The following is a 60,948-nucleotide window of genomic DNA, read 5'->3' on the forward strand; positions in this document are numbered from 1 at the left end:
ATTTTGTGATCTCTGCTGTGGCTTTGGGTGATTTATATTTTTTTTGGTCCTACCTGTTATTTTAAAGAAAATTACAAATAATATTATTCAGACTCTCCTTGTTGAAATAGAGCCTGTGCTCTTGCTGCTCAAGAGATTGCTGCTCAAGAGTCTGCAAATATTAAAACCCCCTAGACAGCATTATTCTCACCACTTGGGCATAATAGAAAGCAAATTATTTTTAAGACAAGTAGCCTGGATGTAGAGCCCTGCTTTTATCATTTTGTGTGTGGGTGTGGTGTGATGGAATGGTCACACTCTGCTAAATACAGGCCTCATATGAAGGGGAAAACCAATCTTTCTGTTTTCACTGATCTGCAATAGTCCTTCCACCATCAAACCCTCTATTTCCTTTGAATGTGATGGTATCATTATGCAAAAATCTAGCACTACCCTGCACTGGCTAAACCATAAATGTGAATGATTCTAAAATTGCCTTAGAAGATGTTTATATTCAATTGATACAAAAATGTTGGAGCAGAAGCGTGGGATAAATACATATATGTATACAATTTCTACCAATCAATGCTGATAAAAATCTCATGGTTTCTCTTACACACACTCACAAATCATCAGTTCAAAAAGCAGGCTCTCAAAGAAAATAGTTAGGAAGGAGGAAATGACAGAATTATAGTTGCCATTGTGTGGTTGCCTATTTTTCTGCTATCTTCTTTAATTATACAATTACAGAATAGTTCCTCACACACCACCTACCTCATTCAACACCCAAATTGGTCTGATTAGCAGGCAGAATTTGAGACAGAAAGATCAGAGCACTTAATATCATACAGCAGCTTACATAATCCTCTTGATTTTAGCTGAAGTTGTGAGTTCCTGGTGCTCTCCTCAATCAGGTTCCCTGGCACTACAGTAAAAATCAGGGATGAGCTGCGAAAGCTCCAATTTGATGTACCTTCCTGGCATTTATTGCGGTGTGTCCTCTTGGCTGGGAGCCTAAATTTACCCAAACGGTCTGAATTTAAGTCCTTCTTTCAGAAGGGATTCTTAAAGAAGTCCTTTAAGAAAGAGATTGATGCTATGCTGGTGTGTAACAACTGTAGGTAGGCTGCAGTTCCACTGCTGGTGTTGTGCCTTCAAAGGCAGGAGGAGTTTTGAAGATATCTGCCTGCCTGGAGCATGAACACACAGGACAAGGAACTGTTGAAAGTATTCCCCAGGCTGTATTCAAGGGACTTTGACCTTATTTGATTCATTATTTTCTGTGTCAGTCACCAGACAACTGCAATATGTTCTACCAGAGTCACCTTTGTACACAGCGTTGCTCCATTCCCAATTTCTTCCTGGAACCGTACTGGGACTGAAAGGGCACTGCAGGAGATGGAAAGGACAAATCAGTATGTAAGAGATGTCACAATGCTTATTCAAAAAGGATTTTATTTTTGTGCATCAAAGTTGCACAGAGACCCTTAGTTTTCCAGTCTCCTGATGTCTGAAGGTTGAATGCAAAGAAGAAGTGGCACCAAAAGTGAGCCTGGTCCCACGGGTCCATCGGGGCAGTGTAAGCAGAGAAGGAGTCAACCTCCAGCAATATTTGGCTTCTTATTCTAGAGGTCATGTGAATCAGGCATCACCTTGGGGAATGTTTCTTTCACAACTTGATCAACTATTGGACCTACATATTTTCTTGAAGGCTTTTCAGTCCTATTTTAGGATTAAAAAAAGGGGGTGGGGGGGGTGGGGTGTGATTTTGTTATCTTCATAGTTTCATAGTTTCATTCAGGGTTGGAAGGGACCACACGGATCATCTAGTTCCAACCTCCCTGCCATGGGCAGGGACATCTTCTGGTGTGTTTTTTTTTTAATGAGATCTCATGGTAGTTTTGAAGAAGAAACTGGAGGAAATTCTGTCCTGTGACAAGAAACAACAGAGCTGGAGAAGAACGTTGGAGATGTTAGAGCCAGCAGCAACGCAGCCCTTGCAGGTCAGCTGTGGAGCCCTGAGATAATAATTTGCCATTGCATTGTCTTTCTTACCAGCAGCAGAACAATAGTGAGATTCAGGACACTCGTGTTCACCCAGCAGTGTGCATATTGGCCAAAGACTCTTTTTCCCCATTCCTCCCTCTTTGACCCTTTCTTTGACATTGACCTTTGGTTTTTAGGTCAGCTCATTTGAACTACTTCAGTTGGCAACCTGAAGTCCACACTCAATGCATAAAATATCAGCCCAGAGAGGCTGGCAAGCTTAGAAGTCGCTGAAAGCAGACCTTTGTAGTAGGAAGTGCAAAAGTGGCATAATAAAAGACAACAGTACCAATTCTGCCTGAAAATGCCACTGTTTAAAATACAAATAAAGCATTTCTAGCTGTGAGCTTTCAGGAGCATTAATAGGGAGGAGCCACAGGATTTCAACATTGTTATGGGGTCACAGCTTCCAAATTAACTGAATCTAAATATAAATTATTCCATCCAAGCCCCAAAAAAAGAAGAGAGTCAAAATTCAGCCTCTTGTACCACCACTCCACCAGCACGTTCTGAAAATGTAGCTCTGTTACAAAAGGATCTTTTAACTCCCTTCCCACCACCCTTTTTCTCTCTCTCACTGAGCTTTACAGGAGCTTCACACTGGCGGTAACTCCTCAACTATTTATTCATATGAATGTTGCATGCTACAAATCCTTGCCAGGGATGTCTGGGAAAGGCTTGGTGCTTTCAGAGTCCTGACTTCCAGGGAGGTCCTCTGCAAAACTGTGAAACTAATCTGCACCTTACACTTAGTTCAGGTTTCATTCTCTGACCTTGCACTGCAGATCCTATGAATAGAACATTGTCCTCTCTGTGCAGTCTCAATAACTGGACATTTTCTGGGTCCATGGATTTGTACAATGAGATATCTACTCCAATCTGTGTACATAATGCTCCAGTGCCTGCCAGGAATGGCTGCAATATTGACGCCTTTCAATGTAGATCACATCATTCCCAGAGCAGAGTTCAATGAAATGATACTGTGGTTAACAAGTTTGAGAACAGAAAGTTATTTTAAAACATGGAGCTCATCAGGAGGAAGCCTGTTTATCCATGCCACAGTTACATGCAGTTGTCAATAAATAAACAAAGATTTGCTTCCCCTATTGTCATGGATAGCGAGTCAGTCATTAATACAAATTAATGAAGCTCCAGTTTTGTGACAGGCAGTTTTTAGGGAGCTCTTTCCTAATGATATGTTTGCCTTCCATTATGACACCAAGAAACCTCATTATCTAGCAAGCAGCACATTGGAGCCAAAAAAGCCTTGAAACTACTGCTTTCTGCCTTTGCTCCTGGCTCACAATAAGCAGCACTTACATTTTCACCGAGCTCCCCTGGATAAATGGCATTACTCAGAAAGGAATTAAAAATCCAGATAAAAATTGCAAAAGGAAAAGGAGAATGTGTCCTGTGCCTGATCTTTACTCAGTTCTTTTGTTAGATTGCTAGTTAGTTAGGGATCTTGGCTCTGGCCTGGAAGACAAAACTGAAGGCAAGATTCAGAGTTTCATATGCATGTCCATTTTATATTTATAAAGGCATTGATTGCACAGAGCTTTAAGTGATTGCTTGCTGTTGACATGAACCTACCTTTCTCTATGAGGCGGTGCTGAATAAACCCATTAAAAATGTTTCAGAGAAAGCAAGCAAACTCATGTGGTTTGCTGCAGGCTTCCAGGAACAAGATGAGTGGCTTCTCTCCATGGATTTGCCAGTCTGGTATTACAGAACAACAACAAAAAAATATGAAATGGAAATCTGCTTCCAATTACTTTTGACAATGGTCAGTATGGATACAGGAAGGCCATTTGCTAACAGATCAGAGTCAGATTGTACCAGTGCTCAGACACAAGCATCTAATTCTCCATAGCAAGAACATGACACCTTCTGAGTCACCTCCTGCTGCCCTCTGAAGTGGCTTATGCCCAGCTGATGGTTGCTGACTTTGGAGAGGTCCATGTTTAGATGGGGATGCATATTTAGAACGTGGGTGCATCCCATTGTATTGAGCTGCATGTGTTACACGGGTGCAGCAGAACGGGTTTGTGTGTTGGGCTGTGAAAGCTTCAGCACCTTGAGTAATAGCACTCTTTCAGCAACCCCTCTCAGTCTAACATAAGTATGATGGCAATCAAGCACTGAGAATACCATAGATTTTCGAGCCTGAAGCAAGAATTCAAAAGAAGCCATCCTGTACACTGCAAATATGTTATTATAGGAATTAGATGATATCTAAGGATCATTGTTCAGTACTTATTTTCTAGGAAATATCACTTTCCAGATGCTAAGCCTGCCCTGGCATTTACCATTGTTAGGAAACCTCCCATTATGAGACCCTCCTGCCCTTCAAACTATCCTCTATAATAATACCTCGTATTTTCTTTTCCTGTTTTGGACCACAGAGAATTCTTTGCACTGGATCCTTTAGTTCTTATGAACAGAAATGAAATGTTATTTATCAGGTTTCTTTCACCAGGCAGAGAATCCAAGTCTTCAGAACTGCTGCAGGACTAATTCAAAGTGAGTGAGAATTTTGTTTAGTATCTGAACACATCAGGCTGGTGTGAAATGGTCCTGTGAATCACTACAGCCAATCTGTCCCTGGTTCGTTCTCATTCAGAAATGCAATGCACAAGCCATTGACAAATCCTTTTATGTATAAAATGCAAATATTGGTAGGTGTTCAGCGTGAATGGACTTCTAACAGCAAAGCAAGCAAGCCCTGGACTTCTAACAGCAAAGCAAGCAGCCCTGGACTTCTAACAGCAAAGCAAGCAAGCCCTGGACTTCTAACAGCAAAGCAAGCAAGCCCTGGACTTCTAACAGTAAAGCAAGCAAGCCCTGGACTTCTAACAGCAAAGCAAGCAAGCCCTGGACTTCTAACAGTAAAGCAAGCAAGCCCTGGACTTCTAACAGCAAAGCAAGCAAGCCCTGGACTTCTAACAGCAAAGCAAGCAAGCCCTGGACTTCTAACAGCAAAGCAAGCAAGCCCTGGACTTCTAACAGCAAAGCAAGCAAGCCCTGGACTTCTAACAGCAAAGCAAGCAGCCCTGGACTTCTAACAGCAAAGCAAGCAAGCCCTGGACTTCTAATAGCAAAGCAAGCAAGCCCTGGACTTCTAACAGCAAAGCAAGCAAGCCCTGGACTTCTAACAGCAAAGCAAGCCCTGGACTTCTAACAGCAAAGCAAGCCCTGGACTTCTAACAGCAAAGCAAGCAAGCCCTGGACTTCTAACAGCAAAGCAAGCAAGCCCTGGATAGAGAGTGAGGAGCTTTTTTCCAAAGCTCCACCTTAGCTTTGCAGTGAGAAGCATCTTTTAACAGTTTTTTCCCCTTTATTTTCTGGGATTAGCAAGGAATCTGTTCTGTTTACTACAGAGCCATTTACATTCTGGCTTTGGATTTTTCAAGAAGACGTGAAGTCTGTTTCCATTAGCACTAAACCCAAAGAGAGGCTCTCACCCCAGAAATGTCAGGCACCATTACTTTCCGTGGAGTCTGAAAGCCCTGCATCTGTTGATGTCAGAAATGGGCAATATGTCTAATCCAGAGAAGAGCAATGAGGCCTGGGAAAAGAATTTGTAAAAAGCCAGGCACAATGGGTTTCATAGATGGCAAGTATCAGCCCTGGCAAGAAAAACACCGAGTCTCCCTTTCCTTTCCCTGCAGAAATACGTGACTAGGAGAAGCCACTTGAGCCGAGTTATTTATTTTAGAGGGAGGAAAAGTAAATGCTTTGTATGGATGAGGCGATGTGATTGCCAAAGTTTGTAACACACTTCAGATGCAGTAGATGGGCAGAGTATTGGATGTGATATTCCACTTCAAGCAGCACTTCAAATAAATAGCGTTGGCTTGGAATAATTTGTTGTTGTTGTTGTTGTTGTTGTTGTCGTTGCTGTTGTAAACTCCACAACACATTTTTACTGCAAGATATGACACTTAAGAGGCAGATATTAAATGTTTATGAGAATGTACCAAATGAATAAAATACCAGGATTGTTAGCACATGAAATTAACCACACACATCTCTTACTAATTAAACAATTCTCAGGCTCACCTTGACTTGGATAGAGCTATTAATATATCAGTGCTGTGTTATCAACCTGTAACCTATGTGTGCATCCTGGCATTCTCTTCCATCTGGCCTGGACACTCAAGAATAGTCATTATGGCCCTCACTTTTTCACCCAGACCCATAGTCAGACGCTTCAAATGTGTGAGTTTTTATGGATTCAGTGACTGAAAATAGGGCAGTGTGGACTCATCAGCTCTGCAGCTTTTGGTGCCTTTTTTTTTTGGTGGGGTGGGGCAAGCTATAAGCAAGAACACTGGAAAGGAGAAAGCAGAAGAACTAAATGACTAAAATTAGCCATGAATGTCGAGAAACTTTGGGTTTAGCTGAATCTTAATTGATTTTCCTGTCACTAATACTAGCAGGAAAATGTATTAAGAATTTTCCAATGCAGATCATTTTTGAAGAGTTATGTACTTTAAGCCTGAATACCACATGCAATAATTCATCTCAGAGCAATCCATATGCTACACATCTCTGTTAATCTGTCAAGTGAAAATGCTAAACCAGGAGCAGATGAGAATAGATTTATTGTGACAACATATTTTGGATTCCTCCTTCTTTTTTTTTTCCTCACCTAAAAACTTCCACACACTAGATATTCACTTTGGGACACGGTTTAGTGGGCATGGAGGTGTTGGATTGATGGTTGGACTTGATGGTCTAAGAGCTCTTTTCCAACCTTAATGGTTCTGTTATTCTTAAGTGAATACATAATCTTGACTTCATGTCTTTTCCTGGTGAGGATTCATCTGCTCCCACCAGAACCCTCAGCAGACACTGCCCAAATCTTCAGCTCGTTATATACTACCCTGTATTTTACCAAGATTTGGCTTATTAATTTCTGTTAAAAGGGGAAAAAAAAGAGTTTGGTTTGTTATTTGCAGCTGAGTCCCTGGTTAAGGAGGTAAGAACATCCTACCTGAAGAGAGGGACAGGCTCTTCATTCTAGTCTTTTCCACAAGATTGTAACCAAGCAAGGAAATGCAGAATGCTCATGTTGGCCACATTTGATTCATCACTCAGCATTTCACTAAGTCACTCACTTATCATGCACTGATATGCCTGATTAAGACCAAATGCAGTTGTGATGACTTTTATACAGACCTCCACTCTTCCAGCCAGCCAGCCAGCCACCCACCCACCCATCCATCCACCCATCCATCCATCCATCCACCCATCCATCCACCCATCCATCCATCCATCCATCCATCCATCCATCCATCCATCCATCCATCCACCCATCCATCCATCCATCCATCCACCCATCCATCCATCCATCCACCCATCCATCCACCCATCCATCCATCCATCCATCCATCCATCCACCCATCCATCCACCCATCCATCCATCCATCCATCCACCTACCCACCCATCCATCCATCCATCCATCCACCCATCCATCCATCCATCCATCCACCCATCCATCCATCCATCCATCCACCTACCCACCCATCCATCCATCCATCCATCCACCCATCCATCCATCCATCCATCCACCCATCCATCCATCCATCCATCCATCCATCCATCCATCCATCCATCCATCCATCCACCTACCCATCCATTCATCCATCCATCCACCTACCCATCCATTCATCCATCCATCCATCCATCCATCCATCCATCCATCCATCCATCCATCCATCCATCTATCCACCCATCCATCCATCCATCCATCTATCCACCCATCCATCCATCCATCCATCCATCCATCCATCCATCCATTCATCCATCCATCCATCCACCTACCCATCCATCCATCCATCCATCCACCTACCCACCCATCCATCCATCCATCCATCCTTTCTTCTACAACTATATTTCTACAGTCTCAGTCAGTTGTGACTGTAGGCTTTATTAATGTAAAATTATTGACTCATCCCCTTATCTCCTGGCATCACTTTTCCCTCTGGTTTAATGGTGGAAAGCAATGAAGAAGCAGTAGAGATATAACATGTGTCAGACAATTGTGGTCGCTACCAGGCAGCCAGATCATCAGAGGTTTCACAGAAGGAAATAGAATTACTGATATGAGAAGGCTGATATCAGATGAAGATGCTTTGTCTAGGAGAATCAAAATGAGCTTTAACAGGTTAAGAAGAAGGATAGCTGATGAAAATATACACCAGAGAACATCCATGAGCCTTCTGAGGAATATAAATAAGCAACAAACAAATAATGAAACCAAATGTCAGGATCTATACAGAAATTGTTAGCAGCTCTCTGAAGCCCACATATGTGGTGATATTGGAATATTGCTGTATTGCCATCCCACCATCTATTTCCTTGACATTTTTTTTTTCAGATAGATAAACCCCTATTTTTTTTTTAACTCCTAGCACCAAAGCCATGTTTAAATACTGGCTGTTGCTAGAGACAGAGATATCTGGATAAAAAAGCCAGACAGCAGGATGCTAAATTCCACACTGAAGCACTCAGAAATTAGAGAATTCTGAAATGAAGAGCATGATTTAGTTCATTAATTGCAAGGAATCACTTCATTACAAAGTATTCCATTCAAATACATTATTTATAACGTGGATGATGTGCACACATATTGAAAGGAAAATATCTGTGCTGGTATTCAACCACATGTTCAGATTCCAAATGAGTTTGGTGTAGAAAACCACCATATCTTTATAAATATTGTGACTTTGATCTTTTCGTGGGTAGATCAGAATCAAAGTCATAGAATGGTTTGTGTTAGGAGGGAGCTCCAAACGTCACCTAGTCCACAGGAAGGACATGGACCTGATGGAACAGGTGCAGAGGAGAGCCACAAAGATGATCATGGGGATGGAGCATCTCTGCTATGATGACAGGCTGAGGGAACTGGGGTTGTTCAGCTTGGAGAAGAGAAGGCTCTGGGGAGACCTGATGGCAGCCTTCCAGTACCTGAAGGGATCCTACAGGAAGGCTGCAGAAGGACTGTTTACAAAGGCCTGCAGTGACAAGACAAGAGGCAATGATTTGAAATTAGAGAATAGATTTAGATTGGATGGAACAATCTAAACTGTTAGGAACAGGTTCTGCACCATGAGGGTGCTGGAACACTGCAACAGGCTGCCCAGAGAGGTAGCTGGGGCCCCATTCCTGGAGATACTGAAGGTGATGCTCCACAGGGCACTGAGCAACCTGCTCAAGTGGAGGATGTCCCTGCTGAGTGGGCTTGGACTGGATGCCCTTTGGAGATCCCTCCCAGCCCAAATTCTATGATTCTCTGATTTTATGTCCTTTGGAAATGTATGACTGGAGATGCACAGCGGATGGGAAGTGGAGATTTCAGACTGTCCAATGCAGAAGATGCTGAGGGCATGGGAGTGGCCGAAACAAAAAATCAGAGAAGATGGAAAAAATGCTAACTGATAGAGGACACAGTCTCAGGCTGCACCAGGGGAGGTTCAGGCTGGATGTTAGGAAGAAGTTCTATACAGAGAGAGTGACTGGCCATTGGAATGGGCTGCCCGGGGAGGTGGTGGAGTCACCATCACTGGAGGTGTTCAGGAGGAGACTTGATGGGGTGCTTGGTGCCATGGGTTAGTTGTTTAGGTGGGTTGGATTGGTTGATGGGTTGGACACGATGATCTTGGGGGTCTCTTCCAACCTGGTTGATTATTATTATTATTATTATTATTATTATTATTATTATTATTATTATTATTATTATTGATTTCCTGAGTCAACATGTAACAAAGGTGACAAGTTCAAGTTGCCATCCAGGACTGAAAGCAGCAGGCATTAGATGTGGCCAGACTTTGCTACGAAGGTGATTGCAGAGGTAGCTTGCAGAAGAAGACACCAGAAGCTACCCTTGTGTGGTTCAGCTCTGATGAATAAACAAACGATCTGTCGTGAGACCAGAAAGGTACTCAGTGTAATTAAGAAAATAAATTTTGTGTGTAATTAAGACCTATATTTTGGCATCCATTTAAAGGGAATTAATTAGTATGTGCTTAGGAATGGTTTGCTTTAATTTAGTGGGAAGACATTTCAATCAAACATTTCTATCTACTTGTTGCAAGAAAGTTTTCTGGCAACGAAAGCAAAGCAAAACAAAAGCCAAACCAAACTCAGGAAACACCACAAGGCTCTCTTTGTTTTCTTTTTCTTACAAGCTGTCACATATGTAAGAAGATAATAAATAGGTAAAGAACTGGTCAGGTTATACCCTGAGCACAAATAGGCAGCTCTGAGAGAATGTCACATTGTCTAGAAATGATCTTGGTGGAGGTAACAAATCTGAAATTTTCTGTGAAGATCCTGCAAATGACACAAATAAGCTTCAGTAAGTACAAAAATAAATGAAAACCCTGCCTCCTGCATTCGGTTTGGATCTATTCTTCCTTCTGGGGAGGTCAATAAACATCCACTGCTTTAAGAGCCCATGGGGAACTGCTTCCTCTAATGAAGAAGCAGAGCTCTCCTCTCACAGGTGTGGACAAGCAGACATCCATATATTTCAGGCACCAAAAGTTCTGAGACTGCTTGATAATTTGTGGTCTCACAGAGTTCACTTGTGCTCCTGGCACCCAAGCTCCACAGACACCAGACAGTGGTACCCGTCACTGCATCTCACACTATGAGGGCAATGCTGAGGAGAGAGGCAGGTGATCTCTGCAGGGTTTTTTTCACCCATGTTTCCTAAAATTTGAGGGCAACTAATGTTGTCATCCATTGCTCTGTAACAATGGCTGCATGGCTTGGGAAGGGCAGTGAACAGCCTGAAAGCAAAGGTATTATCATTGGTGAGTGATCTGCACAAGAGGAAAAAACCTCTTTGCTGGGGTGGTGGAGCCCTTGATCAGGTCATGTAGAGATTGTGGAGTCTCCTTCTCTGGAGAGATTCCAAACCCACCTGGCCGCTGTGATCCTGGGCAAGCTGCTCTAAGTGACCCTTCTTTAGCAGGGGGGTTGGACTAAGTGATCTCCAGAGGTCACTTCCAACCCCTACAATGCTGGGATTCCGGGATATAGCTACTGAAAATCCAATCCATAGCTAACCTGTAACTCCCCAACTCTTCTCCCTGAACATTTGGATTTCAACTGAGCTACATTTTGTTTTTAAACCTCAATTCCCTGACAGTTCAGAAGCTCACAATTCTAGCTTCGTAAATAGCTCGTCTGGTAAATGCAGGGAGATGCTGGCAGCAAGCACCCACCTTCAGTGTACTGATTAGTTCTGCTTGGCTTGTGCAGTATGTATTGGCTGAATGTATGATTGTGCACATTAAATAGTATCTTCATGGTGACTTGGCAATGATTTAACCACCACACTGTACCCCAAACTCCATCTTTCCCAGATAAACAAACCAAACCCATCATTATCCACCCAAAGGGAGATGGGATTATTCTCACACACATATCATTCCTAGAAGGATGTAATAACACACTGCTAATGTGCTTCAGGTTCAACTTGCAGATGCATATTCTCCTGTGGAATGATCTCCACACAGGCATTGACTGTTGGCTTTCAGAAGGTTCAGCAGTGCTCAGAGTCTGCAGGTTGGATTGTAGCTTCCACTTTAGCTTGGGGGTTGAAGTAGATGACCTTTAAATGTTCTTCCAACCCAAAACATTCTATAATTCTACATTCTGAGTCTCTAAATCAGGCCCCACTTACTGTGGTATCAGCAAAGGGAAGGAGAAAATGGACTCTCTCTGTTTGCTGCAAAGGATGCAGAGCTGCTCAGGGATTTGTAAAATGCTGGGGGTTTTCAGGTGAGGGACAGACCTCTGGTGATCCTCAAGATTATGAGGTGAAGGAAGATAGACCACTACTTGTGGTATGTCACAGCAAAGAGAACACAACTTTTGTGTTCCTCTGTGCAGAAATAATGTGCCCAAAATAAAGAAAGCATGAGTAAAATCATATTTTTATGACAGGTAACCAATCCAGAGCAGGGGCAGCTGGACCAGAGGATCTTGTAAGGTCCCTTCCAACCCAAACCATTCTGTGATTCTCTGATTTCTGAACCATCTTCACAGGCTTCTTTGGAAGTCCTTTGTTTAACACTCAGCTTGAGCCTTGTAGGTGTCTGGGTTCTAGGAAACAGGGAAAGTGACCCTGTGTCACCAAGGCACCTGATTTGTACCTGAGCTGCAGTGCTTTTCTCTGAGCTCTCTGCAAGCCTCTCCAAAACCAGGAGATTCATTTGGTGTCTGGGGAAACTGATGTCTTAAAACTGATGAATGAGTCAGGCAGTGTGTTTGGTCCTGTCTCTTTCTTGCTTTCCTTCATGTTTGCTTATAATTAAAGCATTGGCTGAAACAACTTGGGGTTTCATAGAGTGCTGATCCAAATGCAGAAACTATTTTCCAGCAGCTGTGTTGACTGTTCATTCAGAAGTACTGATTGCCTGGTCGTTGAGAGGACCATTCATCCTCTCCATCAGGTTAAACTTATCTGGTCCATCTTTCATCTGCCTACTGAGTTTATTAGGATCTCTTAATAGCTGGGAAAGAGTTTTAAGTCAATTTGATTAGAACTGATAGCAAAAAAAACTGTTTCAAACTTTCTGACCTTGCCTTTTGAACCATTCAAAATGAGAGAGATGAGCACTACAAAAAAATATAGCCATGATTTTTTTGCAATGACCTGTTAAAAGGCTGGTACAGAATCACAGCATGGTAGAGGTTGGAAAGGTTCTGTGAAGATCATCTAGTCCAACACTTTAGAAGCAGCTGCAGCAGCTCCTGCTACCCAGTGGCTTCATGTAGGTGGGCTCCCAGGCTGTGCCCAGGCTTGCTGGAGGCAAGCAGGCAGGACCTGTGCTTTGCAGTTCTCCTTGAGTTTATTTATGTGGCTGTCAATGGCTCCATGTCCCAGTGGAGGCCAGTGACAAGCGGAGTCCCTCAGGGATCAGTCCTGGGACCTGTCTTGTTCAACATCTTTGTGGGGGACATGGACAGTGGCATTGAGTGCACCCTCAGCAAGTTTGCTGATGACACCAAGCTGTGTGGTGCAGCAGACACGCTGGAGGGAAGGGAGGCCATCCAGAGGGACCTTGACAGGCTGGAGAGGTGGGCACAAGCCAACCTCATGAAGTTCAATAAGAGCAAGTGCAGGGTCCTGCATCTAGGTCGAGGCAATCCCAGGCACAAATCCAGGCTGGGCAGTGACTGGCTGGAAAGTAGCCCTGAGGAGAGAGACTTGGGGGTGCTGGTGGACAAAAAGCTCAACAGGAGCTCTCAATGTGCACTTGCAGCCTGCAAAGCCAATCAGATCCTGGGCTGCATCAGGAGAAGTGTGGCCAGCAGGTCCAGGGAGGTGATCCTCCCCCTCTGCTCAGCCCTGGTGAGACCCCACCTGGAGTACTGTGTCCAGTTCTGGAGCCCCTATGACAAGAGGGATGTGGAGGTGCTGGAACGTGTCCAGAGAAGGGCCACAAGGATGATCAGAGGGCTGGAGCACCTCTCCTATGAGGGCAGACTGAAGGAGTTGGGGCTGTTCAGTCTGCAGAAGAGAAGGCTCCGAGGTGACCTAATTGTCGCCTTCCAGTATCTGAAGGGGGCCTACAGGAAGGCTGGGGAAGGACTTCTCAGGATGTCAGGTAGTGATAGGACTAGGGGGAATGGAATGAAGCTGGAGGTGGGGAGATTCAGGCTGGATGTGAGGAGGAGGTTCTTCACCATGAGAGTGGTGAAACCCTGGAATGGGTTGTCCAGGGAGGTGGTCGAGGCCCCGTCCCTGGGGGTGTTTAAGAGCAGGCTGGATGAGGCTCTGGCCAGCCTGGTCTAATGTGGGGTGTCCCTGCCCATGGCAGGGGGGTTGGAACTAGATGATCCTTGTGGTCCCTTCCAACACTGAATGAAACTATGAAACTATGAAACTATTTGCCTGCAGGATTGGCGCCATGTCTCACAGCTCTGAGAAACTCAGCTGTTTGAGGAAAAAGAAGAAAAAAACCAACAATAACTACCCCAAAAAAGGGCAGATTTTCAGTTTATCACTGTTGCTTTAAAACTTCAGAATCTGGCAGCAATATGAAAAACTTCTTTCACTCTTTGTCAGGGGTCGTTTTAATGCTTTTCTGGAGATGTGGCAGCAATTTGCAATCAGACAGCTCAGTGCAGTTGGAAATATTTAATTTCCAGAAAGTGGAAGAGCTCTGGGCTCCTGTGGAGACCTGAAGCCTGCAGTTAATATATAGGCCCCAACCTTGCTTTCATTTAAGTCATTGGCAAAATTCCCATTGACTTCCAGTGAAGCAGGATTGGCCCCGTTTCAAAAAGGGAGTATTATTAGGTTTAACATTTTAAACCCACTAACATAAGGAGCAGGCTTAAGATTATCATGATTGAGCATTTTATTTTCAAATGCAGTTGACAGCACATTTAAACAAAGAAATGTGGCTGATCTTTCAAACTTTGAAATTGCTAGGTTGAGCAAAATGGGAGCTGCTTTCAATTAAATAATGCAAAGAAAAGTAGCAGGGCAGAACTGCATTTGGCAAGAGAAAATGCTGTATTTATCTCACTGCAACCCAGTCATTGGTTTGTGGCTCCAGGGTCCTCAAGCAAACACCCAAATCCACGTGATGCCCTTGCATGTTCTAGTAGATCTTGGGTCTTGGAGATGGCTGGAAGATGTGTTGGAACTCGTGTAATCAGCCAGCTTTGTGTCAGCCACCCATCTGAGACACTGAAAACTGTCCATGAGAAGACAAGAGTAAGAGAAAGCCCTTGGGATTTGCTCCTTTGCCATTAGGAAGTATCAAAAATACTCATTGTAGAATTGGCTGCTCAATAAACAAACTCACTGCAGCACTCAGGCTTCCATGCACTTGCACACTGAGTTCAAACTGAGAGGACTGAGTTGCTAGTGATAGCACCAACAACTGAGAAATGGGTGGCTGCTTAAAAAGTGGACCCCAGTGTGCCGCCAGCCAAAACAACCCTGATTGTGATTCCAATAAGGAAGATGAATCTCTTCATCCTCTGCTTTCTACTACAGCAATTGCAGATGTTGTCAGCAACCTAACTGAAGGGAAATTACTCTGCTAATTTTTATACTGACAAGTCCATTCAAGTAGAGAATACCTGCAATTTACCATGCAGCCACAACAGCTCTTGCAGCATCCATACAGACCATTGAGTCTCTTAATCTACCTGATGTCATGTTTGTTTACAATGCAGAGAGAACATGGAGTGAGTAAACAGATTGGTTTAGAACATTAATAACAGAGTAATTAGCTGAGACTTTGTGCCTAGACAAACACAGAGATGTAAAGCAGTTAACTAGTCATAGGCAGTGAACAACTCAGCTTATCCATGGGAGCTAAAACTCCTGTCAGGAGGCATTTTCATTTCAGGGTGTGATGAAAAAGAATTGATTTACAAATACATGTATTTTTAATATTTCTTTTGTTATTCCTGTTCCATGCTGAACGAGATGGTTTGCCAGAGAGCCAGGTGCTGGATGGCTGGAGTCAGACCATCAGTGCAGCCTGAAAATGATCCATGTGTATTCCTGAGCGTTTCACTGCGTCCAGAATGCACATTCTGAAGTATAGTTGTGGCTACCCTGTGCCTGTAATAAAGAGAAAAACAATTGCTGTGAGGAGATTGATTAGGGTTTGACTGGCTTGTTTGGGTGGTTTTTTTTGCAGTTAAAAGTGTACACCTGTTGCTACAGGCTGCAACTCCTACATAAACTTTAACATTTCTCTTTGGGAGGGTTACAAATCTTTCTCCCAACTACCACTGCTAAATGTTGTCTTGTTACCTACAGCTGATGCTGTTACCATTCCTTTTTATAGCAACCATTATTTAGATGGCTATTGAGCCACTCAGCCTGGTAGCCACTGTCTCTGTGCACGCTCTAGTCTGCCCTCATTTCTGACTACCCCAGATTTAGATAAATGACTGCAGTGACAAATATTCAACCATCAAAATGGCTGCTGTCTGTACAAGAAACTGCATTAAAAACTGGAAGTCTCCTAGCCAGGATATTCCCAGTGTTGGCAATGTATTAAAGAGGTCAGAAATGCATTTACCATTGAATATGTTCGTGAGTCAGGAGCTGGTGGGATAAATGCATCTGAGAACAGTGTATAACTTCCTCCTCTCTCTGCATTCTCTTTTTCATGAACTGTTGTTTACACTGAAATTTCCTATGTCTACACAGAAGTTATGCTACCTCTGCTGGTAAATCCACTATTTTAACCTGTTTATGTGTTAATCCAGCAAAAATGTGCTTGGTACATCCTCTGCTGGCAGCTTCTGGAAATATCAGTTGGGAGTGCAAAGAACTGACAGGTTTTGTCTTCGAGTATTACAGCCACAGTTTTCTCTCTTGGGCAGAGGAACCCTAGTAGGCAAGAGCATGCAGAAAGGAGCCACTGGGGAGCAGAAGACCACCTTCATCCCACATTAGATGCAGAGCTCATCAGTCACATCTCTCTTATCCACAGCTGGTGCCTTACCCTGAGCTACAGACACTGGCCAGATGTGGGAGGCAGCACTGGCATCCTCCAGCTCGCAGCCACGCTGATGCTGGCAGCTTCACCACTTGCCTTGTAGCATGGCAATGGCAGAGAAGGGCTCTCACAGACAGGCTGAGCACAGGCAGCTGCTGATGCCTGTCTCTTCCTGATAAGACCCGCACTTGCCTAAGCTCCTCTTTCTGGTCTGCTGGTGGCTAGTTGGCTGCCAGCATCCAGGAGCAGAGGGCTGCTGAGCTGAGCCAAGCAGCACACTCACTCTTGGCCCCATCTCCTCTGGCAGAAGGGAACAGGCAGTACCTGTCTCCTGGTGATGTCCTCATGAGTGGACTTCTAGAAAGTAGTTTTCCAGAAGGCAGAGAGCAGCAGAGCCCTCTTGAGCTGTGCTTCAGGGATGAGTTGCAAGTAGAAGCTGGAAGCAATGTCCCAGGGCACATGTGTCTCAGCAGCCTCTCCTACAGCACAGCATGGATGAATGTGCTGGACAAAACAACCTCTGAAAGCAGGCACCTCAGGGGGTGCCAAGACTCAGGTTGAGGGTGGCTATTTTTAAGCTGAGGTTATCTGGGGATTCAGTACCTGAAAGGGGCCTACAATAAAAAACATGAAGGGACTTTTTACAAGGGTTTGTAGTGATAGGATGAGAGGGAATGGATTGAAGCTTCAGGAGGGCAGATTTAGACTGGAGTTTAAGAAGATATTCTTTGGAGTGAGAGTACAGAGTGGAACAGGTTGCTCAGGGAGGTCATGGCTGCCTCCTCCCTGGAGGTGTTCAAGGCCAGGCTGGATGAAGCCTTGAGTAACCTGGGCTGGTGGGAGGTGTCCCTGCCCATGGCAGGGGATTGGAACTGGATGATCTTTAAGGTCCCTTCCAACCCCACTCACTCTATAAATCTATGACTCTGTTAAATTACTCAAAGCATTCTTTTTGGCCTTAAAATCAGGAAGTTTGTTGCTTCGCTGATATTGCTGTTACTGAGGCTGCCGTTAGACAAGATGATAAACCTGCTTTAGGATGCTTATTACAAGATCAAAAACCCCGTGGCCATATGACACAAAACACTGAAACAACTTCAGTCTGTCAGTTCAAATTTGTTCCAAATATTTTGAATTCTCAGTACAACTTCAATCTGTCTTGACAGATCAGTTTTTAGCTCATCCTGCCCACTCTAATTTGATGCCGAACACACATCGTCTGTTTACCCGCAGTTGGGATAAAGCCTGCTATAAATCCATAGCCTGCACTCTGCCTAATTCATCAGAAATGTGCCCCTGCCTTGTTCAGATCAGATTTGTACCAAGGGACAACGCAGGAGCACACAGATATTATGCTGCAGAAGCACAACACACGTGAGCCCTGCTGACAGAAATGGTATGTGACAGAAAGGATCGAGGAAGAAAGTTAAAAGTATAAAAGCTGATGGAAAGCTGATGAGAAGAAAAAAAAGGTAGATATTAGAAAGAAAAAAAAAGAACTGAAACAAAAGCAATGAAAACCACACAAAACTTCATGCAATGCAAATAATTACACAGAGCACAGAAAGGTTTGAGTTGGAAGGGATTTTTAAAGGTCATGCAGTCCAACCCTCCTGCAGTCAGAAAGGACGTTGCAACTAGAGTAGGTTGCTCAGAGCTCCAGACAACCTGACCTGGAATGGTTCAGGGATGGGGTATCCACACCTCTCTGGGCAACCTGGGTCTCACCATCCTCAGTGTAGAAAATTTCCTCCTTCCCTCCACTCTGAATCTCCCTCTTTTAGTTTCAAGCCACAACCCTTTGTCGTGTCACAACAGGCCCTGCTAAAAAGTCTGTCCCCAGCTTTCTGATCAGCCCCTTTAACTACTGAAAGGACACAACAAGTTCCCCCTAGAGCCTTCTCTTGTCAAGGCTGCTCTGCTCAGGGAGGTGGTGGAGTCACCATCCCTGGAGGTGTTCAAGAGGGGATTGGATGTGGCACTTGGTGCCATGGTCTAGTCATGGGGTCTGTGTTGACAGGTTGGACCGATGATCCTCGAGGTCTCTTCCAACCTTAGTTATACTGTGAGACTGTGATATACTGTGATAGTAAAGGAGTGGCTCCCATTCCTTTCCACTGAAATGTCAGGGAAGGTTTAGGCTGGAGATGAGGAGAAAGTTCTTCCCAGAGAGAGCTGTTAGCCATTGGAATGTGCTGCCCAGGTAGGTGGTGGAGTCACCATCCCTGGAGGTGGTCAAGAGGGGTTTGGACGTGGCGCTTGATGCCATGGTTTAGTCATGAGGTCTGTGGACAGGTTGGACTTGATGATCTTTGAGGTCTCTTCCAACCTTGGTGATTCTGTGATCAGATGTAAAACATTGAGATTACAGATTAAAAGAAATGCAGCTCTAGGCAGAAGGCTGATGCAAGCTTCTTGACTTGGTGGAGGAATTACTGAGTGAAAATTTGTGGTCTGTTTTATGAAGATCAAGTCAAATGGGGTGGCCCTTTCTGTTTTAATGTTAGTTGATAATAATTAATTGCCAGTCACTCTGGTGAAGCAGTCTGGACTGCACATAGATATTTGAATGTATGGTTCCTGCAGCTCTGAATGTCAGGCTGTGCAGCTGGAGACAAACAGAAAGAATGCACCAATAAAACGGGAGGACTTTATCTAGAGGAGATGAAGAAAATCTCATTAAAATCTAATGAAAGACAATTTAAGAGACTAAGGAGATAAAAAATACCACATGATCTCATTAAGTTAGTAACTGAAGAACTCTTGAGAGTAGATTTAGACTTGACAAATCTCTAACTCCTCTCTTTCCTCTAGCCAAAGGTCCTCCTTTTATAGGTGCAACTGCATTGGTTTGGGTGACAACAGCCCTACTCCTGCATGCAGACATCCATCACACCTAAAATGCCAGCTCTGATTTATTGCTGGGAAGGACACCATGCTTTGATATTTTTTTTCCTCTTCTGACTGTGAACCACCTTTCAGGGAGCTGTAGAAAACCAGAAGGTCTTCTCTCAGCCTCCTCTTCTCCAGGCTGCACAACCCCAGTTCCCTCAGCTGCTCCTAGACCTGTGCTCTAGACCCTTCACCAGCTTCACTGCCCTTCTCTGGACATGCTCCAGCACTTCATGGTGCTCTTCAAAGCCACTGGTGGCTCTGCTGCCGCCAGTCCCAACACCATGGAGATTTCTGATGTACCTGTGACAGTATGAGGAAAGCCATACTGAGCACTTCTGGGACTGCAGGACTGGCTTCATAGTCACATTTCCTTCCAGGAACATTGTCACTGCACTCTGACTTGCCACTGTCACTGCCTTGGGTTGCTGCTGCTCTGTGGTGCCACATAATTGCTTAATTGCAATTTGTGATGAGCCAGGGAGTGGAAATGCTACATACTCTAGGGCATCCTCTGGCAGGGGCTTGGACTACATGATCTTTCAAGGTCCCTCCCAACCCCTAACAAATTCTGTGACTCTGTGACTATGTGACTGTGATTCTGTGATTTGATTTGGTGAATTTTATCTGAGTAGATGTGATCTCAACAAACATCTTAACCTGCAGGTTTCTTCCCACTTTTAACAGAAGCCAACCTCAATTTTCACACATGTAGTTTTTGCTTGCAGAGCACCTCCTTGCACACAGCCTCCTCTTTGAACAAGGGCCATAGGTCAGGGGGGAAAGACCAGAAGCAGCTATGATCCAGAGACAGACATCTGCAGATAGGAATTTTCTTTTGCTTGTCTTTGATGCTGGGGAGCAAACCCTGGCTGAAGCTCTATAGTATGCAGACATCTAGTGGTTGGATCTTACAGTGCAATTAGGCATCTTCCCAGGACACCTCATGTCATCATCTGCAGGGCAGCTGCCTTGGGTCCTGTTGATAACAGATTCTTTGGCACTGCAAGTCCTTTATTCATTCATCACACCCCTGGTCAGGGGTATTTGGAGCCGCACTGGCCTCACGTGCTTCCAGGCTCTCGCTTTAAATTGTGTGGAACTGAGGCGGTCAAAACATGAAAGGCCAAGAAACCAGGCAGGTTGAAAAGGCTGCAGCACATCTGCTAAACCTCAGCCCGTCAGTTCACCCTGAGACTCATGCACTTGGTAACCATTGCTGCCTTCCCTGCCAAGAGCACACAGCTCTCAGGGGTTTTGGTCTTTGGTTTTCATTTATCTCTTGAGCAAACATCTCCTTATCTGTGTGGATCACCGCACGTTTCTGAGCCATGAACACATCTCACCACCACCTTTGGCTTGCTGAGGTTGTTTTTTGGGTGGGGTGGTTTGGGGTTTTTTCTCAACCACATAGACAATTATCCAACCAAAGAGACCAAGCCCTTTTCTAATCACAGGTCAAGATGCCACAATTCAGTTCCAAGAGACCCTCAGTCCATCAAACAAAAAGCTGGCATCTGCCCAACAGGAGGTTAAACACAGAACTGCTATTTAAAACACTGCTGGCATGGTGTAGCACACACAAGTCATCTGTGTCCCACTCATCTACCTGAGCTTTCATCTCTTTCATGCCCACCACCTTCAGATGCTTACATGGGAGGCACTTCAGAAAGCACTGTTTGTTGTGTTTATTTATATTAAAGCCTAAGGGAGGCAGAGAGTTTATAGCTAGGTGAGATCAAGGTGGTTTTGTCTCCATCTCAGACACAAACATCACCTTGAATAACAAGCCCTAGAGTTGCTTCTGTGCTTGAAGCTCTAAGCTTCCTCAAGTGCTTTACACAGGAAATGGAATTTGTGTTTTGATCTTATTTCTTTATTGATGAGGGAAAGTAACTCAACACAGGGAATGTGGTGAACAGTCAGGGTTTGGGCTAATGATTGATGCCCAGGGATGAGCAGCCAGCTCCCTGGCACTGGTGGGAGAGTGGCAGGACAACAGCAGACTTGGAGAAAAAGCCTTATTGCACAATCCAGTATGGACCACTTCCAAAACAAGTGAGTTGAAATGGAAAGAGAGAGGAAATACTTCCAAGCACATCCTTGCTGGAGAAAAGGACACGTAAGGAAGTTTCTGTCTGATATTTTTGCTTTATGCTATCTTTGTGCTTTCTTCTTCCTCCAAGGCTTAACCAGCTCACTGTGTACTTCGTAGGGCGCAGTCTTTTCAAGTGTGTCTAGTATCTTCTCTTCTCATAACCCATCTTCAGTTGTTTGCCTCATATTTGGGGAAGAGAAAGGCCTCTTTGGATCAAGATGAGGTCAGGCTCTGAGAGAGGCCAAGCAGGGTTGTTCAGCCTTCAAAAGAGGGAGGCTGAGGGCGACCTCATTGCTCTCTACATCTCCCTGAAAGGAGGTTGCAGCCATCTGGGGGTTGGTCTCTTCTCCCTCATATCAAGTGATAGAATGAGAGGAAATGGCCTGAAATTAGGGGGGGAGTGGTCAGGAATTGGAACAGGCTGCCCAGGAAGGTAGTGGAGTCAGCACCCCCGGAAGTGTTCAAGAAACCTGTGGCCATGGCACTGTGGGATGTGGTTGAATGGCCATGTTGGTCTTAGGTTGATGGTTGGACTCAATGATCTTGGAGGTCTCTTCCAAGTGAAACAATCCTGGGATTCTATGAAGGAATGCTCAGAGAGCCCTTCCTGCAAGTTCCTCCCTGTGGATTCCTACCAAACCCAGAAAGGTTCAGTTAATTCTTCCCAACACACCATAGATATGGGTTGGCCAAACTTTAATTGGAATGGTTGAGCTTTGTGAATGATTTGTTGCTATAATTAGACCCAGTGCTAAGGACAAAAATACATTCTAAGTACTTTCACCAGTAAGGCCAAGACTGGGAAAGAAAGAAGTCTGACAAATGCTGAGACAAACAGGCTAACCCCAGCTCCTCAGCAGTAGTATTTTTACAACCAGAAGTTCACTGCACAAGCCAACAGGGGAAAGAACAGCAAACACAGGAAGGGAGCTCAGGAAAGGGAAATAATGGAGGTTTTGGTGGAGACATGACATCATCTGCTTCGCAATGTATCTGCATTGCACAGGCAGGATAATATCAGCCAGCTCCAAGATAAGGGGTATGCTTATTTAGAGAATGGATCTCGTTCAGATATCATCACAATGTCAATATTTAAAGTATTAATACTACAGTTCCTCCCAGATAATACTCAGTAGCTACTCTAATAGTTTGTGTGCAAAGGGAAACGATCCTCTGCATAGTCTTCTGTGCTGACAGCCTGGGAATCGCCAGCTTCACAACACACAGCTCACTCCACTTCTGGAGGATTCCTTCATTGCTGGGTGCAAGGAGGTAGAAGTAGGCTTTCAGATAGCAGAAACCAGTTCACATCCACCTCACCTGTGGTGTTTTTTGGTGGTTTTTTCAAGATTTTATCATCAAATCTGACTACTAGGGCACCCACAACATCTTGCCCAGGACCACAATGTCCAGGGCAGGTTTGGAATCTCTCCAGAGAAAGAGACATCACAACCTCTCTAAGATGGGGTTACAAGGTGGAGAGAGACCTTCCTTGAACATAACCCTGAGAAATACAAGTTTCTAAAGGCCTCAGGAGCAATTTGCCAATTGCTACTCTGTGAAGCCCAAAACAAACAGATGACTTCATGGTGGCTGTACACATTCTACACACTCATTGCAATGCAGGCTGTCAAGGGCTGCTGTGTCTCTCCAGCAGAAGCCAGTGTCTCTCCAGTACACCCAGTTGTGACCACATGAAGTAGTCAGCAGGACCTTCTGCCCCTCACCCAGCTCATATGTGGTGTGTGGGTCTGTCCTGCTGTTTCTGCTGCCCCTAGCACACACACAAATGACCTGGAGAATTTGTAACTCATTGTTCAGTAGCAGCTCTCCCCATAGCCCTTGAGGAGGAAGATGAAGCAAGCCTTCTGACACTGCATTTACCATTGCCTGCTGATGACTTGGTGATTGATGACTCACAGACTTGCTCCAAAGGAGTAACCTCCCCTTTGTGAACTCTTGGTTCGCATCTCCATTGTGTCCTGGCCTGGAGCTTGCCATCTGTGCCTCCAGCATTCTTCCACTCACATGAACTGCAGAAACCTGCCCTCCTCATGCCAGTAAAGTGGATCTCACTGACAGCCATGGTCATCAAAGCTACTGCCCATCACATTAGTGACACTGTCCTCCAGATCTTAGAATCACAGAATCCTTTTGGTTGGAAAAGACCTTCAAGATCATTGAGTCCAACCATTCTCTAACTCTACCAAGTCTGGTGCCAACCCATGCCCCTCAGCACCACACTTCTGCATCTTTCAAACACCTCCAGGGATGGGGATTCAGTTACCTCCCTGGTGACCCTGTGCCAGTGTTTAAGAACCCTTTCAGTGAAGAAGCTTCTTCTAATATCCAACCTAAACCTGCCCTAGCCATCTCCTCTCATCCTAATCTTGGAGTTTTGGAGACAGCAGAAGCTCTGTGCTTGACTTAGCTGGCTCAGACTGACATTTCTTCAGCTGCTCTGTCAGATGTGCCATGTGTGGCCCGGCATGGCAATCCCCATGCTGTGCAGAGAGCTCAGGACACGCAGAGCAAGCCCCCAGACCGCCACCCTCAGCAATGTACAGAACAAAGGAAACTGTCATAATTCACAGGAGAACAAAGGCTGATCATTTTCTGCCTGAATTAACATTTCTTTGCAAAGTTCTGTGGCTCACCAAGTAGAAACTAATCCAGGTGATTCTGGGTTTTGTCCTTTATTTCAGTAAGGTTCCTGGTAATGCAAGTGTCATTCAGCTTTATTCAGCTAAACCATGTTAAGTGCAGGGGTTTGGCAGAGCAGCACTCATTCCCACCCCAAAATTAATTCTGAATTTGGATAATACTCTCTGTGAACAATGGTTTTTTTATTAGCTTTACAGGAGGCACCTCCCCTCTACAGAAAGGATGGCTACTGACAGCACAGGAGATGAGGCAGAGTGAAATTCAAGCTAACAGTCAAAACAGGCATGAGGATTTCTACATCGTAACATCCAGACCCAGCTTAGAACCAGTGGAATTTGGATCACAGGTGACTATTGAGTGCTATGGCAAAGAGACTTGTGTCAGCAATGATAATTACCATTTAAAAATAGTTAACAGTGTGAATTGGAAGGTTTAATGTTCTCCTCTTTTAACCCACAGCCCCATTCCCAGAATGTCACTGGACCGTGTGGACAGAGCAACTGTCACAGCTGTCTATCAAGGCTGAATTAGATGGAGACAAACAATACAGGCTTTGTGGTTCAACTGAAGCAGCAGCCTCCAAAGTTTCCATTTCTCATCTGAGGGCACTGTGGGAGCATTGTCTTCCCCCTCTCTGAAAAGAGAATGGAACAATTATGTTACTGAAATTCCTCTGCAGTGGGTCTGAAAGCCTGTTTATGTCCAGCCAGGGAGACAGGGAAAACTAAAAGCCAGGATTTCATGACAGCAGGTGGGGGCAGTCCCAGGGTATACTTCAGTGACATAATGGTCCTGATTCTTCTCTTTCAGGGCAAAGGCAGTGCAGGAGGATTTACTAGCAATGGAGGAAATGGCAATAAAAAAGCAAAGTTAAACACAGTGCTGAAATTATGAACAAAGCTTTACCATCAGCCTTCTGAATCAATCAGGTAATTGATTCTAATGAGGGGAGTGTGGCTGCAAAGCAGGAAGGCAAATAAGAGTAGTCACAGAGAATTTTTCACTCTCCACTATTTTAGGGACCCTACCAAGTGAAGCACTGACTATGGAGCTCTGAAGGGAGTCAGGTGGGCTCAGGAGATAAAAAGCAACCACCCAATTTGTTTCTTCTAATAGCAGTAATATTCTTACTCATTAGCAGCAGGGGTAAATCAACATCTGGTTCCATGCAAGCATCTTCTTGTGCCTCAGCAGAACCTTAGGAAACCAGCTGCTCAGGTTGCCCCAGGTCAGAAGCAGCAGGTCTGAGGGTGTCAAACCATTATTTTCTGCTGCACACATCACATCATTTTTCCCTGAGGTTATTGTAGTGCTAACTATCGCTCGGTATGTACACACACACACACAAAACACTAAGTGCTTGGGTGCACATGGTCACCTGGGGCTACAAAGGCTTTCAGAGAGAGTCAACACAGCTCTAGAGAGTTCCCCCTCTCTTTCTGATAGAGGCAGGGAGTGTAGAGGCTGCCAGCCACCAGCAGTACTGCTAAGTCAGTGGCCACCATTAAGACAATCTGTGCCATGTCTTCCATGTGCTTCCTGCTCATCACCCAATATCCCTAAAAGTCATGGTGTCTGGCAGCAAGACCACCTGATGGTCAGCTTGAAGAACTTTCTGCCAGCTGCCTTCCAAGGGAGACTGTAAGCCCTTCATGGAGGAGCTGCTTTCAGCCACTGGTACTCCAGGTATAGTTCAGAGGATTCCCGGTTCTTCCTGGGGTTTGGTACAATGCTGTAACCCAAAATCATGCAGTAACAAGTTATTCTCCAGCTCAGGAAGATTACAGAAGAGACCTCAAAAGACCATCCAGAGCAGGACCACCTAGTGCAGGTCACACAGGAAGGCATCCAAGCAGGTTTTGAATGTCTCCAGTTGAAGGAGACTCCACAGCCTCTCTGGGCAGCCTCTCGTGGTATGGTTTATCAGGGGGCTCCTGACAGGAGGGCAAAGGATCAACTTGCACAGAAAAGTTCCTCTTGCCTGGACAGCAGATAGTGGATCCAGGAATTAGACTGAAATATCCAAGCAAGGAAGCTCAGAAGAAGCCAAAACCTTTGTGTCCTTAAGGTTCAGCGTGGGCACTGTGACACAGTGACACTTTCTCAGTCTCAATTAGTGCTAAACTAATTAAGAAAAGTGTTTTATATACTGCAGTGAGGAGTATCTCTCTCCTTTCTTGGATAATCCCCAGTGTGATGTAAGGGTGATTGAGGATCTAATTACTCCTTAATTGAATGCACATTTTGTACATTTTTCACTAGTTCAAGCTTAATGCTTTTAGTCCAAAAATCAAAGCCAGTGAAATTAAGTTGAACTGGGATTTGGGCAGCTATTGTGTTAATGGATTACTTTTGGAAAGGGGCCTAATTGCCAAGCAGTCTGAAGATTTCAGCTGTGTTTGTTATAAAAACACTTAAGATGTTGTCTGACAGAAGACTGATTGGATGTACTGCTGCTGGTGGTAATCATGGTTAGCCTTTATTCCTGTCTCAGAGTCGTTTTTCTACCATGCTGAATCATAGCATCACAGAATGGCTCAGGTTGGAAGGGACCTCAGAGATCATCTACTCCAACCTCCCTGCCATAGGCAGGGACACCTCTCAACTAGACTCAGCTGCTCCAGGCCTCATCCAACCTGGTCTTGAACACCTCTATGGAGAGAGCATCAACAACCTCCCTGGGCAGCCGGTTCCAGAGTCTCACCATCCTCCTACTGAAGAACTTCTTCCTCAGCTCCAGTCTAACCCTGCTCTCCCTCAGCTTCACACCATTCCCCCTTGTCCTGTCTCTAGACACCTTCATGAAAAGTCCTTCTGCAGCCTTCCTGCAGGATTTCTTCAGATTTTGGAAGGCAGCTTTAAGGTGAACACCCCCAGCTCCCTCAGCCTGTCCTCACAGCAGAGGTGCTCCAGCCCTTGGATCACCTTTGTGGCCTCCTCTGGACTCACTTGGACAGCTCTGTGTCCTTATGCTGGGGACACCAGAACTGGAGGCAGTGTTAGAGGTAGGGTCTCACAAGAGCAGGGCAAAGGGGAAGAATCCCCTCTCCTGCCCTGCTCTCCACACTCCTCCTGCCACAGCTTCCATCATTTGGGACTCAAAAGCGCAGATTATTTTCTGAAGCGTGGCCAAGACAAATCCTATTATTCAAAACGAATCTAAGTATTGACAAATGTAATAAAATTTCAGACATGAAAGAAAGGGGGGAAAAAAGGAGAGAAAATAAATAATAATAATAAAAAAAAAAAAAGGGCACTTTTTCCATTTCAATTCCAGCATTGTAAAGGAAACTCTTCCGTGCTTCAAACTTCCAACTCGGCGTGTCAAGTAATTTCACTGTTACAGACTTGAATTACCTGCACTGGCCTGAGGGCATTATTCAACTCTCTCAGAAAAAAAAATGATTGTACTTTAATATTGCTCTGATTTTTTTTAAACCCCCCCCCCCCCCAAGTAATTTTCATGCAGAAGCCAGGATGAATTTGCAACATCCATTTCAAGATTAAAGCCACGGCGTTTGGTGACCGCAGAGAGCCGTGGAATTGAGAACTGGGCTCAGGGATGTGGCCCAAAATGAAATGTGGGAGGGAGGAAATGATATATTCAAGGACCAGTGTTTTGCTTTCTTGGCTCAGCTTCTGGGATGTAGACATTAAATAGGGTTATAAAACACAAATAAAAGCGTTTCCACTATGTTGAATGCCTGCAGTGTATGGGAAGACCGTGAGATTGTTGGCCACTGTCTCAGCCCATTTAATAATGTCTGTCACATGCAGGAGGAAAGATAATCTTCCCACTTGGTGTTAATAGATCCAGCTTTGGAAGGACTGAATTATCAATCTCTTTTAGGGGTTATCTGCTGCCTGGTCATTGTTATGAAGATCAAGAGAATGCTCTGTAGAGGCTTAACTCCACCACAGAGCCTGACTTGAACTAAGGACCCCCATCACTGACCTAGATAGGACAATGAGAGTGATAAAATGCTGGAACATGTAACCCAGGGATGTGGCTGAAGTGAACTCAGTGTCTTCTCCCCTTCAGCTAAACCACCCTCATGAAAATTATTTCAATGTTATTGATTTGTTTTTTTCTGCTGAGCTTTTACTTACCTGAATCATGACTTGGGTTTGTTATCCTTCCTCTTCTGCTACTGAAATGCAGCCCTGATGATTCTGTCGCTGAGTGGCTGAGTTGGTCTGAAGTTATCTCCTAGGATTCCATCACAGCCCTCTAGAAGTTCAGCGCCTTTAACATGTGTCCTCAGTCGGCGAAATTCCTCTATCTGAAAGGCAGGAGGAAGCTTAGGAGCACTCTTCATGATGGGACTAACGATTGAAATCAGCCCTGTCCACCACTTCTGCAGCTTTGAAAGCTGGAGTGTTCAGGTACCATGTATTGGGGTAGAGCTCAGTCTCTCCTCCCAGGTAACATGCAACAGGATGAGAGGAAACAGCCTCAGGTTGTGCCAGAGGGAGTTTAGGTTGGACATTAGGAAAAATTTCTGCACTGAAGGAGTGGTTAAACCCAGGAACAAGCTGCCCAGGCCAGCGGTGGAATTGCTGTCTCTTCAAGTGTCCAAAAACCACATAGCTGTAGCACTTAGGGACAGGAACGAGAAAGCCTTGAATTTCTCTCTTCCCAGCTGTAACCACAGGGGCTACCAACATTTAGACAAATCTCTTCAACTTTCCTAAGCTGTGTTCATTAGTATCCCACAGCAGAAAGTTCCACAAGTTAATGACACATGCAAAAACAATGTATTTAAATCCATTAGAAAGCCATTTGCGCTGAAATCTATGCTTCAACACTACAAGTAGGCTTAACAGCATGAAGTGCCTTTCCCAGCCTTCCATGGCTGATTCAGAATGGTTATGTGCTACACAACATCCTCTTCTTTTCCAGAGACAAAAGCTCTTGCATTTCTGATCTCTCTTTGAATGGAATCTCTCCTGGGCACTCATGTCCACATGCACAAGAGGCCAGATACTTAATTGAAGCCAAAAGGCTAATTACAAGTTAAAATCTTGGCTGTCTAAGCTGTAGCAAAATATTCTGCCACTTTCAAAATCTTATTTTGGGTATTCTGAAGAACTCTCAGTCCCTGCTGACTTCCAAACCCCAGAATCACCACCTCTCACTTGCTTGTCCTCATATTTCTTTCCAATCAACATCTGAAAGCAGTATCTGATGCAAGTACAATTTGTATCCCTCCTTCTTAAGAGGCCTTTTCTGCACAACCTTGACTTTAATCCTGCTGCGTTCATCACTAGCAGCAAGGAGGTTTTCTCACTGATGCTGATCCACAAGTACAAAGTGTTATGGATCATACTGGCCTAAATCTGCTCCAGTTTCTCCCTCTGCCCCAGTGTCACATCTCACCTGTGCCAGTGGCAGGGAAAAATCCCCTCCATTTGAATGCCCTTCATCCCTGCCATGCTCTTGTTGGATTGGGTTTATACCAATCCAAACAATGCCACGACACCAACCAGCCTCCCCTCACCCGAAGGTCATGGGTATGAAACACATTCATTTCCTCAGGCACTGTGGGTCACTCTTTTCCCCAGACACTATATGCTCTTCTGGAGACTTATATCCTTCATACCACGTTCCAGCATCTTGTTTTCTTGTGGTAAATGAGTACATTGGAATGGGCTGCCCGGGGAGGTGGTGGAGTCACCATCATTGGAGGTGTTTAGGAGGAGACTTGATAGGGTGCTTGGTTGCATGGTTTAGTTGATTAGGTGGTGTTGGAGGATAGGTTGGACTGGATGATCTCAAAGGTCTCTTCCAACCTGGTCTATTCTGTTCTACATAACAATATCAACTGCTGTATTTCTCTGCTTAATTCCCCTTTCTTTCACCCTCTCACCACCTCCCACCACATGGGGATTGCTTGAACTATGCCCTCCTCTGTGCACTGACTGGATTAAGAAGGCAAAAAGACCACAAAATCTGCAACCAGCATCAAATAAAATATGCCCCAGCACAATAGTTATGGTCTTGATACTTCTGGTTAACTCCCTCTTATTTATCCATGCTGCATCTGGACAATGAGCTGCTGAGTTACAAAATGCACTCATCTTTAAAAGTTACTCTGCATCTAACCATGCAGATCAACAGAGTTCTGTTTCCTTTCACTCAGCAGTAAGTAGTTATAAAATCTAACTTCCCATAAGCAAATAAATGCCAGATTGAAGATGGGATACATTGAGGTTGCAGTTACCACCCAGATAATCTTATTGGAGGCTGTATTTTATCCTGTGACTAAGAACTAGAACTCAGTTTTGAGATGAGAAGAAGCACTGCTGGTATCTAATTGTTATAATATTGTGCTGGGATTAGTATCAAAATGTTTAGATTACAAAAGCTGCATTAATTTATATCTGCATTTATCACCTTCCACACCTTTTTTTTCCCCTTCTGTCTGCACACACTTTGGAGCAGGTAATGAACATTAATGTGCTCAGCTTCAAGGATCCTAAGCGGTTTCACTTAAATCAAACCCACGTTTCTCCATCTGGGATTCACAGATTGTGGGAGAACAATCACCAGGAGTTTTCATTGTTTGCAAAGGGATTATTTGTAGACAGATTTGAAAGGTTTTCCATAGACAGGTTCACATGGTGGGGAGGGAAAAAAAAACCCACTTTAAAACATGTAAGTGTGAAATCAAATTTAAGCAGGGGATTTCCATCTGACATCAATCAAACAGAACCAAAGAAGAGCAAGAGAAGTGAAATATAGTTCAGTGCCATGCAGCTCACTGTCCTGTGTTAATGTTTTTCATCCTCCACTGTCCCCCTGTGCTTTTTCCATTCCTCTGCCATCAAAAGGCAGCGGTATTTGAAAGCTTACAATTCCAAAGAATCAAATTGCTTTTCCCCCATTGGCTCCTTGCTTTTTCTCTCACTTCACTGCAGAATTGTTTTAAATGCAGATGATGAAGGATAACAAGGTTCTTCATCTCTGACCTTTGCATGGCTTTCAGTGACTCAAAAGGTTTAACCTTTACTTGAAAAGCCATGCACTGATCTAATGGGATCTTCAAGGGGGACAGATATGATGTCCTGATAGCTGTATCTTCGCACGCTATAACCTTCAGCTCCTAACCGCGTCCCAAGGTCACTCGCAGCCCAGCTCTTACCTGCACTTGAGACACGGTCAAAGGGTAGCGAAACAGTATCCAGGTGACACCTTCACTGCAGGGTGGGATGGTGAGAGAGCCCTCATATACCCAGTAGTCACGCAGGAGGGGATCTGAAATCCAAAGAAATGGAGGGGGGAGGTTAATGCCATCAAGGAAGATAATGGTGCCTTTCAGTTGTGACAGCTTGTGACAGCCTTGGGCTTGCTCACATGATGAAGTTAAGTATGATGTAAGCTAAGGTGTGAATTTACAACCTGCCACTGCTCCTATGATGAAGTTAGTATGTTGTAAGCTAAGCTGTGAATTCACAACCTGCCAAGCACTGCCCACTGCCCTCCTACATGATGTGAATGAACCTGGGGTCGTTATATTACAGCAACTTCCCCCTGCAGATGAGTGTGTTAAAGATGAAAATGCTGCTTTGGAGATGTGAAAAGTCACATGTGCACTTAAACTGAGTCACACAGAGGGGTAGAACTCCTCTCAGTGTCAAAAGCTACAGCCTCTTTTGAAGGCAGAGGGGTCGTGGTGATCGCTTTTTAACCTGTTACTGCCATTTCACTGCTTGCTCAGAGGAGTATCAGCAGAACTAAGCCTTGCTAACAAAGCCTGTGAGTGCCAGTGAACAGATTTGGGGCTCTTGGTGTAATTTTTTTTCTCACCCAGGGAAGTTCAAAACCATTGAAAGCAAGTTGCATTACCAAACACTCAAAAGTTAAGAACTGCAAGAATTAATTCAGCCCATCCTGTGCATGCTCTGTGACACCATCTTGTTACATGATCACCAATCCCCTTCCCTTTCATCATCTGCTTGCAAAGGTGAATGACTTTTTTCTTTTGAAAAGCATCTCATGAGATTTGGATCTCTCAGTGCAGTAGGTGGTCCTTGGTCTTCTTCACCCCATCCTATTCAAATCCTGCTTGTGAGAAGGGTTACATTTTCCCAGCCCTCTATTCCTAATGCACTCATTTCTTCAGTGTCTGAGTGCTTCACAAACATGAATCAATTTATCCTTCCAACACCCCAGTGTGGTGAGGAAGGACAGATTACCCCCACACTTGAAATCTGGGGAACTGAGGCACAGAGAAGTTAAAGTCAAATGCATCTATTCATCTGAGGTGTTCCATGTGAGATGCTTAGAACCTGATTTCTCAGAGTAGTTAACTTTCTATAGCACTTAATGCAGTCAGAGCACTGCTCCCATTGACTTCAGTTGGAGGTGAAAGCACTCAGCACTTCTGCAAATCAGACCCCATGATCTCAAGTCGGGCACCTAGAAAATGAGGAAGACACAGTTAGAGATGACTTATGGAAACTGTGGGTTGTGTGACTCCATCAGCATCACACAGGAACTGTGATGCAGGGGTCCTGTAAAAAACAAGATGTTTTCTAACACATCTGCATGAAGAGGCACAGGCAGCCTTAATTCCTGCAATTCCTAATTGCTGAGCACTTGACTCTGCAACCTAAACAATATTATTTTGAGATCATTATTGCCACTTAATGTAGACCTGGATTACTTTGTAAAAGTAAAGATACTGCCCCTGTGACACAGAATGGAGCTCAGGACTCCTTGCAGAAACATTCATCTTGCAGCACTGCATTTGTCAAGTCACTCTTTTAATTCAAGGCATGGTAGAGGAAGCTTGTAGCTGTATGAAGCTGGACTTGCCTCCCATTGCCACTGCTCCTTGCATGCTACATGACTGTCATTGCATTATGGCTTTGCTTTTGATGCTGCCAAAACTTTCCTTGCTAAGGAAGCTCTGCAGAGAAGGACCTGTTCACCACAAGCCAGCAATGTGCCCTTGTAGCCAAGGTGGCCAATGGAATAGGAGGGTGCATCAAGATAGAGGATCTCCTCCCCCTCTACTCTACCCTCTACTCTGCTCTGGTGAGGCCACATCTGGAGTACTGTGTCCAATTCTGCACCTCATAGTTTAAGAGAGACAGGGAACTGCTGGAGGGAGTCCAGCAGAAGTGACAAAGATGCTGAGGGGCCTGGAGCATCTTTGTGAGGACGAAAGGCTGAGAGCCCTGGGGCTCTTGTGCCTGAAGAGCAGCCCCAAAGGGGATCTGAGCAATGCTGATCAATAGTTAAAGAGGAGGTGCCAAGAGGATGGGACCAGGCTCTTCTCAGTGGTGCCCAGGGACAGGACAAGGAGCAATGAGCACAAACTGGAACCCAGGAGGTTCCATCTGAACAGGTGGAGAAAATTCTTTGTTGTGAAGATGCCGGAGGCCTGGAGCAGGTTGTCCAGACAGGTTGTGGAGTCTCCTTCTCTGCAGAGATTCCAATCCCCCCAGAACATTGTGATCCTGAGCAAGCTGCTGTGGGTGCCCTGCTTTAGCAGGAGAGCTGGACTGGGTGATCTCCAGAGTTCCCTTCCAAGCCCTGCCATGCTGGGATTCTGTGTAAGTGGATCATCTTATGGTTCCTATTTTATGCCAAAGCAGGGAAGGGAGTGCACACCACTCCCCACCAAGTGGGACAATAAATCATCACAAATCATCACAGTGCTGCCAGCAATGCATGGAGCAGAAGCTCACATCCTACTCACACCACAAAGGTGTGGATTTATCCTACGTTCCAACTGGACCTCATCCCTATCCCTGTTGGTACCACTAGGTACCACCTCATGGGACACACTCTCAGGCACACAGTTGGTCTTTGCTTTAGATCAAGATTGCCTCAACCTCTGCATCCAGCTAACAATCCACACACAGAGAAGTAAGCAAAGGCACCTACCTGGCAATAAAGAGTTGGGATTAAAACAGGGGATTGTTTTGGACTTTCCCTGAAAAAAATGAATACAAATCAATCTTATCTCTAGTTCCTCATTTAAAAGATGATGAATGGAGAGGTGTTCTTATAACTTGAAGCCTTGAATCCCTGCCCAAAGCAACTTCATCAATAGCTCCCATTTAATCACCCACTGCATTTGCCCTTGCAGCTACACAAACATGGTTTGATATTCTGGTTTCTATTTTACTCCTAAGGTTAGCTCAGCGTTTTTTTGCCTTTAGTACCTGGGCTCTTTCCAGCTCCCAGCCTTGAAAACCTCTACAGGAAATTCAGAGGTTCCATACAAAGTCAGTTTAAAAAACAAAGGCCCAAAGGAGCTCTTCTTTGACCAACAGGATAAGGCTTCATAATATAAAGTTGGTGCCACACAAACAATTCTATATGTGCCAGAAAGGTATTTGATGCTGACCCTCTGAAAGTTGTTAGTGCAACCTGCTCACAATTGCAAGGCCTTTCATGAGGTTCTCCTGCTTTGCTGCCCTTCCAGCAATGGAACCAGAGGGTTCTGCACACTGCTCCTTTCTCTGATCCCTCCATGAACAATGAGTTTGCAATGTTGAGCATCATGACTGAAGTTTACCAGATATCATTTGACTAAAAGGTTTCAAATTCCCTCCTAGTAACAGCTTCTAATTTTTTCCACACTTCAGCATGAAGTGAACAGTTGTCCTCCTCAGACCAACACAGAACACTTCATTAACACAGCCCAAAAGTCCCTGGCAATCCAAGGTAAGTATGATTACTTCTCTGTTGCCGACAGAGATTACAAAGCAGAGAGATGGAAATGACTTGCCTAAGGTCATTTAAGATAACATCAACATTCTGGAGAGCCCTCTTCTCTCCTCAGTCTTGCCAGGCTTTTTATTTGCCCTTTAGGATCCCCACACATAATCCACCTGACAAGAGGCACTGTGGGGTTTGCTGATTTCCCACTGGAAGTCAGTTTGGCTGCTCAGTTCATCTGTTCTTTGCCTCTGCAAATCCAAACCAGATAAGCTTGGAGATACTGCTGCTGGTGTTCACTGAGCACATTGCAGTGCTTGCATTCACACTGACTCCATGATAGCCACTGGCAAGTTAACATTATCTCTGTTACAGGTACAGGAGATCAACCTTTCTGGTCCCCAGAAAATGAAGTCACTACAAAGACTGCACATTATCTGAATGCTGTGAAAGGCTGAGATCCTGATGCAGGCCCCCAGATGGTGTCTTTCACAAACAGCGTCAGGACAGACACATCTGAAGCCCTTCTCTTGGATCAGACAGACACAATTCCTTACCTTGTACTGGATGTCCTGGAGAATTTCAGTTACAGCCTTTAGGCCTACATGCTCTTTTCCTATCTGAAATACAGCATGACAAAGATGAGCTTCAGCATTCTGCTATTTCACAGAATCACAGAATCAACATTAGAGGTTGGAAGGGACTTGGGGAGGGCAGCCTGGTGAGAAACTGGAAGTGGAAAATGTACCATTGAAGTTTCAGATTTACTTAAGAACTTATTATCTATAACTTTCTAACTAACCTGAAGGTTACCTCTGCTAGAATTAGAACTTACATAAGCAATTATCACACAGCCCTCTAGGATACAAAGCTGAAGACTTCCTAAATTCCATTTTTAGCAGTTCCATCTGAGTGTTGGAGCTGTTACCAATGTATCTTTAAATTCAAACAGAGGTAAAGCTCAAAGGCACTCATAAACTCGTTATGAGATACAACAAATTAATAACACTGCTGTGAAAGAAAATCCATTTGATCTCAGCATGAACTCTAAACCTCTTCCTACAAACCCATTTAAATGAAACAGTTTGTCATTTCTCATGAGGAGGATGAGAATCTGGTCTTTGAGGACTAAAACTCAAAGTCTTCTTTATAGGGTGCAGCTCTCAACAGCAATTAGACTATGGGGCTAACTTCCAGCTTGAATTACACCTTTTCAGAGAGACAGGGAACCACTGGAGAGTGCAGTGGAGGCTACAAAGGTGCTGAGGGGATTGGAGCATCACTGTGAGAAGGAGAGGCTGAGACCTGGGGCTGGTTAGCCTGGGCAAGAGCACACCCAGGGGGAATCTTCTCAATGCTCAGCAAAAGCTAAAGGGTGGGGTGCAAAGGGATGGGGCCAGACTCTTCTCAGTGGTGTCCAGTGACAGGACAAGGGGCAGTGGGCACAAATTGAAACACAGAAGGTTCCACCTGAACACAAGGAAATAAATCTGTGCTGCGAGGTTGCCAGAGCACTGGTGCAGGCTGCCCAGAGAGGTTGTGAAGTCTCCCCTGGAGAGATTCCAAACCCACCTGGACATTCTTAACTTGGGCAACTTGCTGTAGGCACTACTGCACTAGCAAGGGGGGTTGGACTGGATGATCTCCAGAGGTCCCTTCCAATACCTTGTTTGTGGTGAAATTACCAGAAGCATCTTTTGAACAGAACACCTGCAGTCATACATTGTTTTCATTTATGAAATCCTTAGAAATGAAAGGAACTGGAAAGGAGCTCATTTCCCTCAGACAAAAGACAGTGCATGGCAACAAATGCAACACAGGAAACTTACCTGCACAAACAAAGCAATAATAGCTATGCCGTGCTTCTTCCCTACTGCCTCATCAATGCTGCTGTACAGCGTGGAGTTCCAGTGCATCAGATGAAGCTGAAACAAAGCAGTGCAAACAGACCCGTAGAGAAATATGCTTTGTAATAAAGGAACAGCAGCTAAAGTCAATTAACAAAGCCTCAGCATGTCTGTGTCTGCATGTGTGACTATACACACGTGCGTGCCTATGACCCTGTGTGTACCTAGGAGCAGATTCCTGTTACAAGCTGTCTATTGCCCATGGATTTACTTGATGTTTATATTTTACCACCTTCCAAAAGCTCTATTGCGTGCTCGATTTGCCGTTAGCTTCTAAAGGAACAAAACCACAGGCTGAAATCCTGAGATTGCAGTTTGCAGTGCCCAGACACAGAGTCAACGCTGCTCATAAAAGGTTAAGGAGAGAACATCTCCTGTGCCCGGAGAGGAGCCTGGCGCTTGCGCCAGCTGTCCACGAGAGGGCGCTCAGGGAACCGCCGGAGCCTCGCCGAGCCCCCAGCGCCAGGCAGGAAGCGAAGCGAACGAGTCGCGGTGACCGCGGCAGGGACGGCGATGTCCTTGGTGCTGCGCACCGCCGCTCGGCCGGCTGGAAACGCCAAAGCCGGCTTGTCCTCTGGTGGCTGGAACAATAGTGCTGAGGGTGATCACCCGATGGCAAGAGAGCAGGAGTTTGACTGTGTCAACAGGCGGGTCTGGGCCAAAGCTGCCGCGGCGTTCGGCGAGCTACGCTCCTCTGCAGGTGAAATCTGATCAGACATTTGTCTGCATTCTGACAGAGGCAGGGACTTTCTGAAGATTTGAAAGGAAAATGCTGAGCCCTGGAAAGAGGAAAGCGAGCAATGGCTTCTGAGCATGCCTGCAGCGACCCCAGTTTATCCAGATACAGACTGCGGTCTTGTCCTAGGCAGCAGGCTCAGCAGGGCAGAGATTTTCCCATGGTAAGTCTATGGATCAGCTAGAAAAATGACACAAAAACCTGTGTGTCATACTCCACACAGAGCAGGAGATTGTCATTTTTAAACAATTCTTCCTCAGAGCTGCACATTAAACAATTGGAAGACCAGATTGTGACACTATCATCACCAGCCTTGATTCTGTGCTGCTGTTGCAACTGCCCTTGTACTTTTCTCACTCTCCACACTCTTTACTGAGGAGCTAGTTTTAACTCAAGCTTCTTAACCTTCTAGAAAGCTTTGTTCCTTGGTCAGAACTAGGCTATACAGCTCTGTCTTGTTAGCTGTGCAACCAGCAATTACAAGCTCCTGTAGAATCTGGCTCTGTCTGGTGATACTACAGGACAAGAAGCCATCTAAGGATGAAAAATACATTACTGATCTCTTCCCAGCTCTCCTATCAGTTCATCTAGGCTGTACCTCCAAAGACTAAGAGGTTAATTCTGCAGCTCCACATCTTAACCAGCTGCATCTAAAACATGTCAGTCTGGCAACTTTGAGCATTTCTTTTTGTCATCTTTCTCTCACTGAGAAAAAAAGTGGAGCTGAAATGCTGCTTTGATTTCCCATCAATGCCATCACAGGGATGAAGCTATGTCCCTAAGATGAATTAAAACAGCTTTGGAGCTGCACTGCTGAAGATTGTAAAGCCAAGAAGTGTTCTCCTGGACTCACCCAAGTTTGTTAGAGATCAGTGTATTGCAGTCTCATTCACAACATGCCATAGAAGCTGAGGAGGGAAAAGCACAAATGGGAAACCCAGCATAGAGTCTTTTTCCTGGTTTGAAGGGGATGAAACGAAGCTGAGGATTCCAGCTGGTAAGAATGGAAGGCAACACAACCTAGCTGTACAAAAATGATGTGCAATTTCTGCACAAATATTGTGTAAGCAACACCACAGGAGGACAAAAACACAGAGGAGTTGTGGTTTGCACAAGAACTTATAAGTTGATACTTGACTTGGCACTGAATTGTTTCAGGAAGTAATTGACTAAGCTGCTGGCACTGACCATAACATACAGTAATTAAGTCCTAAATGCTCACAAGGGGACCTGACCAAGGATACGACCAGGGCACACACAGCTGCAAGAAAAGTGATTTAAAAAATAGAAAGTTAGTGATTAACAGCCTGAAGGAGAGGCTTAGGAAATGAAAGTTAATGGAACTGATGGAGAGGCTGTTTGGAAACATCTTAGGAGAAGGAGGAGGAGGAGTGCATACTTCATGCCACAAGACAAAGAAACTACAGCTCCTGAAGTAGCAAAGCCTGCATGGTTGAACACTGCAGTTCAGTCAAGGTGAACAGCCTTCCTTTTAAAATGCAAATAAAAGCAAATGACTAAATCATGAACTCTGGACAAAACCAAGAAGAAAGGGCTGAGGAAGTACCAAGGGAGTTAGGTTATTAAGCAGAGTGCTTGGTTGCTGCTGGTAGACTTGCACTTTTCAATGCTCCTGTTGTGGAGAGGTGCCAAGCTGCCACTGAATTTCAGTGGGAATTAAAACTCCTTTAGAATTTCCTATCTGAGATCACTGCCATTAAAAATGTCATCAAAGGAACTCAGTGCCTCTCTTTGAAAGCAAGGCTAATTTCAGCACCAAGAGAGACAAGCTGGAAGCAGTGCCAAGAAACACAGATGACAACACTGTTAGCATTAAAAACCTCCTGATTAATATCATGTGGGAGAAGGGAGAGCACGGCTTCTCTCAACTGCTGCTTGTTGCAAGTCACTGAAAGTGTTAAAGACAGAGCAGGTTTAGTCTGTGGGTGAACTGTCCAGGCTCCCAGCGTGGAACAAGATGACATTCCCTGAACAAAGAAGACTGTAATCTAAAATCAGAGAAATTCAGTGCAAACAAATTAAGTTGGAGCAGAGTACAAGGTATCCTGGAGACACTGTTTAACCAACTTGGCAGTCATAGTGTGGGACACTGCAGGTCTCTGGCCCAAAGCTAATTGCACAGCAAAAACCTGCAGACCAGGACGTCAGGGTAGCCCAGGAGCTTTGCTGTCTGATGCCCCCCATGAATGTCTTTGACAGAGGGTGGAACTGTACCATGGCTGTAAATAAAACTACTTCAGTCGCATCATAAAAGTGAGGGTTACAAAGACTCCTTTCCAAGGCTATTCTCTTTCCAACAAGCCAGCCAAGCAACAAGTTTCTGTTCATCAATCTGCAAATCCCACTTAGCCCTTTTTGTCCAGGCCTTGAACAGAAGTTCCAAGTTCTCTTTGCTTGCCCACAGGAGCTGCTGCCATGTAAGAGTAGCTTGCCTGTTTCTTAGGAGGCTCATTGGCAAAATATCAAAGGGCAGAGGGCAAACTGAGGATGTTGTAGTTTGTAATTTGTGTGGATTTATTTTTTCTTCCCATTTGAAAGCACAAGCAGTGCTTATTTCTACTGGCATGCAAAGGAAATGGAAAGAAACCATGAATTCATCAAAAACTAACATTTTTCCCACTTTAATGGAAGTATATAAGCTAAGAAAGGGAATGAAAAAGGCAAAGTGCCCTCAGTGCTGACTGAGTTTTGGTATCAGCCTAAATCAGTAAGAAAATGAATAGCTGTGCAGTTATTCCTGTCAGATTCCTAGGTCAGGCTCCTCCCTGTGCCAAGTTTCTGCTCAGTGTGTGAAGCAAGGAGCTACATGGAGCAGGTTATTGTTCCTTGATGCCATGTCCAGCCCCAGCAAACATGCAGGCTGAGGTGCCCTGGGTCTGCCCTTACCTGTGCTGACAGCAGTGAATACACATTCCAGGCTTTCATTTTCCTTCCCTTGAACTATGAAGACCAAGAAGGAAAAAACCCACAGATTTTAGTGCAGGAGACCCCAGCCTGCTTTTACTCTGGACTCTTGCCAGCCTGGGTGGGTGAACATGTATGTCTGAATCTGCTTTGATAGCTCCACAGTTAGGAAGAGTGAAGCTTGGAAGAAGGACTGGCCCTTGATGAACAGCTGATGATCTTACAGACTAAAAATGCCATCAAGAAGGCAGAAAACACAAAGTGCTGTGGGTTAAGCCCTCAGTTCTGGAAGTGTTATTAACAGGACTAAGCATGTCCAGTTTCTCAAAGTGTTGGCTGCAATCTGTTGTCTTGGATTTCAAACCAGACTGTTCATATGCAGGAGGCTTTAAATCACTGCTTTAATTTTCAACAATAGATCCTCTAATGAAGGCAGAAACAAAAAACACTCCTTCCCTGCTGATTTACTAGGCTGCATTAATAACTGATGTGAAGCCCACAGTTCCCTGTGATTCAGAGCTAAGGGTCTCTCTACAGAGATGAGAATCTGCAGCTGCATATTATCTTCTTGAGCCATGATCTTGACTGTTCTCCAGTGAGCAGTTGCTCTTCCACACTACACTCCCCCAGGCAACTCGGTCTAAGTTTGTGTCTGCAATGTTGGCTCAGCTTCCACTGAAATGATCAATTTCATTGTGCCTCTCCAGCAGTTTTCTTCTGAACTGACAGTTTGCAGATTGCATAAGGGTGTCATAATTTTCTCCTCTCCCATAGTTCCATAAACTCTCCCAATTTTGTTAAACTTTAACTGCTCCCTCTGGCCACTTCATTACATGGCTTCATGCTGGCACAGAGAGAAGGTAGGAATGACCAGCTGGACTGTCTCACAGCATGCTCTATGGCCTAGGCCATCAGATCATAGAATCATAGATTGGTCTGGGTTGGAAAGGACCTCCAAATGTCATCCCATCCAAGCCCCTCTGCAGTCAGCATTCTCAACTAGATCAGGTTGTCCAGAGCCCTGTCGAGCCTCACCTTGAATATCTCCAGGGATGGGGCCTCAACTACATCCCTGTGCAACCTGTTGCAGTGTTCCACCACCCTCACTGTGCAGAACTTGTTCCTCACATCCAATCTGAATCTGCTCTCCTCTAGTTTGAAGCCATTGCCCCTCGTCCTATCGCTGCAAACAGTCTCTCTCCAGTAAACAGTCTCTCTGTCCCTGTGGTTAAATTACTGAGCTGGGATTTACAACCTAAGGCAGGTATCTTAGTCCTGCAGTGTCTGGAAGTCCTACCAGAACTCAACCATCCAGGAATCATGAGTCAGTTTTCTGTCAGTGCTGAGAGTGGCATCGTGTGACCCTGGCTAAACAATATAATCCCTCTGAACTTGTTTGCTACCAGTTTGTTGGCAATAGCAGGACTTGTCTCCCTCATACTGATGTTTTAAGGATTACATTATTTGTGCTTGGGAAGCACTCAGGCATGACAGCAAATACTTGTGGAAGCTTTCTAAGGTTTTCAGATCTACAGATTTCATCCTTTGCTTCTGAAGAGCCAGGCATGCAGTATCAGCACACAAAAAACCCCACAGCATTCGGGGTTTAGCATCAGAAAGCTATTTTACCTTTCTTAGTGTATTCACTCATGCACTGGGGCCAGTCTAGGAACTAGTCCTGACCCAAGCACGCAGCATGGAAGATGACTAAATAAGCAGCCCCCTCTCCCAGCTTCTTCTACAAGTAAGAGGTCTGAGGCATACAGTTAGGTCTAGTGGTTAGGGAAAAGTGCCAAGGAAAACCAAACAGGAAAACCAAGGCACCAGGAAACTGAAGCAAGAAGTCAGCAGAGTGCCAGCCATGATCATGGCAGAAATCAGAAAATGATTTATAGATGAAGCAAATCATGTCAAGGGCACACAGCCAAGAAAAATGGTGAGGAAGAGAGTCGAGAAGTCATCTTGTTGCACTCAAACCTGGCTTTAAATCTTTTACAGAGTCATACCTAGTAAACAACTGTACAAACTCTTCTCCCACAGCAGAAAGAAAACAGAAGTAGGCATCTTGTTAGAGTTGGGAGTGGTGGTAGATGCCTCCTCTCTGGAACCATTCCAGGCTGGGTTGTCTGGGGCTCTGAGCACCCTGCTCTCGGTGCAGATGTCCCTGCTGACTGCAGAGGGGTTGTGACTAGATGACCTTTTAAGGTTCCTTCCGACCAAAACTATTCAATGAACTTCTCTCCAGCTGAAAGATTTCTCCTTAGAGGAGTTTTTCCTGTTCTGCTCAGTCATTTGTAGCTTGGGCCACTTATTTCTTTATAGAATATAGACATTTTCCATCCTGGTAGAAGTTACAAATCACAGACTACTGCAACTGCCACCTCAGAAGAGTTTTAGCTGCATATTAGCCACAAAGATTCTCCACACAGAACTGCCTGTAAATTAGATAACATTTAAAAGGGAGATAGAAGGATGAAGAAGCTTTGCTATAGACTCTTCTTTGACCTGGTGTCTGGCAGTTTGTACATCTCCCACAATCCAATAAACAGACTGCAGATTATGCAGAGAAGGGAAATCACCTCTGATGACGTGTACAACTCCTCCACAGAGCTTACCTGAGCAATTCTGAGGTGCTGGCCAAGTGCAGAGCATGTTTGTGCTAGCACATCAGCCCATTTCTGCACCTGCTTGCAAAACCACCCAGCACAAAGCACATCGATGTGGTCCCTGCAAAGTTCAGACTCTCCACGAGCGAGCAAAACAAGGGCCAAGCCAAGCACCTATTGACAAATTGCCTAGAAACAAAGCCTACTGCAGAGACTAAATGTGCCTATTTAGGTCAAATTAACCCTCAGCCACAGTAAAAATATAATATTGGAAGCACTTAGCAGCTGGCAATCTGAGGAGCCATAAGCAGCTCGTGTGTGCTTTTTACACCGGTGGTCATTTTGGCTTTATCTTGTTGCTGGTTTTCTGTTTCCCAGTATATACTGGGAGGGGGATGGAAACCTCCCAGCTTTGTGCCACTACCACACACACACAAAATAAAGGGGGGGAAATATCAGACAGAAGTCACAGCAATTAGGAGAACCAATTTTGCCCCTGGAGTGCTGTGTAAAGCTAAGTATTATTGTTATGTTCTTAAGTGGTTTCAACATAACGTGTAAAAAATGGTTGCTGTATAAATCATTACAGAGTTGGACAACAAAACTGCAAACATCTGCTGAGCTCTTGGCCTGATATCCCAGTGTTTTTCCACAGCTCTGCCCCCCAGAAATTAGATAATGTCCAGTGGGCATATCCACTTTAAACCATTATTAATATGTTATTCATAACCTGCCAAGGATGGAACTATTACATGGATGTCATCATTTTCTTACAAGACTCCCTGTTTTAATCACAGCTCACAATGTTCATCTGCAGTGATTCCAAAACATAGGAGATCATCCAAGCCTTGGAGGAAGAACTTAATTTTCCACCAGAAAACTTGGATCGTTTCTGAGCAGAGTTCCAGAGCTCAGCACAGAGCTACAGAAAGCCTGATGGAATCTGTTCTCTTTACCTCCTCTTAAATTCGAGACTTCCCAAGCAAGATACTCCTCATTCACAGCAATGGTGCTGCTCAAGTGAGTTGAATTAGTAATTGTTTTTTTCACAAGCAGGTAATGAATGCAATCAGCAGAGGCAACAAAATTTACTCCTTGGTTTAAAGCCTTTTCTTTGAGTGTTTATGACAGGGATCATAGTCCCGTTACAGCTACTGGCAAAAGAAAAATCAACGGCTCTGAGCTCACACATTAGAAACTGCTGTCATCAGGGATCAAATCCTGCCTGTCACTCACACCCACCCGCTCCCTCTCCAGTTTGTAAGCCCCTGTGTGAAGAGGGAGCGACTCTCCTGCGTGCACACTACATCCCAGGCCTTCCTTTGCAGTTGCTGCTCTCATGTTTTAAACCAAATCATTTACTAACAAGCTAATTAAAAAAATATTAAACCAGACAGCAAGATTAAATAATGGAGGCAAAGAACATTAAAAGCTGGCAAAGAATAAATTTCCCTGATGAAGGCAAGACACCTCCTCATCAGAAAGGCCAGGAAGGAGATGCACAGTGTGCAGCTGTCTGATTTCAGAGCTTGGCATGAGGAAATCCCCACACGAATAAAGGCTGTAAAGACCTTGAGTCCTGTGTCCAGTTCTGGGCCCCTCAATTTAAGAAGGACACTGAGATACTTGAAGGTGTCCAGAGAAGGGCAACGAGGCTGGGGAGGGGTCTGGAGCACAGCCCTGTGAGGAGAGGCTGAGGGAGCTGGGGTTGCTTAGTCAGGAGAAGAGGAGGCTCACAGGAGACCTTACTGCTCTCTACAGCTACCTGAAGGGTGGTTGTGGCCAGGAGGGGGTTGGTCTCTTCTCCCAGGCACCCAGCACCAGAACAAGAGGACACAGTCTCAAGCTGTGCCAGGGGAAGTTTAGGCTGGAGGTGAGGAGAAAGTTCTTCAGTGAGAGAGTTGTTGGCCATTGGAATGTGCTGCCCAGGGAGGTGGTGGAGTCCCCATCCCTGGAGGTGTTCAAGAGGGGACTGGACATGGCACTTGGTGCCATGGTCTAATAGGCATGAGGTCTTGGGTGAGAGGTTGGACTTGATGATCTTTGAGGTCTTTTCCAACCTTGTTGATTCTATGAAAGCAGAATGTTAACAGCCTAACCTGAATCCCTAAAGCTGCACCTCTGCTTGGTGAGACCTTTAGGCAGGCATCACTTCACGTGAACAAAAGGAATCTTAATGGCTTAAGTCAGATCAAGGGTAGGATATGGGTTTTTTTGCATTGTATTTAAGTATTTCAGTAACTCTGGAAGAAGCCACAGAATGAATCAGTCTCCTCCTCTGTACACAACTTCTTTATTTATTCATTTTTCCTGATTCTGGTCCTTCAGGCAACTGGATTTTCTTCTGTTCTCCTCAAAAACCATGGGGCTGACACTAACAGAGTTTTTAATCTCCCTGCACATCGTGGAAACATTTTTTAAATGATTTTCTGCCAATCCTCTTCTACTGAGAGCTTTCACATGGTTTCACAACTACTGTAATCCTACATATTAAAGAGGATGGATTACAGAGAATTATCCTCCTGGATATACTACAAGTGGTGAAAGGAACCTTTTTATTTTCTCAGATACCAGTTCTATTTCAGAGCAGCAGCCTGGGAACAACTGTTCCATTATGGTGTGATTGTGCCTTTGGTCACACCACCACTTGAGTGACTGAGAGGAAGAGACACCCTTCAGGCATAATTTCCCTTGTTTCCCTACACTTTAGAAGCAGTGAAAACATTTTTACTTTGTTTTCTTCCCCCCATAAGACAGCACTGATGCCATCATATGGTTCACTATTCTCCTGCTGTCTTTCTTGTCTTTTTTATCTGCATGTTGATTCAGCTTGCCACAACAATATGCTGTGGTAATGCAGAGACTGGGTACAATGAGACTCCCGTTTTAGCTGCTCCTGTTTTAACTTAGCTAACAACAAAAACAAGCAGCAACAATTTGCTAGTCCTGTCCCACTCCACTTCCCTGTTGCACAAAAAATGTAAGGGAGAGTGTCAGGAGTTTCATTAGATTTTTATTTGCTCCTCCTCCTTCTCCACTCCATCCTCTTGGCATGAAGGAGAGGAAGAAGGATGCTAAGTGTTTCCTCTTTTTCTTGCAGCTAAACCAGGCTCAGGTAAGTCACTCAGGTAGGTGTGGATTTTACTACTCTCTGGATGTGTGTACTGTAAATCACAACCTAATCCTTGGTAGCTTGTTCCTTTTGTTGGCAAAATACAGGCTATCAATGTTTAAACCATTACCAAGTATTTGGCACAAGCAGTGGCCAAAGTAACTTTGGCCAAAAGGCAAAGTACCACTGTTTACATGCAGGAGAAGAACTTGGTGAGAAAGACTGCTGGAGAAAGTGGCACAAATGTACTGTGACAAATGGCTGCTGGAGGGCAAGAGAAATAAGTCCCAGCATTTTGGGTTGCCCAGGAGTCCAGTGAGACACCCCACAAACAGCTGAATTCTCTCAGATTGCTTTATCACTTTGCTGTGTGTTTCAAAAGCTTGTCATTCATTCAGATGGTATAGAACATAGCCAAGAACATCACATCAGCTTCAATTTTCAGGTGTGTCAAGCTATTTCGTGAACAAATTGCTCTACACTTAGTCCAAATTTACCTAAGCTGTTATTATTCACCAGGGAAGTATTTCCAGTGGTTAGTTCTTCCCCTCTAGAGCTATTACTCAAGGTGACAGAGGAAGTGTTGAAAGGGCAGATCTTGTTAGAACATTAATATTATTAAGACAGAAGTTAATAATTCTGCAAGTTAACTTTATGGCCAATTAATCATCCAAGGTGATGAGTGCTGGAGGCATTCTGTTCCAGATGCACATCCTCATTTACCTGCACTCACGCACACCTCAGCAGCTGAAATCTAAAACAATACAACGCTGAGCAAAAAATGAAACTCTCTTTTGAGCTACCAGGAATTCAGGCCATGAAATGAAGTCTTTTGCATTCAGTGGGTGTCATACAGTGCAGTGGCACTCTTACCTCCATGGGAAAGGCCTTAAAGTTAACAGTGTGCTCAGAACCGCGCTGGTTTTCTCTCCCCCAGTGAAACCGAACGTCGTGGAGCTCAAACTCATGTCCTCGAGGCAACGGCCCCCCTATTAACACTGGGAAAGAAGACAACTGGTGAGGAACTTGGCTTTCAAAGCAGCCAAGCTACTGAATATGCTACCCACATACAATGGGGAGATTGTTGCAAGCCTCTATTATCAGCAGAATTGGAGAGGAGAAGAGTGAAGTCGATGGACTTAATATCTTTACTTTTGAAGCATTGTGCAGGCACAGAACATGAATTCAGGCAGTGAAGCTGCTGTCATGCTGCACTCATTTTATGAGCCAGACCAGCTGGTCACAACACAAAATAAAAGCATTGTACCTTTATCAGCCAAAAGAGTGAATATGTTTACTGCTCTTATCAAGACAGTAGCTGTGTGCTCTAAGCAGATGGTGAGGGGAGGTCTGAATTGACCTGGGAACTGCCTCCAACTTATCCCAATCCTTAATATCCATCACCTCTATTTGCTATGAGTCACAGAAACTGATAGAAAACTTTTGATTGCCAGTATTCTGGTAGGTAAAGGAGTTCAGCCATATACCACCTGTCAGGCTGCTGAGGCACAGAATGTCTCCATATCTAAATACAATCAAACCTACACACAGGAGCAACAACAAAGCTTGTTAACTTCAGAACAGCTTTTAGGCAGCTGTGGCTTTATTGATTTCAGTTGTTTTAATACCCAGAACTCCTTGAAAGCATCTGTCCACAACTGCAGCATACACACAAAAGTGATACAGTACCTCAGTAGTTTGGCATCGAGACTTCCACCACGAGTGGTAAATGCAAGGAATTATATTTCATGAGGCCAAATCCTCTTTGGAATTGATCAATGGAAACATTTTGCCCAGGGATTTCTGGATCTGCTTCAGAGTAAATGTTACTCCACAAGCTGCAGGTCACTTCCCACTGAAATCACTGAATATTGGCTTCTAGGCAGGGCAGAATCATAGAATTGTTTTGGTGGGAAAAGCCCTCTAAAGGTCACTGAGTTTAATCATCAACCCAACACCACCATTAAACCATGTCCCAAAGTGCCATGTCCACACATTTCTTGAACATCTCCAAGAATGGTGACTCCACCACCTCCCTGGGCAGCCCATTCCAATGCCTGAACACTCTCTCTGCAAAGAAATATATTCCTAATAGCCAATCTAAACCTTGGGGGCATTCACAGCCTTCCCCAGAATCCATTAAGTCCTAGCTCACATTTCATAGACCCTGAATGAATCTTTTACAGTCCCTGATAATTGATAATGATTATTTAACTGCGTAGCCTACAGCTTTAGGGATTGAAACTTCCATAATATCAAGTTATTTTGATGCAGAAAGTAAATGGCCTTAGTTTGGAGCACAAGAGCCAGTGTAATACTAAACCCTCATTCAGCAACCACATTCCAACTGGATAAACACAAAATCCAACAGTACAGAACTATAAAGAAATGGAAGGGAAGTGATAGTTATGGGTTTCATAAGCAATTGCATTGGAGAAATGAGGAAAAATAGTCCAGTTAATCTCTCTTTAATAATTCTCATAACTAATCTAACAGCCATTAGGTTTCTAAACTGAAATGTCCTAAATGTAGTTAAGAGATTCAGATTTGTCTCTTAAATTCTCTTTATTCTATCTATGACTATCTGACAGTTTGGGTTGGAGGGTACCTGTGAAGGTCATCTAGTCCAACCCCTCTGCAGTGAGTAAATACATCCTGTAGGGATTGCCCATGGGAATGCCTGCAAGTCTGCTGAACATTGTGGGGGGAACACTCAAGTAAAGCATTTGGGGAAATCTGCACAAATCAAAAGGAACATGACACTCAATTAGTGCCATTTATAAGGAAATGGAGCATTTACTCTGTTTTAACAGGTGTTTAAGCCCAGGCTGGATGAGGCTCTGGCCAGCCTGATCTAGTGTGAGGTGTCCCTGCCCATGGCAGGGGGGTTGGAACTAGATGATCCTTGTGGTCTCTTCCAACCCTGAGTGATACTATGATACTATGATTAGTACACTGCTCCTAGAGGAAGTGTAACTTGAGCAAATGTTCTCTGCATGAAGTAGTTCTGGATCTCCAGGAGCTTCATAAAGCCTATTTCTGAGGCTCAAGTTATAACACTGATGCCATGATAACAGTATTTCAGTTCAGGACACCTGTTTATCTTCCATTTGCCTTTCATATCTTGATCCTTGTCGATGCATGAAGCATGTTTAAAACTTCCCTTTGCCTTTCAGCAGTTTTTGATCCTCATTAGAAAATTACTCTGAAACCATCTTCCTGCTGGCTCAGGAGAAGGCTGTCTGTTAAGTCAGATACCCTCCAAAGCATTTTTCAACATGCAGTTCCATTACAGAGCTGGTCATGCTTCTCCCACCTAATGCACAACACATGTACAGTGATCAAACTGGAAACAGCCCGTGAAAATGTTGGAAATTAAGTAATGAGAAGGATTTGGGATTTCCAGATGGATTATGTGTCCTGAATTAAAGGATAAAATCGATCACCAGCAATGACAAATTAATTTTTAGTATGTATCTTAATCAGTTCATTATATTTTCCCCCCACAAAAAAAGTTTTTTTTCTGTGACTGCTAAAGTTACAATGAGTTGAGGATCTCTTCCACATTAATTGGACAGACTTTCAAAAGCATTTAGAGCTCAACAGTTCCCCATTAAAATAATCTGGCTAAATGGATTTGCCATCAGAGCTCCCCTGTAAGGAAAAGAAGCTGCAGGAGTTTCCACAATCCCCCCAAACTGGCCAGAAAACTAGGTCAAACTCAGCTTATTAACTCTTTTCTCCTCTTGGTAGGGATAATAAAGGTTGTCCTTCCCCTCCCCAAAATGGAAAATTATCCCCAATGTATAAATGGAGAATGGGAAATTACATAGCATGAAACCTAAGGAAAAGTGGAAACTAGAATGAGAATTCCTAGCTCATAATCCCATACCTCAGCCAGCCACAAACTTTTATTCTATTTCACGTTTTCTTGTATTTCAAGACTATTCAGTCCAGTGTCAAACCACATTCAAGTTCAGGAGGAATTTTTTTCCTCCTAAAGCCTCCAGTGGTTTCACACATGCTTTTAGAGGTGTTGATTCCATCTTACTAATTATTGCTCCTGAGTGACAAAATCCTCTTGGGAAAGGCAGAGCTGAAGGAGTTGCATTTTGGCATGCGAGCAATGATGTCATTTGTGGTCACCCTCACTTCCTCCACGGGAGAATTCAAGAACTTTCCTGATCCTACAGAGAAAAAGTCTTACTTCATGGGAAAGAGCTCTGCTTCTGCTTCAGGCAGTAAAACTGCCTGGGAGCACAAAAATGTGTATTCTTTTGCAAATCTGCAAAGTTCTGCAGAAAGAGGCTTTCTGCCTCGCAGTAATCCGTGGGACTTATCACGGGAAGAAAAGTATAAAGGCAAGCAGCCTTGTTAAAATAACAAACCCTTCCTTTTGAACCAAAAAATTCAGTGTAAAACTGAACTACTGACTCCTGCTCTCAGCACAGCTGCAACTCCCAGGACTACCGGGATCTCAGAAGGAAACAGAAGTTGGAAAGCCTCAGGGTTTGACTGTGCTCAGCTGCTTAAATCCCCCCCCCCCCCCAAAAAAATGCTGTTAGCAGCTAAGACTGGTCAGAATAACTTGGATGCTAAGAACCACCAGAGTGCTGGAAAGCACCACGGACTTCTTTCCCCCTGCAGCTCCCCCCCTACTTTCTTGACAGTTGTCTCCTTCATGCAGAACAGTTTACCCAGGTGAAAGTCTGAATGAGATACTGCAATTTCACTTAAAGTTGGAATGGTTTCTTTTATTATTTGCTTCTAATTCTTATTTGATGAATGACACTATAAAAGCCCTCAAGAAATGAGGTCTGCTTTGCTACCTGCTCTTCATCAGCACTGTAAGCAGGTCTAACTGGATTCTTTATCTTAATCTGCCCAGTTCTGCAGTTAGCATTCAGAGCCCACTTAAATCAGTGGAGAAAGCTCTTTAAACATACATGGTCTTCAGGTCAAGGACGTGTTTTTCCAGCTATCCTAGCAATAGCCTGGACTGCTTCTGACTGCAGATGGCTGCTAATGCCAGTGAATTAGACGGCACCTTCCCAAAGGAAATACCGGCCATGCACTGAAGCAACCTGACTGACAGTTTGAAGTTGAAACTTGCAGCTCCCGAGGCGAAGCTTGCTCCTTTTCGAAGTCACCAGCAACGCCCTTACTGTGCACAGTCCTCGCCGAAGGAGCACAACCCATACGCCGGTCTCAAGGCGACACAAGCTTTAGCAGGGAAGGCAAAGCCCGTGTTTCAGCATACCTGATTTTGACTTCAGGGCAATCTGAATGGAGTGCCCGTCGTTGATCACTTCGCAGTCACGACACACCACGTAGTTTGGCGACAGCCGCACTTCCAGGAGCGAAGGGTCGTATTTAGCCTCCCTCGAGTTCAAGTTAATAGGCGACTGGTACTCCCCGTTAGCGTCCGGGAAAATCAGCCCCCACTCCACTCCTGAGACACAAGGAAAAGCCATTACCGGCGGCACCCTGCGCTGCCCTGCGGCTGCCCGGTGCCCTCACGCAGCGCCTGGCTGCTGGGAGAGGGCGGCTCCGCGGCACCTCGTTCCGCTGGTACCGGCGATGCTACCGGACTGCTCCCCGGCACCCCGGCCCCGCCGAGATCACAGGCGCTGCCGGGCTGCTCCACGGTAGCCGCCGCCGCCTCGCTTTGCTCTTCAGCCTGCGGTGCTGGACCGCTGCTCGCCGCCGCTTCCCCGCTCTCCGCGCCTCGGGGAGACCCGGGGGTGCGATTTTCCCTCCTCTCCGCCACCTCCTCCTTTGCCTAGCCGCGGCGAAAGTTTCTCCCCCTCCGTAGCCGCCCGCCCGCTCCTCACCTTCCTCGTAGCCCCACTCCGGAGCCTCCTCGCGGTTCGGGAGGGGCTCGTCGCCCTCGATCAGGCTCCTGTCAGCCATGGGCGAGCAGCCCCGGCTGCCGTCGGCCGGTCGCGGCGTGTGGCTGTGAGCGTGTGCGAGGGAGCGAGGCAGGCTGCCTGCGCTCCGCACCGCGCCGCGGACCGCCCTCCGCCCCCGCCGGCCGCCGGGCGGGACCGGGAGCCGGTGGCTGTCCCAGAGGGGCGGGCGGGGGGTGAGGTGGCCGCCGGCGGAGCTGGGAGAGGGGAGCGGGTCGGTAGCGAGAGTCGCAGTCCGGGCTAGGTGTCCCGTGTTGGGTGGCTGCCCCCTTGCCCTCCCTGCGTCCTCAGGCTGTTCCTCTCGCCTAGGTGGGCGGGTGGTGGGTAGGAGATGGGTGGGTCTATGTGCCTGCAGCTCCCTCTGCCCCTGGAGCTGTGCACAGACTGTCATCCAGGGGACACCCGGGGAGAGCAATTTCAAAGCCCTGCTCCTGGAGGGGAGCAGCTCAGGCACAGGTATACACTGGGGGCCACCAGGCTGGAGAGCAGCTTGTGGGTCTGCACCCTGCTGTGGGAGATCCTGCTTTATGCAGAGCTGGACTAGATTGTCTCCAGAGTTCCCTACCAACCCATACCCTGCTAGGATTCTGTGGGCACCAGGCTGGACATGAGCCAGCAACGTTCCCTTGTCTGCAAGATGGTGAATGATACCTTGAGTCACATTAGGCAAAGCAATGCCAGCAGGTCAAGGGAGTGATGCTGCCCCTCTGCTCAGCAATGGTGAGGTGCTGGATCCAGTTCTGAGCTCCCCAATACAAGAAAGACACAGGCATACTGAAGAGAGTTTAGTCAAGGGACTGAAGCATCTCTCCTATGAGGAAAAGGTAAAAGACCTGGGATAGTTCAGCTTGGAAAAGAGCAGGCTCAAGAGGATCTCACTGGTGTGCAGAAATACCTGAAGGGAAGATGCAAAGAGGACAGTCAGGCTCTATTCTGTGGTGACCAGTGACAGGATCTGATACAAGGCACACAAACTAAAACAGGAGAGGTTCCCTCTGAACATCAGGAAATGTTTTGCTGTAAGAGTGACTAAGCCCTGGTGCAGGTTGCCTGGGGAGTTTGTGGTCTCCCTTCCTGAAGATATTTATGTGAACATGGGCCTGGGGAACTACCTCTGGGTGGCCATGCTGGAGCAGGGGATTTGGACACATGATCTCCAGAAGTTCCTTTCAATCTGTCCTTCCTCTGTAACATAGATGTCCCAAGCACCACATCCAAACCACCTTCAAACACATCCGGGGTTGGTGACTCCACCACCTCCCTGGGCAGCACATTCCAGTCCCTGACCACTCTTGCTGGGAAAATCTTTTTCCTGATGTCCAGTGGTAGCTTGAGGCCATTCCCTCTTGTTCTATCACTAATTACCTGTGAGAAGAGACCAGCACCAGTCTCTCTACAACCTCCTTTCAGGAAGCTGTAGGGAGCAATGAGGTCTCCCCTCAGCCTCCTCTTCTCCACGCTAAACAGCCCCAGCTCCCTCAGTCACTCTTCATAAGATTTATTCTTTGTGGACAATCTCCCAATAGTTGACTTTATTGTGAAAAGATGTTAAATGTACATCTATAACACACGTAAATACACTCTTTATTCAGTCAACATCCATCTCTCGTGGTGTTTGCCACATTGGTTCAGCGTAATGCAAGCTCTGTAGGATGGCATAGCTATGGCCCTCAAGATAGTATCAAACTGATGAGCAAAAAGTATCACATAAGGTTGGAAGAGACCTCGAGGATCATCGAGTCCAACCGATCACCACAGACCTCATGACTAGACCATGGCACCCAGTGCCACATCCAATCTCCTCTTGGACACCTCCAGGGACGGTGACTCCACCACCTCCCTGGGCAGCACATTCCAATGACGAACGACTCTCTTGGTGAAGAACTTTCTCCTCACCTTGAGTCTAAACCTCCCCTGGTGCAGCTTGAGACTATGTCCTCTTGTTCTGGTGCTGGTTGCCTGGGAGAAGAGACCAACCCCTTCCTGACTACAATTACCTTTCAGGTAGTTGTAGAGGGCAATGAGGTCACCCCTGAGCCTCCTCTTCTCCAGGCTAAAGTAGGAGAAGCCCAGCCAACATCACCCTCTGGAGTGACATGGCAGCTCACCAGCAGAAACAGGAGCAGGGCACCTCTCTCCTGAATCCTCCTTCAGCCTTTGATTCTGTGGCACACGCTGACTCCTTGTTTAACTGGGATTAATGATCACACTCTTTGATAATACCAGGGGAAGAAAAAAAAAAACAAAAAAAAAGAAAAAGAGAAAAAAGAACAAACCTCAGGCACAGATCCAGGGCTTGAGAGTTCCTCTTTGAACTCAGAGCCTGGTGGTTCAGAAGCAGTGGAGTCTCTCTCACATTTCCTTCTGTCAATTGAGAAGCAGCATTTTGAAACGTTTGGTCTAACACCTGATCCTGGAGAGACTGCAAACAACTCTTCTGCATTTCCTATGCCTATATATATATATATATAAAATTATTTATTATACAGCTAATGATTTCATATATATATTTTTTAAGACAACATAACTTCCCTAAACACTTTAACATATATGCTGGGAAAAACCAGACCTGAACCAGAATTCTGCCTCTAAACACTGTGACATCTCTGTTGTTTGTGTTCTGTCACTAACGACTAGCAACGTTGTTTTAAGTGGACACATTTCAACAACCCCTCTCACTGTTTACACCACTCCTAGAGGCAGAGTCCAATGCAGAGAACAGTGCAGGTTACTAAGAGATGGGTAGCAGCCCTCCAGTTCCTGAAGGGAGGGACTTTTTACAAGGGCTTGGAGTGACAGGATGAGAGGGAAAGGACTGAAGCTTGGGGAGGGCAGATTTAGGCTGGAGATTAGGAAGAAATTCTTTACAGTGAGGGTGGTGAGACACTGGAACAGGTTGCCCAGGGAGGTTGTGGATGCCCCCTCCCTGGAGGTGTTCAAGCCCAGGTTGCATGGGACCTTGAGCAACCTGGGCTAGTGGAAGGTGTCCCTGCCCATGGCAGACATTTGGAACTAGCTGATCTTTAAGGTCCTCTTCAACCTAAACCACTCTATGAATCTCTGAATTGCCTATAAGTTATTTTAAACTCCCCATTCCTACCTGCAGGATTCTTTGCAGGCCACAGAGCTGAGACTGTTTCCTGTGATTCAAGGGATGAGAATTCCAGACTGTGAGATGATCAAATTTCCTTTATTATTCACTTATTTACTACATTGCTGCCAGCACAGAGCAGCTGAGGTCACACAGGACTTAATGGGGAGAGAAATATTCTGTGGGATATTAGACTATTCTATTTGGGGCAAATTAGAGGCCATTTGTGCTTCTCTGAGTCAGAACTCAGTTCGTGCCAAGGTGTCCTGAAAGAAAAGGTGGTGTCTGTACAGCAGCGTGGGCAACTGAAGGGACCAGGATGAGGAGGGGAGATTTAGACTGGAGATTAGGAAGAAATTATTTACAGTGAGGGTGGGGAGACACTGGTACAGGTTGCCCAGGGAGGTTGTGGATGCCCCTGCCCTGGAGGTGTTCAAGCTCAATCTCCCCTCCTCATCTGGCTTTTTCAGTGCACAGGGCTTCCTATTTTGCTTCCCAGGCTGGCCAGCAGTCACCTCTCATGTGGTCTTGTTTCTATCTTTATTTCTTGCCAGCTTTATTTCTCTGCAATAGGTTTGATCCTTTCCCAGATTAAGAAGGGTAAGCAGAAAGTTTCTCCATTTGACCATTGAAGCATGAGCTTTTACAGAGCAAAGCTGAAAATCTCTCTGCACATTTTCAAAGGCACTGGTTCATTATAAGCAATAACATTCCACTATTCCTGGAGTAATTTTATTTACCCATCTTTTCTTTTCTTTTCTTTTCTTTTTTTCCCCCTGCAGCTGAACTAAATGTGTTGCAAAAAGGGTGGCCTGGTAGTATAAATAGTCCAAGATGAAAAGGTAAGGAGAGTCCAGTTTCAATAAAGGCACCATTTATAGCAAAGAGAAACCATCAACAGTGAAAGGCTGCCTATGTTTGCAAGCCAGGTTTATGTTGGCAAGTCCATCCTGCAAACATTGCAAAATAGCTCAGCTGGATTCCCCAGCTCCCCTTAGATCCACACCAAAAGGTGCTGCTTTCAGTGCCCTTGTGTGTTTTACGGTCTGTAAGAGTCAATTTGTGCTTCTGGGCTTTGCCAGCTAACAGGATCACAGTTGGTCCTGTCCAGACTTCTCATTTCACTCTACAATAGAGATATTCTGGGGGGGAATTAGAGGGTGATGAAAGGGTGTACACAAGCTTTTCTACAGTGCAGGTGTAAAACCCTTAATGAGCAAAATTTCCTCTTCAAGAGTGCACAAGAGGTCAAGGCAATATGGGAACAGGTTCACATTTCTAAACCAAAGGCCATGAGTTGCATGTGACATGGAACAAATGACAGCACAAGAGGAAACAGCCTCAAGATGTACCAGAGGAGGTTCAGGTTGGATAGTAGGAAGAATTTCTTGACAGAAAGGCTTATCAAACATTGGAACAGGCTGCCAGGGAGGTGGTGGAGTTTCCATCACTGGTGCTTAGGGACATGGTTTAGTGGTAGTGGCTTAGCAGTAGTGGTGGGATTGCAAGCTCAAGGTGAGCAGTCGGACCTGATGAGCTCAGAGGTCTTTTACAAACTCAGCATTTCTGTGCTTCTGTTATTCTGTGCTTTTCCAGTGTAAAACAGGACTGTTGTGGCTGCTCAAGACAATACACTCATACAGCCAGAGGACAGCCAGTAAGAGTGAGGAGACTCTGAAACAGGTTGCCCAGGGAGGATGTGGATGCCCCCTCCCTGGAAATGTTCAAGGCCAGATTGGATGAGAGCTTGAGCAACCTGGGCTGGTGGGAGGTGTCCCTGCCCATGGCAGGGGGATTGGCACTGGATGATCTTTAAGGCCCCTTCCAACCCAAACCATTCTATGAATCTATGACACTAAAGCTATGGCAGGACAGTTTCAAATTCTTTCAGGAAAACCCAAGTAATCAAAAGCCATTTCTAAGGACTGAAAATGCCACAGTCAAAAGGGAAGTGAAGAAATCCTAAAATATACAGTGGAATTAAGGGCAAACTTTAAAAAACCCAACCAAACCAAAACAAAACAAAAATACCCCACAGAGAATAACCTAACAGGGGGAAAAAAAATCTGTGAAGGCTTATAAAAAGTGGCAAAGGCAACAGGAATTGCTGATGAGGTAAAATGAGCACAAAAGCAAAGTGAAATCCTGCAGACAATAGAAGAGCAGAAGGGAAGTGAGATTTTATTTTCCTTTTCCCCTACTAGGCTGAAAGGAAAAAGGAGATAAAGGATGACATAGGATGTCTTTGAAACCCAGAATGCAAATGGCAATCAAGGGCCCTGACAGGGCAAAACTCCTGTGTAAATAGCTTTTCATTCCTATAGGAAGGAAGCTCAATTAAAGATACACCCAGAGCAACGCTCCCGGAAGAAGATGGGAAGCTCAGAGGAAAAATCTGCAATGAGGAGATGATAAATATTTATTCACCTGACTGGTAATAATTTCAGATCTTTAACATTCAGATGAGATTCCTGAAGGATTAGGAGCTTCATCTAATACCTATTGAAACGAAGTGGCTCTTTTGTCAGTGGAAATGACACAAGTGAAATCTGCTGCTTGGAAATTAAAATGTTTTGAAAGAGAAGCACTGAGTTAGGGAAAGGCATCATATCTTCTGCTGCTTCAAATAAAAGGAGAGAATGAGCCAAGTAATGAGCCTGAGCAGGCTTTCACTAGATGAGCACAAGCAGCTGTTGGCTTAAAGGTGCTGGCTTTTCATTTGGGAGAAAGGGGATCAGGATCAAGTGGCAAAGGAGAAATAACATATTTGAGTCCATAAAATGATGGCAAGAAGAAACTCTGTTCTTCTCTTCATTCCAGTATCTTAAGGGGGCCTGCAAGAAAACTGGGGAGGGACCTTTTAGGGTCTCAGGTAATGATAGGACTAGGGGGAATGGAACAAAACTAGGAATGGGTAGGTTCAGATTGGATGCTAGGAAGAAATTCTTCCCCGTGAGGGTGGTGAGACCCTGGCACAGGTTGCCCAGGGAGGTGGTGGAAGCCTCATCCCTGAAGGTTTTTAAGGCCAGGCTGGATGTGGCTGTGAGCAACCTGCTGTAGTGTGAGGTGTCCCTGCCCATGGCAGTGGGGTTGGACCTGGATGACCCTTGAGGTCCCTTCCAACCCTGACACTTCTATGATTGTATCATTCATTCTGCTGAGTTTTGCTTACCAGTGTGTAAAGATCCAGAGATGACAAAGTGCCCACATGCCCTGTTGGGGTGAAGCTATGAAATCCCACAGCCAGAGTGCAACCTGTCTTCCTCTGTCACAAGCTCCTGCACTTCATGCAGCCACTCACATGTTAAGTTAATTATTTGCCTGTCAATAAATTATAACTTGTGCTTTCCAACAGCACATTCTCCAGAAATGCATGACCTGGGGACATCCAGAAATGAAGAATTCATTACTCTGACAGTTTGTTCCAGTGGTTAATCCCTGTCAGTGTTAACTAATGGGTACCCAGTTCTAATTTGAATTTATCTGGCTTCAACTTCCAGCCACAGGTTCACATCCTGCTTGTTTGCCTGGACAGAAGAGCCTTTATTGCTTTGTGTTTTCTCTGTAATGTCCTCACCCACTTCAGTCTGGTCACCTCTGTGTGGTCTAAAGAAAAGGAGCGCATTAACTACAGGCTTAAGACCAGGTTACCTCAGTTTTAGCTTTCTTTTTTTCCCCTGCAGATTTTCCACATTAAAAACACAGCAGAGCTCTCCTGTGTAGCTCTTGCTTTCACCTCTGCCTTCTCACTAATTTCTTGTTTCCTCTGCACACTGATGATCCACACGAGTTTGGGTTGGGTTTGCTTTTTTTTTTCCACTCTCAAATCAGACATTGGAGCTCTTGTTCTGCTGCTGTTTAGTATAAACATTAAATCCTCTTTCCTAGTCAGGGTATCCAGGAGCCAGGCTGCAGAATGTGGACACAGCCTGCATTATCATTTTACATTTAGCTGACCTCAAATGCCATGCACTTGAATGAGTCCCAGTGTTCGTTTTCAATCAGGATCTTGTACACCAGCAAACCAGAGGCCTCATAAAGTTCTGTAATCTCATTAGAACTGTTTGTTTGACAAGACATGCTTCCAGTAAAACTATTGTCACTAGCATCAATTATATTCCTCTCCATCAAGCTTTTATGACTGCAATCCCATTTTCCCTGGAACTCTCAGACAGTAATGATTTCACCTCTCTCTCTCTCTCTGTATTTCCTTTAATATTTACTGAATGTTAAACTTCTTGAAGTCTTCCAAGACTTTCCTGGGTGTGTTTAGAAAGTTTACAGAGCAGACTGAAGATCTGTTCAGCCAGATCTTGTAGAACTCCAGAGCATGAATGCATAGATTTAGACCAGGGTTTAAAATCCTGTGGTTTAGGATATTGTATAATACCACCTAGCTATTAATAAACTGAAAAAATCTTTACCCACACATGATCTAAGAAGATCAGACTCCAAACACAGAGGCCCTGATACATTTATGAATAGTTTCTTTCTTTATCATCTTTTGCAAATGCACAGTCTCCAGCACTAATTGACTTTGGGTTTATTTTCTTCCTAATGTAAGGCTACATAAGCAAACACCTCAAGGGAGGTTCTTCTCGCCCTCTACTCTGCTCTGGTGAGGCCACATCTGGAATACTGTGTCCAGCTCTGGGCTCCCCAGTTCCAAGAGAGACAGGGAACTGCTGGAGAGTCCAGCAGAAGTGACAAAGATACTGAGGGGCCTGGAGCATCTCTGTGAGGAGGAAAGGCTGAGAGCCCTGGGGCTAATGAGCCAGGAGAAGAGGGAATCTGAGCAGTGCTGATCAATAGTTAAATGGGGAGCGTCAAGAGGATGGGACCAGACTCTTTTCAGTGGTGCCCTGTAACAGGACATTGGGCAATGGCCACAAACAGGGACTCAGGAGGTTCCATCTGAACAGAAGGAGAAAATTCTTTGTTGTGAGGGTGCTGGAGCCCTGGAGCAGGCAGCCCAGAGAGTTTGTGGAGTCTCCTTCTCTGGCTGTTGTGATCCTGGGCAAGCTGCTGTGGGTGTCCCTGCTTTAGCAGGGGACTTGGACTGGATGATCATAGGTCTCTTCCAACCCCACCATGCTGGGATTCTGTGTAATGTAGTTAGAAAACTGTCACTTACTTGTGTGAAACCTAGCTGTGAATTTTAACCTGAAGTGTTCATCAGTATTTTTATAGCCCACAATTTCCCCTTCATATCAATATCTGTTTACTCCTTTTTCCACTTGCTACCATTTTCATTTCTAATTGTTTTTCTATCCACCATGGAACCAGCACCAGATTCCAAGCACAGCAGCCCTTCTGGGTTTTAGATGTGACACTTGGTCACATTTTATGCAATTAAGGAGTTTCCTATTTTCATTCTCTTTTTTTTTCCCCCTACTGTTTTCCTTTCAAGTCATGTCACTTGAAATCTTAGAGCTAGAAAACAGACTGCTTGATTTCAAAGTATATACAACAGGAAGCAAAAGATATGGAAAGAAGTTTGCAGTTTCAAAGTCCAATGGTCAACTGCAGATAATAAATATGAAGGAGCAAGTGTTTAAAGGGAGCCCAGGCAGTGAATGATAGAGGACAGTGCAAGATAACACTTCAATGCTGCTAGAAAGGCTCTTAGCTCTTGTCCTCAGTTTTGCAGTTCAAAAGAGTTCAACTAGAACCTAGGAACAGGAGATGATTTAATTCAGATCTAGATTTTACCATTCATTAATCAAGTTTCAATGTAGATAGTTAGGAAGAAGGAACTGATTTTGTTTCTCTTTAAATGTTTGGGGTAGGAACCCTGAACACTCAT

At 45.0% G+C, this 60,948-nt stretch overlaps 1 protein-coding gene across 3 annotated transcripts; it reads right to left on the bottom strand.

The window, feature by feature from the left end:
* Nucleotides 1-14,386: 14,386 nt before the first annotated feature.
* Nucleotides 14,387-52,457, bottom strand: CA8 (carbonic anhydrase 8). 3 transcript variants are annotated; one of them, XM_068162452.1, is made up of 9 exons: nt 51,977-52,457; nt 51,403-51,594; nt 47,016-47,140; nt 36,686-36,781; nt 35,414-35,476; nt 34,077-34,125; nt 31,324-31,436; nt 28,289-28,461; nt 14,387-15,635 (listed from the first exon to the last, which is right to left on the bottom strand). In XM_068162452.1, exons 1-8 carry the CDS (start codon nt 52,440-52,442, stop codon nt 28,327-28,329), a joined length of 1,239 nt encoding a protein of 412 aa, XP_068018553.1. In that variant the 5' UTR covers nt 52,443-52,457; the 3' UTR covers nt 14,387-15,635; nt 28,289-28,326. The 3 variants fall into 3 exon arrangements, 2 of the variants coding, with proteins under 2 accessions (XP_068018553.1, XP_068018552.1); XM_068162451.1 differs by lacking the exon at nt 14,387-15,635 and adding an exon at nt 21,273-24,812; XR_010990317.1 differs by lacking the exons at nt 14,387-15,635; nt 28,289-28,461 and adding an exon at nt 32,471-32,600 and having other exon boundaries at nt 31,363-31,436.
* Between the last annotated feature and the right edge of the window lie 8,491 nt (nt 52,458-60,948).

The sequence above is a fragment of the Melanerpes formicivorus genome, unplaced genomic scaffold, assembly GCF_026170545.1.
Source record: "Melanerpes formicivorus ecotype bairdi unplaced genomic scaffold, bMelFor1.0.p_v2 SCAF_65, whole genome shotgun sequence".
Taxonomy (NCBI): domain Eukaryota; kingdom Metazoa; phylum Chordata; class Aves; order Piciformes; family Picidae; genus Melanerpes; species Melanerpes formicivorus.

What these genes read in the sequence shown, in the direction of transcription:
- CA8 (XM_068162452.1), bottom strand. Translation starts at nt 52,442, where the DNA reads ATGACAGTCTGTGCACAGCTCCAGGGGCAGAGGGAGCTGCAGGCACAT. An exon ending in TGCCCTGAAGTCAAAATCAG is followed by an intron (nt 47,141 to 51,402) that starts GTATGCTGAAAC and finishes CTTCTTTCCCAG; the next exon opens with TGTTAATAGGGGGGCCGTTG. An exon ending in TCCAGGACATCCAGTACAAG is followed by an intron (nt 34,126 to 35,413) that starts GTAAGGAATTGT and finishes CATTTTTTTCAG; the next exon opens with GGAAAGTCCAAAACAATCCC.